Source organism: Carcharhinus amblyrhynchos, chromosome 13 (genome assembly GCF_965287045.1).
Source record: "Carcharhinus amblyrhynchos chromosome 13, sCarAmb.v2.hapA, whole genome shotgun sequence".
NCBI lineage: Eukaryota > Metazoa > Chordata > Chondrichthyes > Carcharhiniformes > Carcharhinidae > Carcharhinus > Carcharhinus amblyrhynchos.
Window position 1 is genome coordinate 79,990,832 of NC_137336.1, and position 72,089 is coordinate 80,062,920.

Genomic DNA, 72,089 nt, shown 5'->3' on the forward strand with positions numbered 1-72,089 from the left:
ACAGATGGAGTGTGAGAAGGTAAAATGCAATACCAGTGTCTTGTGCTTGAACAAGGGAGACTGCAATAGGATTTGGGAGGAGTTGTTTAACGTAAACTGGGAGCAAAAATTTTATGGTGGGACAATTGAGGAACAGTTAGAAGGCTTTCAAAGCAATTTCTCACAGTGTTCAGCAAAAGTATATACCAGTGATAAGGAAGGACTGTAGATAAAGAGATAGTCAACCATGGATATCTAAGGAAATAAAAGATGGTGTCAAATTGAAAGGAAACACATACAAAGATTAGTGGGAAACCAGAAAATTGGGAAATCATAAAGGTCAACAGAACGCCACGAAAACATCTATAAAGAAAAGTAAGACGGATTATGAGAGTGAAGTAACTCAGAATATGAAAACAGATAGCAAAAGTTTCTACAAATATATAAAATGAATAGGAGTGGCTAAAATAAATATTGGGATCTTTAGAAGATGAGAAGGGGGGTGTAATAGAACATAGAACATAGAACACTACAGCACAGACAGGCCCTTCGGCCCACGAGTTGCGCCGATCACATCAACACCTACGAACCTACAGACCTATCTATAACCCTCAATCTCATTAAACCCCATATACTCATCCAGAAGTCTTTTAAAAGACCCCAGCGAGTTCGCCTCCACCACCACTGATGGCAGCCGATTCCATTCACTCACCACCCTCTGAGTGAAAAACTTACCCCTAACATCACTTCTGAACTTCCCTCCCTGCACCTTAAATCTGTGTCCTCTCGTAGCAACCATTTCAACCCGGGGAAATAGCCTTGGACATAATTGGACATAAAAAAGGCTGAGACATTGAACTGGCATTTTGTGTCCTTCTTCACAGTGGAAGGCTAAAAATTGATGACAGGAAGGCTATGGCAGAGGAGGACCTAGAAACGATCATTATCACGAAAGAGGTAGAGTTGGGCAAGCTAATGGGGCTAAGGATAGACAAATCTCATGGCTCTGATGGAATGCATCTCAGGGCACTGAAAGAGATGGTGGGGGAAATAGCAGACCCTCTAGTGTTAATTTAGCCAAATTCCTTTGGACTCTGGGGTTGTTCCCACAGATTGGGAAACAGCAAATGTGACACCACTGTTTAAAAACGGAGGTAGACAAAAGGTGGATAACTATAGGCCGGTTAGCTTAACTTCTGTAGTCGGGAAAATGCTTGAATGAATCATCAAGGAAAAAAATAACACGGCATTTGGATATAAATTTTCCCATTGGTAAGATGCAGCATGGGTTCATGAAGGGCAGTTCATGTTTGACGGATCTGGTGGAATTCTTTGAGAACATTACATGTGCAGTGGACAATGGGAAACTGTGGGTGTGGTGTACCTGAATTTCCAGAAGATATTTGACAAGCTGCCGCACAGTCTGTTTTAACCCTTGTACAGTGGACAAATAACTACAAGTAGACGTCTTATTGGTACAAACAATATTTATTTAAAACCACACAATCAATAATCACCCACCCGACCAACAACATCTCACAGAAAAATACTAAAGTTCAAGTCCAATACAAGACCTTGTCTTGACTTTGCATGAGTGGCAAGTACCCAAACACTTTATTGGCCTTTATCTGTATTCTGGTCTCTATAGTCATCTGCGTAGTCTGGTCTGGTTTAAGAACATAAGAACATAAGAACATAAGAAATAGGAGCAGGAGTAGGCCATCTGGCCCTTCGAGCCTGCCCCGCCATTCAATAAGATCATGGCTGATCTGTCGTGGCTCAGTTCCACTTTCCCGCCCTCTCCCCATAACCCTTAATCCCCTCTCTTATCAAAAACCCATCAACCCGCTTCTTAAAAATATTTAGCGAGGCAGCCTCCACCACTTCAACGGGCAGAGAATTCCAGATATTCACCACCCTTTGAGTGAAGAAGTTCCTCCTCAACTCCGTTCTAAACCGCCCCCCCTTTATCTTGAGGCTGTGCCCCCTAGTCCTACTGTCTTTTTTGAGCGGGAAGAGTCTCTCCACCTCTATCCTATCCATCCCATTCATCATCTTATACGTCTCAATGAGATCTCCCCTCATTCTTCTAAACTCTAACGAGTACAAGCCTAGTTTATTCAGCCTCTCCTCATAGCTCAACCCCCTCAACTCCGGTATCAGCCTAGTAAACCTCCTCTGCACTCCCTCCAAGGCCAAAATATCATTGCGCAGGTGCGGCGCCCAAAACTGCACACAGTACTCCAGCTGCGGCCTCACCAATGCCCTATACAGCTGCAGCAAGACCTCCCTACTTTTATATTCAATCCCCCTCGCTATGAAGGCCAGCATCCCATTCGCCTTCCTGACCACCTGCTGCACCTGCAGGCTGGGTTTTTGCGACTCATGCACAAGGACCCTGAGGTCCCTCTGCACCGTCGCCTGCTGCAGTTTTTCGCCCCGTAAGTAATAGTCCTTCCTACCATTCTTCCTACCAAAGTGGACCACCTCACACTTGCCAACATTAAATTCCATTTGCCATTTCCTGGCCCATTCGCCCAGCCTATCTAGATCCTTCTGCAGACTCTCCACACCCTCAGTTTGGCACTCTGGCTCTGGTGTTCTTCCTTCCAAATCAGGCATGGTGGCTCTCCTTGCGTTGACGATGATCACCATTGTTTGTGGGGTCAGAGAGAGAGAGATTCCTGGTTGTGCACCACCCTTTATACCCTGTTTGGTTTCACACCCCTTTTTGACCATTGCCAATCAATCGATCAGGACTTGATCACCCTGATCGATAAGAGTCTAATCAGGTGCTACCACACCGATCTCTGGGTGTGTCCCCAACAGCTTTGTCTGTAGGTGTTGGAGGCACATAGGTCACATACCTTCCCCCTAAATAAGGATTCACGGTGCCCTTATGCCTGGTACACAACCCAGTGTGACCAGAAAGTCTCTTTCACCCTGGATGAAACAGACCAGTGTGACTACAAAATTCCTTTCACCCTGGAGATGGGCCATATCCTGTTTATTCGCTCGTCGGGGTTGCAGCCTGTTTGTCTCTGTCTTTAAACTGCAGCCTGTTGGTTTCGTTTCTTGCCCAATTGTCCCAGAGTGCTTTACAAAACACCATTTTAGATGGCCAATTTGGCCACAAAAGCAAACAGTGTGGGTAAATTAGTGTTTTTCTGGTTCACAATCAATGGCTAGTGGTGTGTCTCAGGGATCAGTGTTGGGACCGCAACTATTTATGATTTACATAGATGATTTGGAGTTAGGGGCCAAGTGTAGTGCGTCAAAATTTGCAGATGACACTAAGATGAATGGAAGAGCAAAATATGCAGAGGATGCTGAAAGACTGCGAAGGATATAAATAGTCTATGTGAGTGGGCGAGGGTCTGGCACATGGGGTACATTGTTGGTAAATGTGAGGTCATCCATTTTGGTAGGAATAACAGGAAAATGCATTATTATTTATATGGTAAAAAACTGCAGCTTGTTGCTGTGTAGGGGAGCCTGGGTGTGTCTCAGGGATCAGCGTTGGGACCACAACTGGTTACGATTTACATAAGAACATAAGAACTAGGAGCAGCAGTAGGCCATCTGGCCCCTCGAGCCTGTTCCACTTTTCAGTAAGATCATGGCTGATCTTGTCATAGACTCAGCTCCATTTACCCGCCCACTCACCATAACACTTAATTCTTTTACTGTTCGAAAATTCATCTATCCTTAAAAATGAGGTAGCCTCAACTACTTCACTGGGCAGGGAGTTCTACAGATCCACAACTCTTTGTGTGAATAAGTTCCTCCTCAACTCAGTCCTAAATCTGCTTCCCCTTATTTTGAGGCTATTCCCCCCAGTTTCACCTGCCAGTGGAAACAACTGCCCTGCTTCAATCTTAATTATTCCCTTCATAATCGTATATGTTTCGGCAAGATCTCCCCTCATTCTCCTGACTTCCAATGAGTATTGCTCCAGTCTACTCAGTGTCTCGTCATAAGCCAACACTCTCAACTCCGGAATCAACCTAGTGAAGCTCCTCTGCACCCCCTCCAGTGTCAGCATATCCTTTCTCAGTTAAGGAGACCAAAACTGTACAGAGCACTCTAGGTGTGCCCTCATCAGAACCTTAACAGCTGCAACATAACCTAGCTGTTTTTAAACTTCCGTCCTCTAGCAATGAAGACAAAATTCCTGCTTCACCTGCAAGCCAACCCCTTAAGACTTTTCCACAAGGACACACAAGTCCTCTGCACAGGAAGCGTGCAGTATTTTTTTTACAATTAAATAATAATCCATTTTGCTTTTATTCCTACCAAAATGGATGACCTCACACTTAACAACATTGTACTCCATCTGACAGACCTTTGCCCACTCATTTAAATTATCAGTATTCCTTTGCAAACTATCAGCATCCTCTGTATACTTTGGTCCACTGTTAAAGAGGGCAGAGGGATGCTCTTTCATTAAGAACCTATTGAAGAGACAGAGTAGCATTGAAGACATCACTAGAACACTACGAAATCTTGAGATGAGCAAAAAGAGGTCAACCCACAGAAGGCGACTGGCACAGATGGGGGTTTGGAAGAACACTCAGATCCTGCCCAGATTAGTTGACAGGGGTGTTTGCAGACTTCTTGAAACTGTCTACTTTAAGCAGACAAATATAATCCTAATTGAGAAAGGATATACTGGCACTGGAGGGGGTGCAGAGGAGCTTCACGAGGTTGATTCCGGAGTTGAGAGTGTTGGCTTATGACGAGACACTGAGTAGACTGGAGCTATACTCATTGGAAGCGGTGGATAGAGGAGAGCCGGTGCATGTGGTCTTTCTGGATTTTCAGAAGGCGTTTGACAAGGTACCTCACAGGAGGTTATTGCAGAAGGTCAGGGGGCATGGAGTTGGGGGTAGGGTGTTAGCGTGGATAGAGGATTGGTTGTCAAATAGGAGGCAGAGAGTGGGGGTCAATGGGTGCTATTCGGATTGGCGGATGGTGACTAGTGGAGTGCCTCAGGGGTCGGTGCTGGGGCCTCAGCTATTTACCATTTATATAGATGATCTGGAGGAGGGAACCGAGTGTAGGGTGTCGAAATTTGCTGATGACACCAAGATTGGAGGAAAGGCAAATTGTGCGGAGGGTGTGGAGAGTCTACAGAAGGATCTAGATAGGCTGGGCGAATGGGCCAGGAACTGGCAAATGGAATTTAATGTTGGCAAGTGTGAGGTGGTCCACTTTGGTAGGAAGAATGGTAGGAAGGATTATTACTTACGTGGAGAAAAACTGCAGCAGGCGACGGTGCAGAGGGACCTCGGGGTCCTTGTGCATGAGTCGCAAAAACCCAGCCTGCAGGTGCAGCAGGTGGTCAGGAAGGCGAATGGGATGCTGGCCTTCATAGCGAGGGGGGGTAAAATGTTAGAATCCGTCATTAAGGAGGAAATTGCGAGGCATCTTGAAGGGAATTGCTTGATAGAGCAGACGCAGCACGGTTTCATTAAAGGGAATTCGTGTCTGACAAATTTACTGGAGTTCTATGAGGATGTGTCTAGGGCGGTGGATAGAGGAGAGCCGGTGGATGTGGTCTTTCTAGATTTTCAGAAGGCGTTTGACAAAGTGCCTCACAAGAGGTTATTGCAGAAGGTCGAGGGACATGGAGTTGGGGGTAGGGTGTTAGCGTGGATAGAGGATTGGTTGTCAAATAGGAGGCAGAGAGTGGGGGTCAATGGGTGCTATTCGGATTGGCGGATGGTGACTAGTGGAGTGCCCCAGGGGTCGGTGCTGGGGCCTCAGCTATTTACCATTTATATAGATGATCTGGAGGAGGGAACCGAGTGTAGAGTGTCGAAATTTGCTGATGACACCAAGATTGGGGGAACGGCAAATTGTGCGGAGGGTGTGGAGAGTCTGCAGAAGGATCTAGATAGGCTGGGCGAATGGGCCAGGAACTGGCAAATGAAATTTAATGTTGGCAAGTGTGAGGTGGTCCACTTTGGTAGGAAGAATGGTAGGAAGGACTATTACTTACGGGGCGAAAAACTGCAGCAGGCGACGGTGCAGAGGGACCTCGGGGTCCTTGTGCATGAGTCGCAAAAACCCAGCTTGCAGGTGCAGCAGGTGGTCAGGAAGGCGAATTGGATGCTGGCCTTCATAGCGAGGGGGATTGAATATAAAAGTAGGGAGGTCTTGCTGCAGCTGTATAGGGCACTGGTGAGGCCGCAGCTGGAGTACTGTGTGCAGTTTTGGGCGCCGCACCTGCGCAAAGATATTTTGGCCTTGGAGGGACTGCAGAGGAGGTTTACTAGGCTGATACCGGAGTTGAGGGGGTTGAACTATGAGGAGAGGCTGAATAAACTGGGCTTGTACTCATTAGAGTTTAGAAGAATGAGGGGAGATCTCATTGAGACGTATAAGATGATGAATGGGATGGATAGGATAGAGGTGGAGAGACTCTTCCCGCTCAGAAAGGACAGTAGGACTAGGGGGCACAGCCTCAAGATAAAAGGGGGGCGGTTTAGAACGGAGTTGAGAAGGAACTTCTTCACTCAAAGGGTGGTGAATCTCTGGAATTCTCTGCCCGTTGAAGTGGTGGAGGCTGCCTCGCTAAATATTTTTAAGACGTGGGTTGATGGGTTTTTGATAGGAGAGGGGATTAAGGGTTATGGGGAGAGGGCGGGAAAGTGGAACTGAGCAGCGACAGATCAGCCATGATCTTATTGAATGGCGGGGCAGGCTCGAAGGGCTGGATGGCCTACTCCTGCTCCTATTTCTTATGTTCTTATGTTCTTATAAAAGTAGGGAGGTCTTGCTGCAGCTGTATAGGGCATTGGTGAGGCCGCAGCTGGAGTACTGTGTGCAGTTTTGGGTGCCGTACTTACGCAGGGATTTTTTGGCCTTGGAGGGAGTGCAGAGGAGGTTTACTATGCTGATGCCGGAGTTGAGGGGGTTGAGCTATGAGGAGAGGTTGAATAAACTGGGCTTGTACTCGTTAGAGTTTAGAAGAATGAGGGGAGATCTCATTGAGACGTATAAGATGATGAATGGGATGGATAGGATAGAGGTGGAGAGACTCTTCCCGCTCAGAAAGGATAATAGGACTACGGGGCACAGCCTCAAGATAAAGAGTGGGCGGTTTAGAACAGAGTTGAGGAGGTACTTCTTCACTCAAAGGGTGGTGAATCTGTGGAATTCTCTGCCTGTTGAAGTGGTGGAGGCTGCCTCGCTAAATATTTTTAAGACGTGGGTTGATGGGTTTTTGATAAGAGAGGGGATTAAGGGTTATGGGGAGAGGGCGGGAATGTGGAACTGAGCCATGACAGATCAGCCATGATCTTATTGAAAGGCGGGGCAGGCTCGAAGGGCTAGATGGCCTACTCCTGCTCCTATTTCTTATGTTCTTATGTTCTAATACCAAAGAAAAAAACATGGAATGGCTTGCCTTAATAACTATCATCCGGTAGCTCTGAAATCCGTCTTTATCAAATGCTTTGAATGGTTTCTCTTGACACAAATCAATTCCAGTGTCCTGGACTGCCTGGATCTGCTACAGTTCACCGACTGCTGCAACAGGTCCACAGCAGACTCTATCTCTCTGGACCTGCACTGAAACCAGGGGCAATTAGGGAACAAAGACACATACACCAGCCTCCTTTTTAATTGACTAAAGCTCAAACTGCAACACCATTATTCCTACGAAACCCATTTCCAAACTCTCGGCCTCGGCTCCTCCCTCTGTGACTGGAGCCTGAACTCCCTAAACCACAGATCACAATCAGTAAGGATAGACAACAACATCTTCTCCATGATCATCTTCATCACCAGTGCCCCCCAAGGCTCTGTTCTCAGCCCCCTACTATACTCCTTATACACCTATGACTGTGCGGCCAAATTATCTTCCAATGCGATTTTCAAGTTTGACGATCACACAATGGATCGTATCTCAAACAATGATGGGGCAGAGTTCAGGAATGAGACAGAAAATCTGAGAATTGGTGCAGTAGCAATAATCACCCCCTGAATGCCAACAAAACCAAGGAGATTGCCATCGACTTCAGGAAGTGTAGTGGACAGCATGCCTGTGTCTACATCAGTGGAGAAGAAGTAGAAATTCAACAGCTTCAAGCTTTTAGGTGTCCAGATCACCAACAACTATCCTGGCCCCCTCATGCCAACATTATAGTTAAGGAAGACTACCAATGCCTCTACTTTCCCTGAAGAATAAGGACATTTGGCATGTCAGCTACGACCCTCACCAAATTTAAAGATGAACCATAGAAAGTATTATTTCTGGTTGTATCACAGGTTGGTATGGCTCCTGGTCTATCCAATTGCTTTAGAATCCCCAAAGAATGGACAGTTCTGATCATAATGATTCACCAATAAAAGCACCGATCCTATGTACTCTGAAAAGTAGCAATCTTACTTGATGTGATTTATTCTTGTCACATGTATTGGTTTATGGTGAAAAGTGTTGCTTCGTGCGTGCTATACAGACAAAGCATACCATTCATAGAGAAGGAAGGTCATACAAAAGGTCATGCATGTAAACCAATCCATCATGAATACCAGCCTCCCATCCTTTGACTCTGTCTACACTTTCCGCTGCCTCAGCATAATAAAGGACCCATGCGTACTGGACATTCTCTCTTCCACCTTCTCCCATCGGGGAAACAATACAAAAGTCTGAGGTCACATACTAACCGACTCAAGAACAGCGTCTTTCCTGCTGCCTTCAGATGTTACATTAAATTTATCTTCCTCTGCATCATGGCTATGGCTGTAACACCACGTTGTCTCTCATTTCCTTCTCTATGACACCAAGATTGGGGGAAAGGCAAATTGTGCGGAGGGTGTGGAGAGTCTGCAGAAGGATCTAGATAGGCTGGGCGAATGGGCCAGGAAATGGCAAACGGAATTTAATGTTGGCAAGTGTGAGGTGGTCCACTTTGGTAGGAAGAATGGTAGGAAGGACTATTACTTACGTGGCGAAAAACTGCAGCAGGCGACAGTGCAGAGGGACCTCCGGGTCCTTGTGCATGAGTCGCAAAAACCCAGCTTGCAGGTGCAGCAGGTGGTCAGGAAGGCGAATGGGATGCTGGCCTTCATAGCGAGGGGGATTGAATATAAAAGTAGGGAGGTCTTGCTGCAGCTGTATAGGGCATTGGTGAGGCCGCAGCTGGAGTACTGTGTGCAGTTTTGGGCGCCGCACCTGCGCAAGGATATTTTGGCCCTGGAGGGAGTGCAGAGGAGGTTTACTAGGCTGATACCAGAGTTGAGGGGGTTGAGCTATGAGGAGAGGCTGAATAAACTAGGCTTGTACTCGTTAGAGTTTAGAAGAATGAGGGGAGATCTCATTGAGACATATAAGATGATGAATGGGATGGATAGGATAGAGGTGGAGAGACTCTTCCCGCTCAAAAAAGACAGTAGGACTAGGGGGCACAGCCTCAAGATAAAGGGGAGGCGGTTTAGAACGGAGTTGAGGAGGAACTTGTTCACTCAAAGGGTGGTGAATCTCTGGAATTCTCTGCCCGTTGAAGTGGTGGAGGCTGCCTCGCTAAATATTTTTAAGAAGCGGGTTGATGGGTTCTTGATAAGGGAGGGGATTAAGGGTTATGGGGAGAGGGCGGGAAAGTGGAACTGAGCCACGACAGATCAGCCATGATCTTATTGAATGGCGGGGCAGGCTCGAAGGGCTAGATGGCCTACTCCTGCTCCTATTTCTTATGTTCTTATGTTCTTATGAACGGTATGTTTTGTCTATATAGCACGCGAGAAACAATACCTTTTCACTGTATCTAAATACATGTGACAATAATAAAGCAAATCAAGTAAGTTTGATATTTCCCAGATGATACAGAGTCTGTGCTTTTATTGGTGAACTATTATGATCAGAACTGTCCATTCCTTGGGGATTCTAAAGCAGCACAGAAATAAATATATTCCATCGAGACATAGATTTAAGCTGACGTCATGAGTTGTGTGTTCAACTTCAAACAAAACAATGTATAATGTTGCAACCTAAGTGTGCTGGGGGAAATTGTATAGGGTATAAATTAAACACTCAGCGAATGTGTCATCTTACATTTAAATTCGGAGGGATTGCCTGAAGAACACTTCCACAGAAAAAAAAATGTCTGAAGCATTTAGCAGTTTCAGGAAAATATACTACACGGCCCTTGCTGCTATTGGCGTTCCTGGTAAGTGACTATAGTCATCGAATTTCCTTATTTTCCAGGGCATTGTTAACCCTGATTTATGCATTACATTATTAGAACATAAGAAATAGGAGCAGGAGTAGGCCATCTAGCCCTTCGAGCCTGCCCCGCCATTCAATAAGATCATGGCTGATCTGTTGTGGCTCAGTTCCACATTCCCGCCCTCTCCCCATAACCCTTAATCCCTTCGCTTATCAAAAACCCATCAACCCGCGTCTTAAAAATATCTAGCGAAGTATCCTCCACCGCCTCAGCGGGCAGAGAATTCCAGAGATTCACCACCCTTTGAGTGAAGAAGTTCCTCCTCAACTCCGTTCTAAACCGCCCCCCCTTTATCTTGAGGCTGTGCCCCCTAGTCCTACTGTCCTTTCTGAGCGGGAAGAGTCTCTCCACCTCTATCCTATCCATCCCATTCATCATCTTATACGTCTCAATGAGATCTCCCCTCATTCTTCTAAACTCTAACGAGTACAAGCCTAGTTTATTCAGCCTCTCCTCATTGCTCAACCCCCTCAACTCCGGTATCAGCCTAGTAAACCTCCTCTGCACTCCCTCCAAGGCCAAAATATCCTTGCGTAAGTGCGGCGCCCAAAACTGCACACCGTACTCCAGCTGCGGCCTCACCAATGCCCTATACAGCTGCAGCAAGACCTCCCTACTTTTATATTCAATCCCCCTCGCTATGAAGGCCAGCATCCCATTCGCCTTCCTGACCACCTGCTGCACCTGCAGGCTGGGTTTTTGCGACTCATGCACAAGGACCCCGAGGTCCCTCTGCACCGTCGCCTGCTGCAGTTTTTCGCCACGTAAGTAATAGTCCTTCCTACCATTATTCCTAACAATATAGAGGGACAAGTGACATGTAATATTCATGCCATACATTTGCCAGGCAATCACCTTCTCCAACAAGAGAGAAACTTGAGACGCCCATTGGAAGGTCCACCCATTTAAGTTCCCCTTCAAGTCAATCACCGTGCTAACTTGGAAATATACTGAATTTGCTTCACTACTGTTCAGTCAAAATTGTGAAATCCCTTTCCTATCCGCACGGTGGGTGTACATGCAAAATTTGGGTGCTTAAAAATACAATCTCAAAGGTAATTAGGGATGGGGAATAAATGCTGACCAAGCCTAGCGATGCAACACCTGAATTAAAAAAAAATGTTACAGTGGGATTCACCAATGAAAAAGAATCACTGCTTGCTGAGTCGTATTTGTCATCCTGCAATTTGCTGTTGATAGTTCTAGTTTTTTGAAGTTTACTTATTAGTCACAAGTAGGCTTACATTAACACTGTAATGAAGTTACTGCGAAAATCCCCAGTCATACAACTCTGGCGCCGGTTTGCTTAAACTGAGGGGAAATTTAGCATGGCCAATGGACCTAACCATCACGTCTTTTGGACTGTGTGGGGGTTGGGAGGGGGGAACCAAAGCACGCAGAGGAAACCCACGCAGACACGGGGAGAATGTGCAGAATCTGCAGAGATAGTGACCCAAGCCAGGAATCAGACCAGGCTCCCTGGCGCCATGAGGCAGCAGTGCTAATCACTGTGGTGCATTCAAAATGCAATAATATGGGAAATTACAAAGAGAAGGGAATGAAAGTGATACAAACTTCCTGTTATATCGTTAGGGATACCATGTTGTTGATGTTATCTTTCCAGTGCATGCAACAGAACTTGAGAGAGTCTCATGACGGAGACTTCCATGGTTCAGATGATTGCCTTCATTTGCGAGGGTTGCAGGCTCTAATTTCTGAATTATTCACTCCATTAATCTGTTGGAGAACCACCCGTTATGGCTGTGACTTACAAAAATGTTCCCAGATGTTACTGCGTGATGGGTGGCATTTAATGGGATATTTAATTACCCAGGTTCAATTATGAATTGAAACTGTCAGTAACATATCAGTTGCTCTGTCTGCTTTCTCACTTTGGTTAAACTTGAATGTATGTAGGTTGGAAGTAAGTTCAAGCCATGGTTGAATTGTTTTTTCTCTGAACCACCCCAAACCACTCTTATTTGGTACAAAATTCCATCTACTTTTGTCTGACAAACTTTGACCAGAGATCCCTGTATGTTTTCCCATCTCTTCTCTTTCAGTTAATGCAATGGCGATTCTGATCCTGTCGGGTGGAAAATGTGGTCTCTCTGCCTGCACAACTCACTACCTTGTGGGAATGGCAGCAGCAGATCTACTGGTCATTATCACGGAGATTATATTGAGGCGTTTCCGTTATTATTATTATCGGAACAGCGACCTTTCTTTCCACATGCATTTCCTGGACATCACCCCTGTGTGCAGTGTTATCTATGTCCTGCATCGCGCAGCCATAGATTGTTCTGTGTGGTTCACAGTAACTTTTTCCTTTGATCGATTTGTTGCTATTTGTTGTCAAAAGTTGAAAGCTAAATATTGCAACAAGAAAATTTCACTTGTGGTTCTAGTAGCAACTTGTGTTTTGCTCTGTTTTAAAAATGTTCCCTTTTACTTCAGATTCGAACCTAAAATGATAATCAATAATGTACCTTGGTACTGTTCTAATAAGCCCAGCTATTTTACTGATCCTGGTTGGGTTGGATTTAAGTTCATAGACAAGATTTTAACCCCACTGATACCATTTGGTTTAATACTGTTGCTCAATGTTCTGACAGTGAGACATATTTTACATGCAAATCGTGTCCGTAAAGGGCTGATGGGTCACAATAAGGGAGAGAATCACAATGACCCAGAGGTGGAGAGTAGAAGGAAATCTGTGATTTTACTCTTCACCATATCTGGCAGCTTCATACTTCTCTGGTTTGTCAACATTTTGTATTTCTTTAATATTGCACGTTATTTCAGTTATGATGCTTTTTATATTTTTGAACAGTTTGGGTTCATGCTTCGGAACTTAAATTGCTGCACAAACACATTTATTTATGCAGTGACTCAGTCCAAGTTCAGAGAACAGTTCAAGAGGGTGGTGACATGCCCTGTTGCATCAATTATCCAATACATTAACAATCGTAATGCTGAGAGACGCTCAAAGATCTTATCAATAACTGGCAAGCTATGAATGGCAGAGAGCCAGAATGAAAAAAAAAAGGTGGAAGTGTAACAACATGACGGAGGTCCAGTGTGTAAGTGGCAAGATTATAGCATGGTATGGAGGAAAGGGCTAGGTGTGGAAACAACACACAAAAGCTTTGAGCAATGATGATACAACATGAGAATCAGAATTCAACCTGCAGAATGAGTCAACTAAATCAAACCACATTGCTCAAATTGCAAGGTGTGACATTTAAAGCCTGGAACAAAAATATAGAGGTCATGTTTCACAGCCTACCCTTCAGACATTCATTAGATCAAGAGCCAAACTGCCCATTATTGGGTTGATTTTAAGACCATAATACTGGAGCAGAATTAGACCAATTGGCCAATGAAGTCCACTCTGACATTCAATCATGATTGATATTTTTCTCATCCCCATTCTCCTGTTTTTTTTCCCCATCAGCCCTGATCTCCAATCACTCAAGAACCTATCTATCTCTGTCTTAAATTCACTCAATGACTTGGCCTCTGAATCTGAGTTCCACAGATTCACTATGTTCTGACTGAAGAAATTGTGTGCCATCCCTATTTTAAAGAATCATCCCTTTAGTCTCAGGTTGCACCCTCTGGTTCTAGTTTTTTCCTACAAATGGAAACATCCTCTCCACGTTAACTTTATCCAGGCCTTGCAGTATCCTGTAAGTTTCAGTAAGATCCCCCCCCCTCCCCACCTCATCCTTCTAAACTCTAACGAGTGCAGACCCAGAGTCCTCAACAGTTAAGAACATAAGAACATAAGAAATAGGAGCAGGAGTAGGCCATCTAGCCCTTCGAGCCTGCCCCGCCATTCAATAAGATCATGGCTGATCTGTCGTGGCTCAGTTCCACTTTCCGGCCCTCTCCCCATAACCCTTAATCCCCTCTCTTATCAAAAACCCATCAACCCGCGTCTTAAAAATATTTAGCGAGGTAGCCTCCACCACTTCAACGGGCAGAGAATTCCAGAGATTCACCAACCTTTGAGTGAAGAAGTTCCTCCTCAACTCCGTTCTAAACTGCCCCCCCTTTATCTTGAGGCTGTGCCCCCTAGTCCTACTATCCTTTCTGAGCGGGAAGAGTCTCTCCACCTCTACCCTATCCATCCCATTCATCATCTTATACGTCTCAATGAGATCTCCCCTCATTCTTCTAAACTCTAACGAGTACAAGCCTAGTTTATTCAGCCTCTCCTCATAGCTCAACCCCCTCAACTCCGGCATCAGCCTAGTAAACCTCCTCTGCACTCCCTCCAAGGCCAAAATATCCTTGCGTAAGTACGGCGCCCAAAACTGCACACAGTACTCCAGCTGCGGCCTCACCAATGCCCTGTACAGCCGCAGCAAGACCTCCCTACTTTTATATTCAATCCCCCTCGCTATGAAGGCCAACATCCCATTCGCCTTCCTGACCACCTGCTGCACCTGCAAGCTGGGTTTTTGCGACTCATGCACAAGGACCCCAAGTTCCTCATACGAAAAGCTCTTCATCCCATGGATCATTCTTGACAACCTCCTCTGGACCCTTTCCAAGGCTAATTCATCCTCCTTAGCTACAGGGCCAAAACTGCTCACAATACTCCACATGGGTTCCGAACTGAGCCTTATACAACCTCAGAAGTACATCCCTGCTCTTGTATTCTAGCCCTTCTGAGATGAATGCTAACATTGCATTTGCCTTTCTAACTGCTGAATGAACCTGCACGTTAACCTGAAGAGAATCTTGAACAAGGACCCCCAAGCTGCTAAGCAGAGAAGTCTGGTGGACTGAAGTGCATTTGTTTCAATGCGAGATGAGTAACAGGTAGGCAGATGAACTTAAAGTGTGGATTAGTACGAGGAAATACGATGTTGTTGCCAATACAGCGATTTGGTTAAGGGAAGGACGGGATTGACAGCTTAATATTCCAAGATACAGATGCTTCAGGCGGGATAGAGGGGGGTGTAAAGGGGGAGAGGTAGTTGCACTACTGGTTAAGGAGAATATCACAGCTGTACTCTGGGAGGACACCTCGGAGGGCTCATACAGTGAAACAATGGGGTAGAGCTCAGGAATAGGAAAGGTATGGTCACAATGTTGAGGGTTTACTATAGGTCACCCAACTGCCAGCGGGAGATAGAGGAACAGATGTGTCGGCAGATTTTGGCAATGAATAAATGTAACAGGGTTGTTGTGGTGGGAGATTTTAATTTCCCCTATATTGGCTGGGACTCACTTAGTGTTAGGGGCGTGGATGAGGCAGAGTTTGTAAGGAGTATCCAGGAGGGCTTCCTGAAGCAGTATGTAGATAGTCCTACTAGGAAGGGGCCATACTGGACCCGATATTGGGGAATGAGCCCCGGCAAGGTGGTTGATGTTTCAGTAAGGGAGCGGTTCTGGAACAGTGACCACAATTCAATAAGCTTTGAGGTGCTGATGGATAAAGATAATTGCAGTCCTCAAGTTAGGTGCTAAATTGGGGCAAGCTAATCACAACAATATTAGGTAGGAACTGAAGGATGTAGATTGGGGACAGATGTTTGAGGGCAAATCAACATCTGACATGTTTTATTAATGATCTGGATGGGGGTATAGTTGGGTGGATTAGTAAATTTGCTGATGACACCAAAGTCGGAGGTGTGGTAGATTGTGAGGAAGGGTGTCATAGTTTGCAGGAAGACTTAGGTTGCAGAGCTGGGCTGAGAGGTGGCGGATGGAGTTTAATATGGAGAAGTGTGAGGTAATTCACTTTGGTAGCAATAACAGATGTGTAGAGTATAGGGCTAACGGGAGGACTTTGAATAGTGTGGATGAGCAGAGGGATCTAGGTGTTTGTGTACATAGATCCCTGAAAGTTGGGAATCAAGTAGATAAGGTTGTTAAGAAGGCATACGGTGTCTTGGCGTTTATTGGTAGGGGGATTGAATTTAGGAGTCGCAGCGTTATGTTGCAACTGTACACAACTCTGGTGCGGCCGCACTTGGAGTGCTGTGTGCAGTTCTGGTCCCCACATTACAGGAAGGATGTGGAGGCTTTGGAGAGGGTGCAGAGGAGGTTTACCAGAATGTTGCCTGGTATGGAGGGGAGGTCCTATGAGGAGAGGCTGAGGGATTTGGGGTTGTTTTCGCTGGAAAGAAGGCGGCTAAGAGGGGATCTTATTGAAACATATAAGATGATTAGAGGTTTAGATAGGGTGGATAGTGATAGCCTTTTTCCTCTGATGGAGAAATCTAGCACGAGGGGGCATGGCTTTAAATTAAGGGGGGGTAGTTATAGGACGGATGTCAGGGGTAGGTTCTTTACCCAGAGGGTGGTGAGGGATTGGAATGCCCTGCCTGCTGCAGTTGTAAATGCGCCTAGTTTGGCGGCGTTTAAGAGATCCGTGGATAGGTTTATGGACGAGAAGGGATTGGTTTAGGTTAGTGGGTCATTGTTTTGTAACTGGTCGGCGCAACATCGTGGGCCGAAGGGCCTGTTCTGCGCTGTAATGTTCTATGTTCTATGTTCTATGTGGAGGCTTTCAAGTATAAATTGATATGGATTCCAGACCACCACATTCCTGTGAGGATGAAGGATAAGTATGGCAAGTTTTAGGAACCTTGGATAACAAGAGGTATTGTGAGCCTAGTCAAAGTGAACAAAGAGAACAAAGAACAACACAACATGGGAAACAGGCCCTTTGGCCCAACGAGCCCACACCGCCATTTTAACAATGTGGTTTCCTCTTCCACCCTTGACCCAGGTCTATGCTTATGGCACCCACGTTGGAAACCAGATTGAGGGGAGAATGATTTAGGGACAATTTGTTACACCAATCAGCCTAAGAGCACATCTTTGGGGTGTGGGAGGAAACCGGAGCACCCGGAGAAAAACCCACGCAACCACAGGGAGAATGCGCAAACTCCCACAGACACTGGCCCAAATCCATGTATCTACACAGCTAGCAGTGATAGTCACTGAGCTGTCGTGGTGCCCATCTGCTGGTCCAGTTTAAGCACACACAAATGACGCGAAGTACTAGGCTATTCTCGAAACATCCAAGAGCAGCCCACGCACAACCCACCGCGTGTACACCCCTCGTTAGACAACAAGGTGGACAGATGCACCTGCGGAGTAAAAGAGAAAAACATCAACACATGTTAACAGTTGATTTCCAGGAATGTCCCGAGGCTCTGATCCTTATTTAAAACAGTCTCTTATAACCCTCCATCCCTATTTCGCTCATGTGTCTATCTAAGTACACCTTAAACAAGTCCAGCGTGCCTGCCTCCACCGCCTTACTTGGCAGTGCATTCCATACCCCCACGACCCTCTGTGTGAAAAACCTCCCTCTAGCATCCAAATTATACCTCACCCCCCTCACCCTAAGCCTGTGGCCTCGTGATATTTGTTCCCCACTGTTTACTCTATCTATACCCTTCATTATCTTATACACCTCTATTAGATCCCCCCTCAATCTCAGTCTTTCTAAGGAAAAGAGCCCCAATTTACCCAATCTTTCCTCATAACCCAGTCCTTCCATACCAGGCAGCATCCTGGTAAACCTCCTCTGCATCCTCTCCAGGGTCTCCACATCCTTCCGGTAGTAAGGTGAACAGAACTGGACGCAGTACTCCAAATGCAGTCTAACCAACGTTCTATACAACTGTAGCGTTAGACGCCAACTCTTGTACTCTTTCCCCCTTCCTATAAAGGCTAGCATACCATAAGCTTTCTTCACAACCTTCTCCACCTGCGTTGCCACCTTCAAAGACTTGTGGACTTGCACCCCCAGGTCCCTCTGCATTTCTATACTCTTAATAGGTCTGCCGTTTATCATGTAACTCCCCTCTACATTATTCCTTCCAAAATGCATCACCTCGCATTTATCAGGGTTAAATTCAACTGCCATTTATCTGCCCAATATACCAGCCTATCTATATCTTGCTGTGTTGCCTAACACTCCTCCTCACTGTCTGCCAATCCTGCCATCTTTGTGTCATCTGCAAATTTGCCAATCACACCACGTACGCCCTCTTCCAAGTCATTTATATATATTACGAAGAGAAGAGGTCCCAATACTGAGCCCTGCAGCACATGACTGGTGACAGACCTCCAGCTAGAAAATGACCCTTCCACTACTCTCTGTCTCCTGTTACCTAGCTAGTTTTCAATCCATCTAGATACCTTTCCCTGTATCCCATGAGCCTTAACCTTTTCAACCAACCTACGATGAGGGACTTTGTCAAACGCCTTACTGAAATCCATATAGACAACATCAACAGCTCGTCCTTTGTCAGCCGTTTTTGTCACCTCCTCAAAAAATTCTACCGGATTATTATTTAAAAGGTGAAAAGCTGCAGCATGCTACGGTGCAGAGGGACCTGGGGGTCCTTGTGCATGAGTCGCAAAAACCCAGTCTGCAGGTGCAGCAGGTTATCAAGAAGGTGAATGGAATGTTGGCCTTTATAGCGAGGGGGTTAGAATATAAAAGTAGGGAGGTCTTGCTGCAACTGTACAGGGTACTAGTGAGGCAGCAGCTGGAGTACCGTGTGCAGTTTTGGTCGCCACACTTGTGGAAGGATATATTGACCTTGGAGGGAGTGCAGGGGAGGTTCACTACGCTGATATCGGAGATGAGGGGGTTGGCCTATGTAGAGAGACTAAATAGACTGGGTCTGTACTTGTTGGAGTTTAGAAGGATGAGGGGGGAATCTTATAGAGACGTATAAGATAATGAAGGGGATGGATAGGGTAGAGGTAGAGAGATTCTTCCCGCTTAGAAAGGATAGCAGGACTCGAGGGCACAGCCTCAAGATGAGTGGGGGGGGGGGAGTGCAGTTTAGAACGGAGTTGAGGAGGAACTGCTTCACTCAAAGGCTGGTGAATCTCTGGAATTCTCTGCCCGTTGAAGTGGTGGAGGCTACCTCACTAAATATATTTAAGTCACAGGTAGATAGGTTTTTTATAGACAGGGGAATTAAGGGTTATGGAGAGAGGGCGGGAAAGTGGAACTGATCCACTTCAGATCAGCCATGAGCTTATTGAATGGCGGGGCAGGCTCGAAGGGCTAGATGGCCTACTCCTGCTCCTATTTCTTATGTTCTTATGTTCTCATGTTATACTTTCTGCACTGCAGGGTTTCTGTGACTTTTTTTGAAAATGTACTGCTATTATTCCCAAAATTGATTCCAACATTTTTTCCGTAATAAATGCAGTTTAATCTCCAACAGTTAATCGCTTCTAACCTCAATCTCTTTTTGAATAGGATTGTCAAATTGGCAATTTTACGAGCTTAATATACAAATTTCCACTTAATTTCCACAATCCAAGTTATTTTGTAGCATTAAAATCATTATCTCGGTAGCTACTTTTTTTCGGGGGCTAGGATGCAAGCAATCAGGGCCAGGAGTCTTATTTACCTTTAGCTCCATTAGTTTGTTTAGTTCAACTTCTGTAGCGCTGACAGTTAATTCACCCCCTCCCAACCGGCTCCCTCCCCCCGTCTTCTTTAATATTAATGAGATGTTCGAAGTATCGTCGACACTAAAGACTGATGCAGAATATCTATTTAACTTTCCTGCCACTTCCTTGTTCTGCGTAACTATCTCCATAGATTCATTTTCTCTAAGGTCTAAATTCACTTTGAGTTCTGTCTTTTAAATTATGTATTTAAAAAAACTCATTCTCAGATTTTATATTGCTCCCTCTTTTTGCCCTCATAGTTTATTTTCTCTCCCTTTATTATCTTTATTGCCCTCCTTTTTTGGATTCGGAATTGATCCCAGTCTTCTGACTTTTGCCTCCTTACATGCTTTTTCTTTAAACTTCATAATCTAATTAATTTCATTGGTTAGCCATAGCTCTCTAAGAATCTTCTCTCCCTACTGGAATATATTTTTGCTGAGAGTCATGAATTATCTCCCTAAACATCTGTCTTTGCTTGCTTGCTATTTTTCCTGCTAATCCACCTGCCCAGACACTTTAGCTAACTCTACTCTCGTTTCATTGCAATTCTCTTCATTTAAACTAAGCACAGTTGCTCACTGTAAAACAGAACACTAAATTCCATTATACTTAGATCAATAAATCTCACAGGATCTTTTACTCTGAGCCATTTCTTAACCCTGCCTAATTACGCATTATCAAATGCAAGATAGTCTTTTCCTTTTGGACTCACATGTCATGTTGCTCCAGGATTCTATTCCTAATGCATGACGCCAATTCCTTGTAGTGGCTACTCTTTCATATGTGGGACATCCAATCAACACGAGGATTAAATTCACTCACAATTATAGCCCTATTTGTTTCACATGCTCCTGTGCTATAGTGTGCTTCTGTTTGGGTGTCTATACATTACGCCTACAATGTCTTATTTCCCTTGCTGTTCATTTACCTCCAGCCAAATGGACGCTGTTCCATCTAAGAGTAGATCAGCTCGCTATACTCGCGTCATTTCCTCTCTTACCACCTCAGTTGGTCATTTTTTTAAAATCAGATACTTCTGCAGAGTTTGCAGCCTTCTACATGCTCGTTTACCAGGATGCTGCCTGGTATGGAAGGACTGGATTATGAGGAAAGATTGGGTAAACTGGGGCTCTTTTCCTTAGAAAGACGGAGATTAAGGGGGGATCTGATAGAGTTGTATAAAGTAATGAAGGATATATATAGAGTAAACAGTGGTAGACTTTTTCCTAGATTGGAGACAAATATCACGGGCTTAAGGTGAGGGGGGAGAGGTATAATTTGGATGCTAGAGGGAGGCTTTTCACACAGAGGGTCGTGGGGTTTTGGAATGCACTGCCAAGTAAGGTGGTGGAGGCAGGCACGCTGGACTTGTTTAAGGTGTACTTAGATAGACACATGAGCGAAATAGGGATGGAGGGTTATAGGAGACCTTTAAATAAGGATCAGAGCCTCGGGACGTTCCTGGAAATCAACTGTTAACATGTGTTGATGTTTTTCTCTTTTACTCCGCAGGTACGTCGGTCCATCTTGTTGTCTAACGAGGGGCATGCACACGGTGGGCCGTGCATGGGCTGCTCTTGGATGTTTCGAGAGTGGCCTAGTACTTCACGTCGTTGTGTGTGCTTAAAACTGGACCAGCAGATGGGCACCACAACAGCTCAGTGACTATCACTGCTAGCTGTGCAGATACATGGATTTGGACCAGTGTCTGTGGGAGTTTGCGCATTCTCCCTGTGGTTGCGTGGGTTTCCTCTGGGTGCTCCGGTTTCCCCCAAAGATGTGCTCTTAGGCTGATTGGTGTAACAAATTGTCCCTAAATTATTCTCTCCTTAATCTGGTTTCCAATGGGGGTACCATAAGTATAGACATGGGTCAAGGGTGGAGGAGGAAAAACACATTGTTAAGATGACGGTGCGGGTTCATTGGGCCGAAGGGCCTGTTTCCCGTGCTGTGTTGTTCTTTGTTCTTTGTTCTGTTTGTTCTTTGTAGCCACAGTATTTAAATAGCGAATCTAGTTTAATCTTTAGTCATTGATATTTCCTAAGGTGAAGCCATTGGGGGGATTCAGCAATGTTGTTGCAATTGAATCCCAAGGGACATTGGTTATAACTTCTCTTTTGAGAGATGCTAATTGCCTCAAGAGAATGATACATTCCTGCACACAACCCATGTCCGGATAGTATTTGGGTGTTAGCGACGTCATTATCTGAGGAGTCACGGATGTTGCTGAACGTTCTGCTGACATCAAGAACATCCGTCCTCCTGTCCTTATGACGGAATGACTGTTAGTCATGGAGCAACTAAAGTTGTTTGTGCTTAGGATATGACCTCGAGGAACTCCTTCGTGACACTGAGGACTGAGATTCCACACACCACAAACATCATTCTTTATGTCAGAAATTACTCTGGAGGTTTTCACCTGATTACCATTGAATCCAATTTTGCTAAGGCTCTCAACGCAACTTAGGCAAAGCAAATGTTCAGGATTTTCCTTCAAACACACAGTTGATCAAGTAATGATGCATGTCAAAAAAATTACATTAATAAATAACTGTCAAAATCATTTTTACTGCTTTCAGATTTATGTAAAATATATCACAACAGGTCACTGGTAAATTGTTTTACATGACGTACAGTGGCATCATCTGGATGATATTCAGAGAAATAATATAGCCACCGTCACAGCCAACATGCACTCAAGAAAACAAAAGTGGAATAGACTTGTGAAGGGACTGGTGCAAATTTCAGTGAAAGAAACTAATTTTAGCAGTTTGAGGAAGCCAGAACATGGAATGGTGAATAAGATGACAATATGAACTGAGAGGACTGAAAGAAACATAAGAACATAAGAACATAAGCAATAGGAGCAGGAGTAGGCCATCTAGCCCTTCGAGCCTGCCCCGCCATTCAATAAGATCATGGCTGATCTGTCGCGGCTCAGTTCCACTTTCCCGCCCTCTCCCCATAACCCTTAATCCCCTCTCTTATCAAAAACCCATCAACCCGCGTCTTAAATATATTTAGCGAGGCAGCCTCCACCACCTCAACGGGCAGAGAATTCCAGAGATTCACCACCCTTTGAGTGAAGAAGTTCTTCCTCAACTCCATTCTAAACCGCCCCCCCTTTATCTTGAGGCTGTGCCCCCTAGTCCTACTATCCTTTCTGAGCGGGAAGAGTCTCTCCACCTCTATCCTATCCATCCCATTCATCATCTTATACGTCTCAATGAGATCTCCCCTCATTCTTCTAAACTGTAACGAGTACAAGCCTCATTTATTCAGCCTCTCCTCATAGCTCAACCCCCTCAACTCCGGCATCAGCCTCGTAAACCTCCTCTGCACTCCCTCCAAGGCCAAAATATCACCCAAGCTGCAGTTATATTTGCTGTTCATTATAACCAGATTGGACATTTATAGAAATATTACGGGAGACAGTGCAAAATGATTCAACTCGGGCCCCGTCGTCTTTGGTCATGGCCTTGGTGATATGCTGAAGGCAATATTATGGACAAATGGTTCGTCATGTGGAAGGGAATTTTGTTGATAGCTAACAATACAAGCTGAAGGGAAATTTATGGTCAAGTTACATCTCGATAAATCTATTCTGAAGACGGATTATGGCCAAAATGGTTGTTGAGAAACTTTAATGTTTTAGTCTTCAGATTCTGATTTTGAAACCTAAAGCCTATCTTCAAGTTTAATTAACTTATACATTTAAAAATAAAACACATATATTTTCCGCATTACCCGTGTCAATTTTTCAGATTTGGCAGATAGTGGCAAATCTACGTTTATAACTCATCACTCCTTAGTGGGGCCAGGCAGCACTTGTTGGGTCTTCTTGAAGCGTCAAAGCTACTAAAATGCTAGTGCTCCAAAACTGTGTTAGAAATTATTCCCGGAGGTTTGACTTGAAGTGATAAAGGATAAAGTGGTAAAGGAACGTTATTTATCAGTAGGAAGATGATAAGTGGTGAGAAAATAAATACTCAAGTTGATGTGAAAAGCAAAGATCCTCCTCCCCCTCCCCCCCAGCTATGCAACCGCCACCCCCCTCCTCTCCCACCCCTCATCCTCTAATTATCTGATCATATATCTGCATGTGAGTTATCTACATCAGATTTCTGGAGGGATGTACTAATATGTATGTACCAATTGCACTACTGCTAACAGCAAAATTGTTTTTTTCTCAGAAATAAGTCAAAAGAAGACCTACCTTTTCTCTTTGAGTATTTGTTCAATAACTGTAACTAATATTATTCATTATGTAACCAGTGCACTTATGTCACTAGAGAGTTCTCCCCATTATAAATAGCGGCTTCTTCGAATATGTGATGATGTTACAACAGTCAGAGTGAGATTATACTGAGCTCACAGAAGATGGAATATCCAGTAATCTTTCAGATAGAACGTATTTACTACCCTGCCCTTGCAGTCACAGGCATTACTGGTAAGGCTCTGAACCCCATACCAATGCTATTAATCAATGCTGGTGTATGATTACTCTTGCTCCCTGTTTTTGCACTGTAACATTGCTCTCTTTGTTCTGTAGCCCTTATCCCATGTTGGCAGTTCAACGACGTGTTGTTTTATTGTTTACTGGGCAGAATTTGCAAAAGTTAATCACTTTTCTCAGCGTCCATTAAGGTTAATGTTGTCATCTTTGCTACCTTTTATCGACTTTATACAGTCTTGCTTCAGAGTAAATGTTACAGTCAGAGCCTGATACTGATGAATGCCATTTTGAATCCTTACAAAACGTAAAGCTGATTACTTGTTCAAACTTGGTAAATGAAATTTCTATTTTAGTTATATTCATTTATCAAGATTGTTTTTAGTAAATGCAATATGCTATTTTTTAAAATGACTTTCTGTAAGGGTGCGGTCAAGTGAAGTTCCACTTATCTGTTATTGTTTGATTGATCAACTTTTTCAAACACTTGGCAGTACACTCTTTAATGGTATAATTAGGCACTGTAACATTTAAATTCAAATTACTTGGAGGCGGAAACGAGCATGTTATCATTTCCAGATAAGAACATAAGAACATAAGAAATAGGAGCAGGAGTAGGCCATCTAGCCCTTCGAGCCTGTCCCGCCATTCAATAAGATCATGGCTGATCTGTCGTGGCTCAGTTCCACTTTCCCGCCCTCTCCCCATAACCCTTAATCCCTTCTCTTATCAAAAACCCATCAACCCGCTTCTTAAAAATATTTAGCGAGGCAGCCTCCACCACTTCAACGGGCAGAGAATTCCAGAGATTCACCACCCTTTGAGTGAAGAAGTTCCTCCTCAACTCCGTTCTAAACCGCCTCCCCTTTATCTTGAGGCTGTGCCCCCTAGTCCTACTGTCTTTTTTGAGCGGGAAGAGTCTCTCCACCTCTATCCTATCCATCCCATTCATCATCTTATACGTCTCAATGAGATCTCCCCTCATTCTTCTAAACTCTAACGAGTACAAGCCTAGTTTATTCAGCCTCTCCTCATAGCTCAATCCCCTCAGCTCCGGTATCAGCCTAGTAAACCTCCTCTGCACTCCCTCCAGGGCCAAAATATCCTTGCGCAGGTGCGGCGCCCAAAACTGCACACAGTACTCCAGCTGCGGCCTCACCAATGCCCTATACAGCTGCAGCAAGACCTCCCTACTTTTATATTCAATCCCCCTCGCTATGAAGGCCAGCATCCCATTCGCCTTCCTGACCACCTGCTGCACCTGCAAGCTGGGTTTTTGCGATTCATGCACAAGGACCCCGAGGTCCCTCTGCACCGTCGCCTGCTGCAGTTTTTCGCCACGTAAGTAATAGTCCTTCCTACCATTCTTCCTACCAAAGTGGACCACCTCACACTTGCCAACATTAAATTCCATTTGCCATTTCCTGGCCCATTCGCCCAGCCTATCTAGATCCTTCTGCAGACTCTCCACACCCTCCGCACAATTTGCCGTTCCCCCAATCTTGGTGTCATCAGCAAATTTCGACACCCTGCACTCGGTTCCCTCCTCCAGATCATCTATATAAATGGTAAATAGCTGAGGCCCCAGCACCGACCCCTGGGGCACCCCACTAGTCACCATCCGCCAATCCGAATAGCACCCATTGACCCCCACTCTCTGCCTCCTGCATTCATAATTGTGTCAAATTCTTTCTTAAGAAAAGTAATAATCCATATTTTCTATAACTGTGTGTTGTGCAAAGTTTGACTCTGAGGGACAGAAATCCATCTCAGATAGCAATGCAAACGAGGATGTAACCTGACCATAAATTTCCCTTCAGCTTGTATTGGATCAGACAGCTGCCAACTCAGCATCTGATGTAATGGGCGACATGGTAGCATGGTGGTTAACACTGCAGCCTCACTGCTCCACGCACCCGGGTTCAATTTTGGTGACTGTGAAGAATCATAGAAACCCAATAGTACAGAAACAGGCCATTCGGCCCATCGAGTCTGCACCAAACACAATCCCACCCAGGCCCTACCCCCATATCCCTACATATTATACCCACTAATCTCTCTAACCTACGCATCCCTGGACACTAAGGGGCAATTTCTTAGCATGGCCAATCAACCTAACCCGCACATCTTTGGACTGTGGGAGGAAGCCAGAGCACCCGGAGGAAACACACGCAGACACGAGGAGAATGTGCAAACCCCACACGGACAGTGACCTAAGCTGGCTATCGTGCTCTCTCTATAGCAAGGACGTCCACCAAAACCGCACACAGTACAGCTATGTCCTGTACAATTGCAGCAAACCATCCCTGCCCCTATACTCAAATCCTCTTGGTATGAAGACCAATATACCATTTGACTTCTTTACTGCCTGCTGTACCTGCTGTTAAGACCCTGACTAGAAACTCCACGGTGTTTGATGAAGTTAGCCAAGACTCTATATTTTACATTTGATTTTGACATTATTTTTGTGCTCAGTCTGAAGAGCGGTGTATGTCTGTGGGATATTACTTTAACTTGGAACAGCAGAGATAGCTAGCTGTTAAGATTTATACTGTGTCATGTTTAAGTCTTGCAATTGGTAAAAATTATGTAATTCTTTTTGTTATACTCTGTCTTCTTAAATAAACTTAGTTTGATAAAAGCTTCCTAGTGGGTCATTTTAATCATACCTGGAGTGGAACACATCATGTTCACTTTGTCCATTCTCTCGCTGTCTGTGAGGGTTTCCTCCAAGTCCTCCAGTTCCCGCCCACATGAAGGTTTGCGACTTAGTGTCAGGAGAATTAGCAGGGTAAATATTTGGTGTTATGGGGATAAGGCCTGTTGTTGCGGCAGCTCAATGGTCAAATCCTTCTGCAATGTAGGGATTCAACGGTTTTGAACTATTGCTGCCAAAGTACGGCCACTGCTTATCATGGGCGACTAACACCATATTGCCCAATTTTTGCTGCAGTGTGAATTGATTTGGCATTCCTCACAGTGTAAAAAATAGATTTGCTGTTGTTAAGACAAAACAAGGCTGGTCACTATGAAATTATGTAAATGAGGCTATTCAGATTAATGCAATATGCAAGCAATACATGATATATCTATTTCTTAAGTGAATAAAAGTTAAAATAAGGAGTAATATTAAAGCTCTGTTTTGATTATATTTAGGATGTGGGCAACACTAGCAGGATTAAAATGTATTACTGACCCTAATTCTTTAGATTTTGCTGTTGGTGTTTCAACTTTGCTGCTTGCTATCCTTTGACACAAAATTGAAAGGATTACTGGACCACTTTCGAAGGTAGTTAAGAGTCGACCAGACTAGACTGTTATTGTTTTATTGAAAGGACATTAAAATATACATTGGGCCTTTTCGAAATTATGAAAGTTGCCTGGTCACTATAAATCTTGTATTTCTTTAGTGGACTGCGCACTAGTTGCCTTAACTATTAATACATTTAGTAATTATGAACACGTCCATTGCATCGACTTGCCATTTTCATTCAGTGAACACTAATCCCAACTTCCCCAGACTCTTCACGCAACTGTTGTCCATCGGTTCTATTCTAACTCCTCTGCACCTTCTCATTGACAAGGTGATCTTTCCTGAAGCATAATTTCCGAAATATTTGAATTCATGTCTAACCAGCGATTTAGTAATATTTCATCAATTTTGGTTGTATTGTATTCTCTATGCTCCTCTTTATAAAGCCTGCATTTTTGGTTCAGAGCTTTCGTGTTTTGAAGTGTTTTTTGCACGTAAAACACAGGTTACTGTTCCACATGTTTACAGTTGCACCCTGAATTTAATACGATCGCTCAGAATTATTTTTCCGAAATAAATCGCCATGTCTAGCAATATAAAATATCACCCGTCATTTATTTTTACACTGGTCATTTCTCAGTTACTATCCCCCGCAAGGCATTGCCTTCCCCCTTGTCTCCACACAATTCAGCTCATGAGTGTATAACAACATAGTGCTGGTTCCTGCATCATGGGAGACACGACTGTATACTTCTTTACATTAACAAAATTTGCAGTTTACTATCCTCCTCCAATTTTGCCGTGGTAAACCAACAACAATGGAGGGAGATGGGAAAAAAGTTTTAAAAGTTTATTTATCAGTGACAAGTAGACTTACATTAACACTGCAATGAAGTTACTGTGAGGGTCCCTGAGTCGCCACATTCCAACGCCTGTTTGGATGTACTGAGGGAAAATGTAGCATTGCCAATTCAAATAACAAGCACATCTCTGGCCTGTGAGAGGGAGCTGGAGCACCAGAAAAAACCCAGAAGACGCAGGGAGATCGGGCAGACTCCACACAGACAGTGACCCAAGCCGAGAATGGGATCTAGGTGCCACCATGCCACCTTAGGAAAGGATTAGGAGGGAGGAGGGAAGCAAAAGGAAAGATTGATGATATAGTGGAAGGCATCAGAGGATAAAGGCGCCAAGGAGTGGTGCATCAAGGTGAAAAAAAAACAATTGCTGGTGATTTCCACCTCCACCAGATCCATATTATCCTTTTACCCTTCTCGTTCTCATCTGCTTTTGACTCGCACCATTAACCCCTTCCTCATCAAATATTCTCCAAATATTCCCTGTCTTTCGCTTTTCCTTGACCTTGATTTGTATCTCTAACTCGATTAAGAAGATGAAGAATTTCTTCTCTCACACTATCGTTAGTCTTTGGAATTCTCCTTCACAGAGATGAGTGGAGATTGGATTACTGAATATATTCAAGGCTGATTTTAAAGGGAGTCATCGATTTTAAAAGCTGGGCAGGTAAGTGGAAGCAAAGACAGAATCAGATCAGACATATTACTTAATGACAGAGAAAGTCTAGCAGTCAAAGAGCCTACTCCTGCTCTGATTTTGTCTTCCCTGTCAGCAAATGCTGAGCAAAGTCTATCGACTTTCTATGACCAGTCTCTGTCTCATCATATTATAGCCAGTTGTACCTAAGCCTAAAATAATAGCAGCTGATTCGTACTTTTCATTTTCAAACAGTATATTAAAATCGACTGTGTTGTGATGTTGTAGGTAAAGATACCTCTGAGACTAATTGTGAGTCAAAGTACAGCAAGTTTATTTAAAAGCTTTTGGGAGATACACTTGGTACCCAACAGCAGTTCCCCAGGCATCTCCCTGAACACAACTTAAGAGCATATATTATACACCACCCCCCCCCACCCCCAGTTACGTGTGCATCTTCTTGGTCTCAGCAGTTTCCCAGGCTGTGACCTATCATCCATCGTGGGAACATGGCTGCCTCGGCATTTCTTCATCGTTATCTCAAGGCCGCAATTGACGTGTGTGATTAGCCGTTAGCTAACATACAGGCCAACAAGACAAGTTAAAATTAACAGGACTGGTGTAACAATCTATGTTCATAAGTTGTATAGCATATAATATGTATAATATGTTGATACATGAAACATAAGAACATAAGAACATAAGAAATAGGAGCAGGAGTAGGCCATCTAGCCCCTCGAGCCTGCCCCGCCATTCAATAAGATCATGGCTGATCTGTCGTGGCTCAGTTCCACATTCCCGCCCTCTCCCCATAACCCTTAATCCCCTCGCTTATCAAAAACCCATCAACTCGCGTCTTAAAAATATTTAGCGAGGCAGCCTCCACCACTTCAACGGGCAGAGAATTCCAGAGATTCACCACCCTTTGAGTGAAGAAGTTCCTCCTCAACTCCATTCTAAACCGCCCCCCTTTATCTTGAGGCTGTGCCCCCTAGTCCTACTGTCCTTTCTGAGCGGGAAGAGTCTCTCCACCTCTATCCTATCCATCCCATTCATCATCTTATACGTCTCAATGAGATCTCCCCTCATTCTTCTAAACTCTAACGAGTACAAGCCTAGTTTATTCAGCCTCTCCTCATAGCTCAACCCCCTCAACTCCAGTATCAGCCTAGTAAACCTCCTCTGCACTCCCTCCAAGGCCAAAATATCCTTGCGTAAGTACGGCGACCAAAACTGCACACAGTACTCCAGCTGCGGCCTCACCAATGCCCTATACAGCTGCAGCAAGACCTCCCTACTTTTATATTCAATCCCCCTCGCTATGAAGGCCAGCATCCCATTCGCCTTCCTGACCACCTGCTGCACCTGCAGGCTGGGTTTTTGCGACTCATGCACAAGGACCCCGAGGTCCCTCTGCACTGTTGCCTGCTGCAGTTTTTCGCCACGTAAGTAATAGTCCTTCCTACCATTATTCCTACCAAAGTGGACCACCTCGCACTTGCCAACATTAAATTCCATTTGTCAGTTCCTGGCCCATTCGCCCAGCCTATCTAGATCCTTCTGCAGACTGTCCACACCCTCCGCGCAATAAGCAGTACGTAACGAATATTTATGAATATATGTTAAAGACATGCAAGCTTCGCAATGTTAGGCGAAAGTCCACAAAATTAAAGACACAAACATAAATACAAGCTGGGTCAGCTACATTTCTGAATGGACTATCATAAGCTTGTATACAACAACAACGGCAGCTGCAGCCTCTCTGTCTGGGCACACAAAAAACAAATTTTGCATCTATCTGAGGTACATGGAAACAAGCTGCATGTAAGTTGGACGATATTTTTTTTTCATTCTCCCAAGTATTACAAGGTTCGTTAACCCATTCGCTACTGCATGCCATCACTATCTGGGAAATGTTCCAGCCCAATGAGGTCACTAACTAAATCTCATTACTGATTACTGAATCAAATATTGTATGTCCTCTTGTTGCATCCAAGACGTATCGCTGCATTAAATTATTCCAGACTCATTCTAGAAACTAAGTACCTGTCTGACAGCTCCTTGTCTGCATCTCCCAATATATGTCAAAGTCCCACATTAATACGGTTCTGACTTTAACTAACACACGAGACTAAATTCTGCATTTATGCAATCTAACACTGTGTGCAGTTTTGGGCGCCGCACTTGCGCAAGGATATTTTGGCACTGGAGGGAGTGCAGAGGAGGTTTACTAGGCTGATACCGGAGTTGAGGGGATTGAGCTATGAGGAGAGGCTGAATAAACTAGGCTTGTACTCGTTAGAGTTTAGAAGAATGAGGGGAGATCTCATTGAGGCGTATAAGATGATGAATGGGATGGATAGGATAGAGGTGGAGAGACTCTTCCCGCTCAAAAAAGACAGTAGGACTAGGGGGCACAGCCTCAAGATAAAGGGGAGGCGGTTTAGAACGGAGTTGAGGAGGAACTTCTTCACTCAAAGGGTGGTAAATCTCTGGAATTCTCTGCCCGTTGAAGTGGTGGAGGCTGCCTCGCTAAATATTTTTAAGAAGCGGGTTGATGGGTTCTTGATAAGAGAGGGGATTAAGGGTTATGGGGAGAGGGCGGGAAAGTGGAACTGAGCCACGACAGATCAGCCATGATCTTATTGAATGGCGGGGCAGGCTCGAAGGGCTAGATGGCCTACTCCTGCTCCTATTTCTTATGTTCTTATGTTCTTATGTAACCCTTCAGAGCTGCTATCAGCTCTAAAGTAAGCCCATATTACAGGTTCAGATCCTTAAATATTCCGCAGTTCTATCCATAGGGTTTCCAGTGGATGTTTTCCCTCAAATCCTCCCTCACTATTGATTTTGTTTCTGACCAGAAGATTATTGCACCCCTCTGTCATTTTCCCTATCCATCCTGGCAGCCTCAATAACTGGTATAATTTATTCGCAGTATCGACTATCCTGCAGCCACGTCTCAGTAAAACTGTTGTATCATAAACTGCGATTTTTACTTGTGCCAGCAGCTTATTTATTGTATTCCTTACACTCTGTGCATGTGTGAATTGAACTCTTAATTGTGGCAAACATTCTAACCAGTCCCTCGGTACGGATGCTTCATTCAACTTTTAATCCCTCTCCTCTGATTTAGTCAATAGATTGGAAGTTTTGCCATTATCTATTGTAGCTGAAATAGATCAGGACAAAGCGCATGGAATCCCGTCAGTACAGAGGAGGCCATTCTGCCCATCGAATGTGCATTAACTCTCTGACTGAGCATCTTACCCAGGCCCACTCCCTGCACTAACTCTGAAATCCCCTCGTATTTACACCGCTATTCCCCATAACCTACTTTGTTTGAGACACTAAGGCACAATTTAGCATAGCCGATCTGCCTAACCAGCACACATTTGTACTGTAGGAGGAAACCAGAGCAAACACAATGGCACAGGAGGATGTACAAATTCCACACAGTTATCCAAGGCCGGAATTGAACCACGTTCACTGGAGTTGTGAGGCAAGCAGAGGTAACCACTGTGCTGCAATGCCACTTGTTACCTGTTTTTAAAACTGCATTCAATCCTCCAAACTCACCCGTTAATTATTAGTTTCAATCGTTGAGCCCACACTATTTAATCTTTCGGCTAGGACTCTGGTCCCAGATTTGTTCCGTTGTAGCCTGTTCCAATTGTGCCGTGTCTGGTTCCACGCCACACATTAATAGCTGCATAAAATTGAAATTTACAGCTCAAAGTTAGCAATCACAATCTTGGGACTGAAACGCTAAACTCCAACTACCAACATAATTGCTTGGCAGGTCATATTGTATTTTTCTCTTTTTATTTCAATTTCCTGTTTTACTATTAACAATTATTAATAGTTGAGTTCTTGTTCCTATTACATATTTGAATTTTGTACCATGTACACTGTTGAGGTATTATGTCGCATTGTATTGTCCTGAAAAAAAGGTAAATTTTCCCAGAATTGATGCTTATTTGTACATTTAGCACTAAATCCTGTTGAACGGGTGCCCTTTTCCTCTGTGAATTTTACCACTGAAATGTCACTGTTTAATTATATTTCCTACAGTTAACTCAATGGCGATTGTGATCCTGAAACGAGGGAAATGTGGCCTCTCAGAATGTATCACACAGTACCTAACGGCAATGACGACAGCAGATCTACTACTCGTGGTCATAGATGTGATACTAAATCGAATTAATAATATATATCTCCCAGCCAATTTCTTATTCATTACTCCAGTGTGTGCTCTGAAAGTAGTTCTGTTTCTTGCAGCCATGAATTGTTCTGTCTGGTTCACAGTGGCTTTCACCATTGATCGCTTTGTAGCCATTTCTTGGCAGACACTAAAAACAAGGTATTGCACCAAGAGAACTGCAACTGTGGTTATAGGAATTTTAAGCGTTGTCAGTTGTGTGAGGGGCATTCCATGGTACTTTGTCTTTGTTCCTTCAATAATTATCGACAATGTACCTTGGTTCTGCGTTGAAAGAGAAGACTATTATACCTCACCCTTTTGGATAGCGTGTGAGCGGATTGACAGCATACTAACACCATTACTTCCGATTGCCCTGGTTTTGGTGTTCAACTCTCTGACTGCAAGGAATATTATCATTGTCAATCGGCTCCGTAAGGGCCTCCGGGCCCAAGGCAGAGCAGAGAATCATATTGACCCAGAAGTGGATAACCGAAGGAAATCCATTATTTTACTTTATGCGTTGTCCACCAATTTTATACTGTTGTGGATACCATATGTTGTTCAATCGTTGAACTGGCAAACTGTAAACTACAATTACACAGACAAAAGTTTTAGCAATCCAGTACATATCACCCAGCAATGTGGTTACATGTTACGGCTTCTGAGTTCGTGCACTAACACCTGCGTGTATGCATTAACACAGAGCAAATTTAGGGAGGAGTTAAAGAACGGGATTAAATATCCATTTATTCTCATTATTAAATTATTTGAACGGCAATGTAAAACGGAACTGCAAGAACAGCATCTATAGTGTTACATCCCATACTCCTTTCGAATTTTATCCCGTATTGTCGTTTGCAATGTAACGTTTTTTTATAATACCTTTGATCACGGTGACATTGTCGTATCCTCTTGAGCAACCTTGAGGTGTCCCAAACCATTATCACACCATCCATCAGGAACATACCTTTTCCATCGACCAGACCTGTAAGATTACGCTCGGTCGGTTCCATTCTTACATGTAATTTCACAGATCTTACCTACAAATAGCTTCTCATTTTCTCCACATTGTTACTGCAGATTCATTATGATTTACATTCTATCCTCCTGATCCCGAGTCAGGGGAACAGATAGACTGACAAGAGAGAGATTTATGCCTCCAGGATCGTTCTCCACGCCCTCAACTGACTTTTGATTGTTGAGTTGTTTCTCGCTATACTTTCATGATGCAACCTGACCTAGTTAAACAAGGGATAAATGCCAAGTATCAACGTTGGTTCCTGCTACAAACTCACTTCTCCTGCCGATCTTTCCACCCTTGCCCGTGGCCGCTGTCTCATACCACTCGACACGCTTCACAATTTTGGAATCCTATAATACAATTAATAGGCATGCTTGTTTTCTTTCACATCCATTGTACATAGACCACTTCCTCATCTGCAATATCGCCTGTCCCTTTGTAAGTCTACCTGCTGCTGAAACACTTTTCCATGAAGGTGTCACATGCAGATACGTGGAAACCAATGCTCCCTTAGTCTTATCTTGAACAAAGCAGACATACTCGCGAATTATTTTTAATCTCGCTGACCCATGTAAACATCCATTTCCCACAACATCTCCATTTACTAACTCCCATCATCGTCTTTAATTCACTGCATGGAAATTCTCTTTGATCAATTTATGGACTTTGTTTTAAAGATGATCTTATTCTGCAACTGTAAGTCCTAGAATCTAGGGAACTTTCAGAACAATAAAAATAATGGGAGGTTAGAAGCTTTAAAGAGCGACCAGCAATCTGCTGCTTTTCGGTGGAAATCACAAGCAGTAGCTGCCCTACATTTCAACTTCATAATGTCAATGAACCTCTTCCAATACTAAAGCAATATGTGTATTCAGGTCCCTCAGTTGACCAACGAATAGATTGACGCCAAATGTCTCGTTGCTCTGTTTTGTTCTCGCTTAGTATTTTTTTCAATTGATCTCCGGGTGTGAGCAGATTACCCATTTTGAATGAATGAAGTTTGCTTGAATTTTCCATTGCTGGTTCCCCAAGAAAGCGATAATGGAATTTGTCTTTGAGAGATGCATTGTTCAGCTGCCACAGTGGTGTTCCGAGAAATAGCCCTATCCCAGGATATTGTTCCATGGAGTTCCGGAATATTGGACCAGTGATTATAGACAAAACCTGAAACATGTCCAGGTCTGTCATGTAACTCAGAAGGGAAATTTGATCTAATGGCATTTACAGAACATCATGTACGCCCTTCTCTCGTTTAGAGATGACAGAGCAAGCAGCTGCTGATAAATTAATCTTGGTGAGTTTCTGGGTTACTCCTGATGAGAATACTGGCAGCACCAGCAATTGTACAAAAGATGGAACTGGAATAAGTATTCCCAATTTTTTGTATGCAAAGCAAAAGTAAGACAATATCAATGAATCATTTCTTCAATTCTCCAGTGGATTGACGGATGTTTGGCATATGTTGACATACATTGAGTCATAATTTGTAAGTTCGATTTCGTACTATAACATCATTTTTTTGCACATACTCTGAGATGAACAGGAATATGGCCAAGGCTTGGCACTGGGCCCCTCCCCCAATCCGAAGGATATTCTACTTCGTCCATCCACTCTATGTTGGCTCTCTGAAGGAGCAATCCTCCCAGAGTCACTCATCAGCTTTCTTCATGCCCTCTGCACTTTTTTTTTCTTTTCGGAACTTCCCCTTGTTTCTATATTCCTGAAATTAGAATAATGAAAACTGGGTCCCCTAACAGGGATAAGGAAGTTAACGGATGCCAGAATATAACTTTTCACTGTAAATACCACTCTCATATTTGTTTAATATTTTTTATATTGAAAAAAAAGTAAAGCAACCAATGCTTATTTACAATAAGGCAATGTTTTCAATTTTGTTTGGATATTTGTCAATTTTCCTGGTAACATTTTACTGCGGAATAAGAAGGATTTTAATCTGTTTATTTTTCGGGATATGATCTACATCACTTCAAATAAAACATAAATACGCAAAGAACTGAGCGCAATTTTGAAAATTCGATGTAAAATTTAAGAGGAAAAGGGATGAACTGCAGAAAGAATTATTCTCACGTATAATGGAAAATGCTTTAAAATCTCAACCGCTCGGGCAATGTTAATCCCCCTCCACTCTCTCTTCAGATGCTGCTGGACCAGCTGAGTGTTTCCAGCAGCTTATGTTGTTATTTGATATTCCCATTGTGAGCAGTGTCTCACTTTCACAGAATTATAGAATCCTTAGAGTGCAGATGGAAGCAATTTGTCCCATCGAGCTTGTACCGACAACAATCCCACCCAAGCCATCCCCCTTAACCCCACAAATTTACCCTGCTAGTCCCCATTACACCAAGGGGCAAGTAAGCATGGGAAATCAACCTTTGGACTGTGAGAGGAAATCCTCGGCACCCGACAAAACCCACGCAGACAAGAGGAGAACGTACAAACTCTACACAGACAGTCACAGAGGCTGGAATTGAATTCAGGTCCCTGGTGCTCTGAGGGAGCTGAGCTAACCATGCTACACGTTGAACAATGAAACAATCCTGTGCAAGATTCAATACTGAAACAAGAAATGGGAAGCAGCAGAGGGAAAACTGTTGGAAATCAATGAATTTCACTGAATCTGAATAATTCTATTCCAGATGCACACTACAGTTCAAGGAAGAAACCTGAGATACATTGTAAATGGATGCAACTTGGAGTTTGGAATTTTTTGTTTAACTGAAATTGGCTGAGCGAAATCTCAATGAAATGGTCAGGAATGAAACGCAAGTCACAAGTATTAGGCTCACAAGTTGGCTTACGTTAACACTGCAGCGAAGTTTCTGTGATACACCCCTAGTGACCATACTAAAGCATCGGTTTGTGTACACTGAGGGAAAATTTAACATGGTCAATGCACCAAACCGCCACATCTTTCAGACGGTGGTAGATAATGGGAACAAACTCATGCAGACACGGGACAAAACGCAGACTCTGCACAGACAGTGAACCCCAGGCAGGAAACGAACGCTGTGTCCCTGATGCTGTGAGGCAGCAGTGCTAACTAATGGACCATCGTGCTGCCATTATTTGGAACATAATTATACTCACCGCTATATCATCTTCACCGATTATGGCATGGGCCCTGTGCGAACACAGAACGAAAATATGATAATTAAAATGTAAAACAAACTTTTGTGGAGCCATGATAAGGAAATATTAGATCAGATGATCAAAGCTTGGTCAAGGAGGGATATGTTAAGGAACTTGCTAAAGAGGAGAGAGAGCTAGATAACTGGAGCTGTTCAGGGAAGGAGTACAGAATTTTACGCCAAATCAGCTGACAACACCACTGTCGTTGATATGCTGATTAAAATCGGAATATATAAGATTATGGTAAAGCAGAAACCTGGAAATTGCTTTGGGCTGGAGGAAGTTAAAGAGAAAGTGGGTGGGGGTGAGGGGATGGAGGTGGTATTGAAAGATAGGGATTTGAAGTTTAAAATAGAGACATTTCAGGGCCAGGAGCCAGTGTATGTCAATGAACAGGGGTTTGATTGCTGAACTGCACTTGGTTAAAGGGAAGTTGTAGGCTGTAGAATATTTGACGACCACAGGTATATGTAGAGTTGAAGATGGGAGGCTGGTCGGGGGTTGACTGGAATAATCAGACTAGAGTGAACAAAGGCAAGGATGAGTGATCCAGCAGCAGATGACCTGAGGCAGGGCCAGAATTGATTTATGTTTAGAATGTAGAAGCACAGTGTATTCATCTAATAACATTCTGCCAATCTGCCTGATATCATCAAGTTTAGTCAGATACTGGTGGTGAAAGGCACTAAAGTTTTTTTAATATTAGGATTATTACTATATCTGTATCTCTAGAACATTATATACCTGCGGGACTACTCACATTTCATTGTGATCGGAAGTTGAGCGCTGAAACACATTGAAGCCGAAGGTTACTTGTTTAATCATATAGTCCATATCCATTCAGTGCAGAAGGAAGCCATTCGGCCCATCAAGCCTGCAATTACAACGGTCTGACCCAGGCCCTAACACCATGTATTTGCCCTGCTAATCCCTCTGGGGGAAAATTATTAGGGTGAATTCATCTAACCAGCACATCTTTGGAGTGTGGGAGGAAACCTGAGCACCTGGAGGAAGTCCATACAGGCACGGAAAGAATGTGCAAACTCCACACAGTCAATCGAGGCCGTAATTGAACTCAGTCCCTGGTTTTGTGAGCGGTGCTAAGAATGATGCCATTGTAGCGCACCTTAAGACGCTTCTTTTGGATCATTCCCTTGAGAACATTTGTTTGCTTTGACAAATTAATATCAATCATTCACGACTCTGGTTTCATTGAGAGGGATGAAGAATCGTGATCAGAGCGGAGTGTCACTGTTGTTCTGTTCCTAACTCTGACCTTCAGGTCTGTTAGTGAGGACTCGGTCTCCTAGGAAATGTTCTGTCCCCAATTCTACCCAATTCTCTGATCTTAGCACCAGCTGAACAGACAACCGATAATCCCAACTCCAATACCAGGTTCTTGGTGAAATCACAACTGGACTGTGCGCCAGTGGGAAAGATTCAATAATGATTAATTATTCAGTTTCACATCTTAAACAGGGGTATTAATGCAGCATTTTCCGGTTGGCTGGAGGAATCTAGCCCTCAATAAGTCATGCAATAATAACGTGATGCAACACAGGAAAAAAAGACAATTTAGGCCCAACTAGTTTCTCTGAAAGCAGTATCAAGTTAGTTCCGCTCGGCTTCCTTCGCCCAAAGCCCTGTAACCTCCCAAAGTCTCAGATCTATTGAAATGTATTCTGAAAGTTATTTTTGAATCTGCTTCATTTTCAGAAAGTGAATTCCAGTTGAAAACAATCTGTTGCATAAAACTGAATGTGAAATGCTATCATGATATGATCACACCTCCTTGGGTCAAAAACAACTGTGTTTAACTGAATTATGGTGAATTACAATAAAAATAGAGATGGCAGAAATGCAGATTGTGGAAAGGTTAGCAGGAAAGACAGGAAGCAAGCAAGCAGTGGAAGGCATTTACTGAGGTCATTCATAACATTTAGCACAAATGGATCCCAGTATAAAGGAGCGATTCTAAGACATAAACCAGCCATGGCTCACCAAGGAAGTGAAGGAGAGTATTAAGTTGAAAGAGAAAGCACATAAGTAAGTCAAAGTTAGCATGAGCCACGAAGATTGGGATGAATTCAGAATCCAGGAAATGGGGCCTTAAATGATAGCAAAAAGATAGAATATTGTGTACGAAAGAAAACTAGCAAGGAATATAAAAAACTGACAATCAGATTTTTTTTAAGAATAAAAATGTCAAATGAATATAGGCTTAGGAAATAGATGTGAGGAGATAGTTATAATAATGTTACAGAAGACAAGTTAAACCGTCTTTTTGGTGGAAGATACCTCAAACATCCCATTAATACTAAAAAAAGGAGTGGGGGATGGGAAAAGAAGAGGCAGCGGAAGAGCGAATGGGAAACAGACTGGGAGAGAGGTGCAAGGGAAGTGAGAGTTTCCCACGAGAAGCAAAGTGCACTAGGGCCCTTGTGAGTCAGACAGAGAGTGCTGAGGCATGTCGGAAGGAGAACTGGAAGAAGGGAGGATGATGGAGGAGAAGGTGGAAGAGGTGAGGGCACAACGAGAATTGTAGAAAGGAATATGCAGTGAGTAGTGAAGGAGGAAAGAGAACTGGTGCTCGAGACACAGAGGAAGATGAATAGAGCAAGAGGGAAAACGAGAGAGGGCAAGGGAAAGAAAGTTAGAGGCAGAAAATTACGGGCGGATATAAAGGCCCAGGAAAATTTTGATCAAGAGAAAGAGGAAAAATATTTAATAAGAAAGGATTGAAAAGATTAATGAAGCAAAGGAGAGAATGTGAGCATGGAAAAAAAAACAGGGAAAATAATCTTAGCGGAAAGGCATAAATTAAGGAAATGGGGAGACAGATACATAGAAATAGATTGTGAGGGAACAAAAGGGGAAACAATATGCACAGAGGGGAAAAATAGTGACAAACAGAAAAGAGATGGAAAGAGGCAGAGGCAAAGTTAACGAGAGTGTCTGAGAGACAAAACAAAATGCGGACTTTGCTGGGAGAGAGAAACCATGAGAGATTGATTGTATCAACAGTATCAATTGAGTCAGCTTGTATTTACTTAAATTTCTCCTGTACAAAACGTCTTATTGCTCCACAGAGAAGTGATAGACAGCTTTCTACATCTGTAGATACCTTTATACCAACCAGTAGATATTAGGAATGGCAGCAAAATTTTATGGGACTTGCTTCATGAGGGAAAGAAGGGACCTGAGATTTTAACGATTGGAATTCCAAGATTTTCCGGCCAAATAGGTTAACGCACGAACATCAATGGTAGAGCTTTCAAGTGGTTTAAACAATGCGTTGTAACATAATACGGATACACCGCTATCCTAGATATTTGTACGGATGGGAGAAGAGTACAGGGAAATGGATTGTTGTAGGGGCTGGAGGAGTATACGTAGATTTGGAGGACTGCAAGGATTGGAGGGGGTTGTGGAGATAGGGAGGGTTGGAGAGAGTGGCAGAGGGTACAGGAATTGGGAGGACTGTAGGGACTGAAGGGTATTATGGGTGCAGGGAGGTTTTGCACTGCCTGGAGGATGCGACAGTGATTGACAAATTTTAGGGGCAGTCAACGGGAAGACGCTATGTAGTACAGATGACCAGAGGGATATCGGTGTGCGTATCCAAAGATTCACGGCAGCAGCAGGAGAACATAGAACATAGAACATAGAACATTACAGCGCAGAACAGGCCCTTCGGCCCACGATGTTGCGCCGACCAGTTACAAAAACAATGACCCACTAGCCTATACCAATCCCTTTTCGTCCATAAACCTATCCAGAGATCTCTTAAACGCCCCCAAACTAGACGCATTTAGAATGGTTATGACGGCATATTGAATACTTGCTTTCATTTTCTGAAGCATAAATAAAATAACCACCTTCTCAAGGACAACTAGAGATGGATAATAAGTGCTGGCTAATGATGAACGCCCCCCTCACACAATATGGTATTTCTCCAGAGTGCTCAGAGTATGGAATTTCTAAGAATTGGGGGAGTTGAGATTACCTATATATATATAGAGAGAGAGAGAGAAGCAAAAGGAGAGTCAGAAAGGAATGCAGTTTAGATAAGCTGGAATAGAAAGACCCTGTAGTGGAAATTTGGGCAGATTAGAACTATTTGGGAAGAATTTCCATGTTTTCAAATCTGTAACTTGAGTGTTGTCAAATCACAGTCATCTATGTCGTTTATAACAACATCAATATTGACTATTTATCAAAGCACTGCATTCATAACCAAATGATGCTCCGAACCCTGATTGGAGAATAAAATCAGGAGCAGCAAATTGTGTCATTACCACTTTGTAAAGTAATTACTTAGACTAAGAATAAGTAGGTATCCCACACTGAATTGTATTATGACAGAATATCCAAGAAGCACATGACATTGTTGTCAGAATTTGGTTCCAGTCAGGAACCCATATTCAGTGAAATTTTAGATTAAAATACACCCATGCATAATCTAAATTATACTGAATGTGGCGAGAAATTGATGTGGAACGTCTGACGTTCTATTCCAACTCCTCACCACACTTCGTGTAATTTTACACTCACAGATAGCCTCGGCGATAGTTTTGGCTCATGAGTTTCCTGCTTTGGGGTCTGATTCAACAGGATACGACATTGTACTGAATATAACTTCATCATAAAGAATGCACTTGAACTAGAAACAGTCGGTAAAGCTAAAGACAACCACAGAGACATTTCAACAAATTTAGTAGATTCCTTGTGCATGAGTCGCAAAAACCCAGCTTGCAGGTGCAGCAGGTGGTCAGGAAGGCGAATGGGATGCTGGCCTTCATAGCGAGGGGGATTGAATATAAAAGTAGGGAGGTCTTGCTGCGGCTGTAGAGGGCATTGGTGAGGCCGCAGCTGGAGTACTGTGTGCAGTTTTGGGCGCCGTACTTACGCAAGGATATTTTGGCCTTGGAGGGAGTGCAGAGGAGGTTTACTAGGCTGATGCCGGAGTTGTGGGGGTTGAGCTATGAGGAGAGGCTGAATAAACTAAGCTTGTACTCGTTAGAGTTTAGAAGAATGAGGGGAGATCTCATTGAGACATATAAGATGATGAATGAGATGGATAGGATAGAGGTGGAGAGACTCTTCCCGCTCAGAAAGGACAGTAGGACTAGGGGGCACAGCCTCAAGATAAAGGGGGGGGGGGTGGTTTAGAACGGAGTTGAGGAGGAACTTCTTCACTCAAAGGGTGGTGAATCTCTGGAATTCTCTGCCCGTTGAAGTGGTGGAGGCTGCCTCGCTAAATATTTTTAAGACGCAGGTTGATGGGTTTTTGATAAGCGAGGGGATTAAGGGTTATGGGGAGAGGGCGGGAATGTGGAACTGATCCACTTCAGATCAGCCATGATCTTATTGAATGGCGGGGCAGGCTCGAAGGGCTAGATGGCCTACTCCTGCTCCTATTTCTTATGTTCTTATGTTTATGTTATTGAAAGGGTGAGTATATTACTGTGACAATTAGATTCATACTTCCAAAATTCTTCACGGACTAAGAGCAGATACAATTTCAGGGACAAATTAGTGAACCCAAATTAATACAACTGCCAGGAACACCAACAATGGCAAGGATCGTGTAGAATATTTTGCCGACCCATTGAATTTGGAGATGCATTTTGTGTGCAAAGTGAATCTGTCCCTTTGAGCAAATGGGGGCTGTTTTCCCTTGAAAGACGGCGACTGAGGGGAGATCTTGTAGAGGTATATAAGATTATGAAGGGTATAGATAGAGTAAACAGTGCTAAGCTTTTTCCTATGTTCGAGACACACAGTACGAGGGGCCACGGGCTTAGGGTGAGGGGGGAGAGGTATAACACGGATGTTAGAGGGAGGTTTTTGACACAGAGGGTAGTGGGGGTATGGAATGCTCTGCCAACCAAGGTGGTGGAGGCAGGTATGCTGGAGTTGTTAAAGAGTTACTTAGACAGGCACATGAGTGGGTTGGAGATGGAGGGATATAGGAGATTGTTTTAAATAAGGTTCAGTAGCCTTGGGACGTCCCTGGTAATGTACAAGGATGTGGAATGATACTAATGTTTTTTCTCTTTTAATTCACAGGTTTTAAGTCGGTCCGCCTTGTTGTCCAACGAGGGGCATACACGCGATGGGTCATACAAGGGCTGCTCTTGGTTGTTCGAGAATAGCCTAGTACTTCATGCCGTTAGTGTGTGCTTAAACTGGACCAGATGCTGGGCAACACGACAGTTCAGTGACTATCAGTGTTTGCTATGCAGACACATGGATTTGAGCCAGTGTCTGTGTGAGTTTGTGCATTCTCCCCGTGCTTGCGTGGGTTTTCTCCGGGTGCCGCACCTGCGCAAGGATATTTTGGCCCTGGAGGGAGTGCAGAGGAGGTTTACTAGGCTGATACCGGAGTTGAGGGGATTGAGCTATGAGGAGAGGCTGAATAAACTAGGCTTGTACTCGTTAGAGTTTAGAAGAATGAGGGGAGATCTCATTGAGACGTATAAGATGATGAATGGGATGGATAGGATAGAGGTGGAGAGACTCTTCCTGCTCAAAAAAGACAGTAGGACTAGGGGGCACAGCCTCAAGATAAAGGGGAGGCGGTTTAGAACGGAGTTGAGGAGGAACTTCTTCACTCAAAGGGTGGTGAATCTCTGGAATTCTCTGCCCGTTGAAGTGGTGGAGGCTGCCTCGCTAAATATTTTTAAGAAGCAGGTTGATGGGTTTTTGATAAGAGAGGGGATTAAGGGTTATGGGGAGAGGGCGGGAAAGTGGAACTGAGCCACGACCGATCAGCCATGATCTTATTGAATGGCGGGGCAGGCTCGAAGGGCTAGATGGCCTACTCCTGCTCCTATTTCTTATGTTCTTATGTTCTTATGCTCCGGTTTCCTCCCACACCCCAAAGATGTGCTCTTAGGCTGATTGGAGGTAATAAATTGTTCCTAAATTAATTTTCCCTCAATGTGGAATGCCATAAGCATAGATAAGGGTCATGGGTGGAGGGGGGACTCATAATGTTAAATCGTTGGGCCGAAGGGCCTGTTTCCCGAGCTGTTTTTTGTCCTTTGTGAATCTGGCAATGTCTCTGAATGAAAGTCTGCGATGATGCATTCCCTGTGCACTATCTTTAAACATTTCAGGATCTCGACTGAGATACTGAGGTTGTGAAATTGTGAAATTGTTTTCTTTTTGCCCCTTAAAATTTGAACAGACAGCTTGAGACACCAGAGGGGTCTGACACATTTGACAGACCCTCAGATTTAGAGAAATTAGCATTCTGGGTGTGGCAGACGAGATTGTGTCACTCGTCGATGCTGCTGAGGGATCCGTAAGATCTCCCAAGGGAAGAGGCTATTCCATTGTCCTAACTCTGGTTAGAGTTTCACATAAGAACATAAGAAATAGGAGCAGGAGTAGGCCATCTAGCCCTTCGAGCCTGCCCCGCCATTCAATAAGATCATGGCTGATCTGTTGTGGCTCAGTTCCACTTTCCCGCCCTCTCCCCATAACCCTTAATCCCCTCGCTTATCAAAAACCCATCAACCCGCGTCTTAAAAATATTTAGCAAGGCAGCCTCCACCACTTCAACGGGCAGAGAATTCCAGAGATTCACCACCCTTTGAGTGAAGAAGTTCCTCCTCAACTCCGTTCTAAACCGCCCCCCCTTTATCTTGAGGCTGTGCCCCCTAGTCCTATTGTCTTTTTTGAGCGGGAAGAGTCTTTCCACCTCTATCCTATCCATCCCATTCATCATCTTATACGTCTCAATGAGATCTCCTCTCATTCTTCTAAACTCTAACGAGTACAAGCCCAGTTTATTCAGCCTCTCCTCATAGCTCAACCCCCTCAACTCCGGTATCAGCCTAGTAAACCTCCTCTGCACTCCCTCCAAGGCCAAAATATCTTTGCGCAGGTGCGGCGCCCAAAAATGCACACAGTACTCCAGCTGCGGCCTCACCAATGCCCTATACAGCTGCAGCAAGACCTCCCTACTTTTATATTCAATCCCCCTCGCTATGAAGGCCAGCATCCCATTCGCCTTCCTGACCACCTGCTGCACCTGCAAGCTGGGTTTTTGCGACTCATGCACAAGGACCCCGAGGTCTCTCTGCACTGTCGCCTGCTGCAGTTTTTCGCCTCGTAAGTAATAGTCCTTCCTACCATTTTTCCTACCAAAGTGGACCACCTCACACTTGCCAACATTAAATTCCATTTGCCATTTCCTGGCCCATTCGCCCAGCCTATCTAGATCCTTCTGCAGACTCTCCACACCCTCCGCACAATTTGCCGTTCCCCCAATCTTGGTGTCATCAGCAAATTTCGACACTCTACACTCGGTTCCCTCCTCCAGATCATCTATATAAATGGTAAAAAGCTTTGCTCACTCACGCTTTGCACCTGAAGAGATGCCAGGAAATTCATTGGGGAACCAACGATTTTTCAGTGTGGGAAGGGATTCACTCTAACTGCAGAGACACCAACGAATTTACAAGTGATTATAGAGCTGCATTCCGAAACCAACATGTGCAATTTTCCCTGCAAGCTGCACACTTGGTACTTTATCGCGATTCTATCAATGTCACTAAGTCAAAACGCGGAAATTTATTTGAACATCACAATGGATGTAACTCAATCTCAGAGAGAGAGCGAGACAAGGAGAGAGAGAAGAACACTCTCTACCAAACGTTTGTTCGGAACTCATTCCTGCCAAAGGCAACCTATTTAACCTTCAGTCCTTTGACAAATTCCAGGCTACTGGCTGCAAGGAAATTCCAGCAGAGTAAAACAAAACTTCAATCAAAAAATATCAGTTTTGCTTCATTGATTTTTTATTTCAGCACATTAAATGTTAAAACACCATTCAGCCACAGTCTCCAGACTTCACTTTTCCGGAACAGAAAGGGAGAGAGAGAGAGAGAAATAGCGCTGGCGTTCATTTCCACATTCACACTGTAAATGCCCATCACTCTCTGTCGGTAAGTGCAACTCCATCCACACATTTGACTTATAACGAAGGAGTGTGCGAAGGATGCAAATTCAAGTGTTGGGTGCAAAAGTACACAAGCTACTACGGGGATCGAACTCACTACCATGCTGTTATTAGTACCACGCTCATAACCAACTCAGCCAACCGGTCACAGCGACCATGCGATGTGGTAAAAGTCTGTTTCTAATTTTTATATCACTGTCAGCTCAGCTGTCCAATTCCACTCCTTGTGGTTGTGCTCACCCACTTTGAAGGTTCTATTAAAGCAAATAACAGCACTGTTAAAATGTAGGAAGTGGTGTTAGCATATATTTGCCAGCTGAAATATTTTGAAACGACATGATACAATTCTCAGCTGTCAGCTCTTTTTAATGGTTCCAATTTAAGTAGCATCCCCATCGATATAAATCTGAGATTCCGAGGTCAAAACTGTAGATAAACATTCACGTGTGCTCTCTCCATGGCACTGGCAGCTTGCATTAAAAAATCCTTGTTCCGGTACAATGGTAATGAGAGCCAGCCTTCTTAAATGTTGGTTGTATTTGCATGCTTCCGTTCAGTGATAAGCTTGCAAGGACGCTCAGGTTCCTTCCTACATGAGCGTGTTCGAATCTTTCACCATTTGCATTTTTCTCTGCCGTCCTGCATTTCCGATCAAACTGGAGAAACTCACATATCTGCACCTGCCAATGATTTCCCCACTCACTGAATTTGCAGCATGGAGAAACGTGTTGATTTCCTTGAAGTTGGTCCACAGAGAAAGAGTGATTGTGCGAAGGATGCAAATTCAACCATTGGGTGCAAAAGTAAACTGGCCCGTACGGGGATCGAACCCGCGACCTTGGCGTCATTAGCACCACGCTCTAACCAACTGAGCTAACCGGCCATGGCGGACAGCTGATCCTAAACGTTTCTTTCTAATTCTTACATGAGTGTGTTTTAAGCTGTTCAATTCCACTCTTTGTGATTGTACTGACCCACTTTGAAGGTTCTATTGAAGCCAGTTTTATTTGACAATACTAGGAACAACTGTTAGGAACAAAAGAGTTTTTAGAGAAAATTCGGTCCTCTTCGGGCCAAAGAAGGGGAATTATGTTCAGAGCCCGAGGGAATGGGGGAGATTCTGAATGAATATTTTGCGTCAGTATTCACAAAGGAGAGGGACTTGTTGACTGGAAGTGTTTTAGAGGGAGATGTTGACCCGTTGGAGAAAATGTCCATTACAAGGGAGGAAGTGTTAGGGTTTAGGATAGTGTTAGGGTTTAGGATAGAGTGAACAGTGGGAAGCTTTTTCCCAGGTTGGATGCGAAAATCACGAGGGGTCACTGGCTCAAGGTGAGAGGGGCGAAGTATAATTCAGATGGTAGAGGGAGGTTTTTCACACAGAGGGTTGTGGGGGCCTGGAATGACTGCCAAGTAGGGTGGTGGAGGCAGACACGCTAGGGTTGTTTATGGCTTACCTCGACAGGCACATGAGCAGAGTAAGATTGGAGGGATACAAAAGAATGTTCTAGTTGAGGATCAAGAGCTTTAGGACGTTCCTGGGAATTAATAGATTCTTATTGGCCTTCCAACAAATTTTATGGCTCACCTGTCTCTTAAGTTGGAACGACTGGGGATCTTCCATTAATATCTGCCTAAGCTGTTGTATGTCTATTGATGTCTCTTTTTCACATCCACAGACGATTCGGTCCGCCTTGTTGTCCAACACGCGGTGGGTCGTGCGAAGGCTGCTCTTGGATGTTGCTTCGAGAGCTGCCTAGTGCTTCACGTCGTTAGTGTACGCTTAAACTGGACCAATTGACAGGCAACACGACAGCTCAGTGACTATCACTGTTTGCTGTGCAGTTACAGGGACCCGGGTCGGATCTCCGGCTTGGGTCGGTGTCTGTGGGAGTTTGCACATTCTCCCCGTGTTTGCGTGGGTTTTCTCCGGGTGCTCCGGTTTCCTCCCACACCCCAAAAACGTGCTTTTAGACTGATTGGTGTTAATAAATTGTCCCTAAATTGGATCTCCCTTAATCTGGCGAATGTAAAATTCCCTAAATTTGCACCCCTTTATTGTGGAGTCCACTAGATGTAGACAAAACTCGTAGGTAGAAGAAGAATTGGAAAGAGGCACTCACTGAGCGTCAAAATGGATGGCGCTGGCTTGTAGAGCCGAAGAGCCTGTTTTCTGTGTTATGTTGTTCTTTGTTCTTTATTGTTCTTCACTGTCGAAATGTAAGAACTGGTGTTATCACATATCTGCCAGCTGAAATACCTTAACACGACAAGACGTAACTCTCAGCTGCCAGCTCTTTCTAATGGTTCCAATTTAAGGAACATCCCAATCGATATAAATCTGACATTCTGATTTCAAAACTGCAGACAATAATTCACGCGTGGTCTCCCCATCGCATTGTCAGACTGCAATAAGACATCTTATTTCCAGTCCTCTAATCCAATGCTAATGCGACCCATCATTTGCCTTCTTAGCTGTTGGTTGCAGTTGCATGCTTCTGTCAATGATAATCGTGCAAGGACACTCAGGTTGCGTCGAACTTGAGCAATTTCGAAACTTTCAAAATTTACATTATCCTCTGGCGTTCTGCATTTCCGACCAAACTGGATAAATACACATATCTGCTTATGCCAATGATTTCCCCACTCACTGAATTTGCTGCAGGGGCAAAGGTGCTGGTTTCCTTGAGGTTGGTCTACACAGGAACAGTGGTTGTTGGAAGGATGCAAATTCAACCGTTGGGTTCAAAAATAAGCTGGCTAGTATGGGGATGGAACCCACGACCTTGGCGTTACTAGCACCACGCTCTAACCAACTGAGCTAAGAGGCCACAGCAGCCAAAGCACCCTAAAGGTCGCTTTCTAAAAATTGAATGTGTATTTTCAGCTGTTCAATTCCACCTCTTGTGATTGTACTGACCCACTTTGAAGGCTCTATTAAAGCCAGTTTTATGTAACACTGTTGAAATGTAAGAACTGGTGTTATACTTGCCAGCTGAAATATTTTAACACGACAAGACGTAACTCTCAGCTCTCAGGTCTTCCTAATGATTCCAGTTTAAGTAGTATCTCCTTCGATATAAATCTGACATTCTGGTTACAAAACTGCAGACAATAATTCACGTGTGGTCTCTCCATCGCACAGTCAGGCTGCAATAAGACATCTTTGTTCCAGTCCTCCAATCCAATTGGAATGAGACCCATCATTTGCCTTCTTAGCTGTTGTTTGCATTTGCATGCTTGCGTTCAGTGACAATCGTGCAAGGACACTCAGGTTCCGTCGAACATGAGCATTTTCGAATCTTTCACAACTTACATTATCCTCTGCGTTCTGCATTTCCGACCAAACTGGATAAATACACATATCTGCACAAACCAGTGATTTCCCCACTCACTGAATTTGCTGCTGGGGGAAATGTGCTGATTTCCTTGAAGTTGGTGCACAGAGGAACTGTGATAGTGCGAAGGATGCAAATTCAACCATTGGGTGCAAAAGTGAACTGGCCCGTACGGGGATCGAACCCGCGACCTTGGCGTTATTAGCACCACGCTCTAACCAACTGAGCTAACCGGCCACAGCTGACATAGCACCCTAAAGGTCTCTTTCTAATATTTGTAAGCGTCTGTTTTCAGATCTTCAATTCTACTCTTTATCATTGTGTTGACTCACTTTGAAGGTTCTAGTAAAGTCAGATTTATTTAACAACACTGTTGAAACGTAAGAACTGGTGTTATCACATACTTGCCAGCTGAAATATTTTAACACAAGACGCAACTCTCAGCTATCAGCTCTTTCTAATGGTTCCAATTTCAGTAGCATCTCCACCGATATAAATCTGACATTCTGATTTTAAAACTGTAGACAATAATTCACGTGTGGTCTCCCCATTGAACAGTCAGACTGCAATAATCTTATTTCCAATCCTCCAATCCACCGGTAATGTGGCCCATCATTTGTCCTCATAGCTGTTGGTTGTTTTTGCATGCTTGCGTTCAGTGATAATCGTGCAAGGACACTCAGGTTGGGTCGAGCTTGAGCATTTTCGAATCTTTCAAAATGTACATCACTTTCTGCATTTACGACCAAATTGGATAAATACACTTAACTGCACATGCCAATGATTTCCCCACTCACTGAATTTGCTGCAGGAGGAAAGGTTCTGATTTCCTTGAAGTTGGTCAACAGATAAACAGTGATCGTGCGAAGGATGCAAATTCAACCGTTGGATAGAAAACAAGCTGGCCAGTACGGGGATCGAACCCGCGACCTTGGCGTTATTAGCACCACGCTCTTACCAACTGAGCTAACCAGCCACAGTGAGCAAAAGCACCTGAATGTCTCTTTCTAATATTGGCATGAGTGTGTTTTCAGCTGTTTATTTCCACTCTTTGTGATTGTACTGACCCACTTTGAAGGTTGTAGTAAAGCCAGTTTTATTTAACAACACAGTTGAATTGTAAAAACTAGTGTTATCACATACTTGCCAGCTGAAATATTTTAACACTACAAGACGCAACTCTCAGCTGGCAGCTCTTTCTAATGGTTTCAATTGAAGGAACGTCCCCATCGATATAAATATGACATTGTGATTTGAAAACTGCAGACAATAATTTACGTGAGCTCTCCCCATCGCACATCTAATTCCCAGTCCTCCAATCCAATGGTCATGCGACCTATCATTCGCCTTCTTAGCTGTTGGTTGTATTTCAATGCTTGCGTTCAGTGATAATCATGCAAGGACACTCATGTTCCGTCGAACGTGGGCATTTTCGAATCTTTCGCAATTTACAATGAATTTGCTGCAGGGGGAAAAGTGCTGATTTCCTTGAAGTTGGTGGACAGAGAAACAGTGATTATGCGAAGGATGCAAATTCAACTGTTAGGGTTCAGAAGTGAAGCTGGCCAGTATGGGGACCGAACCCGCGAACCCTTGGCGTTATTAGCACCACGCTCTAAACAAATGAGCCAACCGGCCACCATGGTCATAACTAAGAAGCATGCTTTTGATTTCTTTGGAGCCCACGAGGGAGCGAGCTATCTTGGATCTGGTGCTATGTAATGAGGTGGGTAGAATTAGGGAACTTGCGGTGAAGGATCCTCTTGGGGAGAGTGATCATTGTATGGTGGAGTTTCTGGTGCAGATGGAGGAGGAGAAAGTGGGTTCCCAGACACGCGTCCTTTGTTTGAACAGAGGGGAGTACGATAGGATGAGAGAAGAATTGGCGAATGTGGACTGGGGGAGCGCATTGGAAGGTAGGTCTGCTGAGGAACAGTGGAGGATCTTTAAGGAGATCTTTCTTGGTGCTCAGCGGAAATTTATTCCGATGGTCAAAAAGGACCGTAGGAGGAGAGGTAATAAGCCGTGGATAACGAAGGAGGTGAAGGAAAGTGTTAAATTAAAAGCAGAGGCGTTTAGAGTAGCTAAGAGTAGTGGGCGAGAAGAGGATTGGGAGAGGTTTAAATGTCAACAAAGATTGACAAAGAAGTTGATAAAGAAGGGTAGGAGAAACTATGAAGCTGGGCCAGCGCTTAATATAAAAAAGGATAGCAAGAGTTTTTATAAATATATAAAAAGGAAGAGGCTGGCTAGGGTGAATGTTGGACCCTTAGAGGATGAGAGGGGGGACTTAGTGGTAGGGGATGGGGATATGGCTGAGGTCTTGAATAACTTTTTTGTTTCGGTCTTCATGGAGGAGGACGTGAATAATTTGCCGGATGTCAGAGATGGAAAGGTGGTAGGACTGGAGGGTCTTAATGACATTACTGTTACTAGAGAGGCGGTGCTCGACAGACTGGAGGGGCTGATTGTGGACAAGTCCCCAGGACCGGATGGAATGCATCCGAGGGTTCTGAAAGAAATGGCGGAGGTGATAGTGGATGCCTTGGTGGTTATTTTCCAGACGTCACTGGATTCCGGGGAAGTGCCGGATGATTGGAAAACGGCTAATGTTACGCCATTGTTCAAGAAGGGTGCCAGGCAAAAGGCAGCGAATTATAGGCCGGTTAGTTTAACGTCTGTTGTAGGTAAAATGTTAGAATCCGTCATCAAGGAGGAAATAGCGAGGCATCTTGAGGGGAATTGCTTGATAGAGCAGACGCAGCACGGTTTCGTTAAAGGGAAGTCGTGTCTGACAAATTTACTGGAGTTCTATGAGGATGTGTCTAGGGCGGTGGATAGAGGAGAGCCGGTGGATGTGGTCTTTCTTGATTTTCAGAAGGCGTTTGACAAGGTATCTCACAAGAGGTTATTGCAGAAGGTCAGGGGACATGGAGTTGGGGGTAGGGTGTTAGCGTGGATAGAGGACTGTTTGTCAAATAGGAGGCAGAGAGTGGGGGTCAATGGGTACTATTCGGATTGGCGGTTGGTGACTAGTGGAGTGCCCCAGGGGTCGGTGCTGGGGCCTCAGCTATTTACCATTTATATAGATGATCTGGAGGAGGGAACCGACTGTATGGTGTCGAAATTTGCTGATGACACCAAGATTGGTGGAAAGGCAAATTGTGCGGAGGGTGTGGAGAGTCTGCAGAAGGATCCAGATAGGCTGGGCGAATGGGCCAGGAACTGGCAAATGGAATTTAATGTTGGCAAGTGCGAGGTGGTCCACTTTGGTAGGAATAATGGTAGGAAGGACTATTACTTACGTGGAGAAAAACTGCAGCAGGCGACGGTGCAGAGGGACCTCGGGGTCCTTGTGCATGAGTCGCAAAAACCCAGCTTGCAGGTGCAGCAGGTGATCAGGAAGGCTAATGGGATGCTGGCCTTCATAGCGAGGGGGATTGAATATACAAGTAGGGAGGTCTTGCTGCGGCTGTATAGGGCATTGGTGAGGCCGCAGCTGGAGTACCGTGTGCAGTTTTGGGCGCCGTACTTACGCAAGGATATTTTGGCCTTGGAGGGAGTGCAGAGGAGGTTTACTGGGCTGATGCCGGAGTTGAGGGGGTTGAGCTATGAGGAGAGGCTGAATAAACTAGGCTTGTACTCGTTAGAGTTTAGAAGAATGAGGGGAGATCTCATTGAGATGTATAAGATGATGAATGGGATGGATAGGATAGAGGTGGAGAGACTCTTCCCGCTCAGAAAGAACAGTAGGACTAGGAGGCACAGCCTCAAGATAAAGGGGGGGCGGTTTAGAATGGAGTTGAGGAAGAACTTCTTCACTCAAAGGGTGGTGAATCTCTGGAATTCTCTGCCTGTTGAAGTGGTGGAGGCTACCTTGCTAAATATTTTTAAGAAGAGGGTTGATGGGTTTTTGATAAGAGAGGGGATTAAGGGTCATGGGGAGAGGGCGGGAAAGTGGAACTGAGCCACGACAGATCAGCCATGATCTTATTGAATGGCGGGGCAGGCTCGAAGGGCCAGATGGCCTACTCCTGCTCCTATTTCTTATGTTCTTATGTTCTTAAGTTGTCTTGTTTGGTAGCTTCAGCAGGTTCAAGCCTCATCTTTAGGTCCAAGTGGTGCTGCTCTTGGCATGCCCTCCTGTATCTCTATTGAACCAGGTTTGCTTCCCTGACTTGTCAGTTATGGTTGAGTGGGAAATATGTCAGGACATGTGCTGGAATACAATTCCGCTGCAGTCGGTGGCCCACAGAGCCTCACAGATGCCCAGTCTTGAGTTGCTAGATTGGTTCAAAGTCTGTTCCATTTTGCACGGTAATAGTACCACACAACACGATGGAGGTTATTTTCAATGTGAAAGTGGGACTTTGTGTCCACAAAAACTGTGAAATTGTCACTCCAAGGATACAGTCATGGATGGGTACATCTGCAGCTGGCAGATAGGTAACAATGAGGTCAAGTATGTTATTTCCTTTTGTTGGTTCCTTCACCACTTGCTGCATACCCAATCTAGCAATTATATCCTTTGGATCCGACCAGCTAGATCAGTAGTGTTGCTACAGAGCCACTCTTTGTCATAGCCATTGAAATCCCCCATCCAGAGTACATTTTGAGCCCTTGTCACCCTCAGTGCTTCCTCCAACTGTTGGAGGAGTCCTGTTTCATCAGCCGATGGTATTTGGTTACCAGTAAAAGGTTTTCTTGCCCATGTTTAACCTGAAGCCATGAGACTTCATAGGGTCCAGAGTCGATGTTAAGGGTCCCAGTGCAAATCCACCCCCCCCCCCCCCCCCCGGCTGTATACTACCTCTGCTGGCTCTGTCCTGTCGTTGGGACAGGACACATCTAGATAGCAAAAGTGGTGTCTGACCTGTTATCTGTTCTGTGAGACTGACTATGTTAGACTGTTGCCTGACTAGTTTATGAGACAGCACTCCCAATTTTAGCAAAGGCCCCCCACATGTTTTTAAGGGCTTTGCAGAGTCAACAGTACTGTTTCTTTTACCATTGAAAATTTCTGGTGCCTAGGTCGATGACATGTGGTGTGTCCAGTTTCATACCTTTGTTGAGACTTGGTAATGATGGTTGCAACTGAGTGGATTACTACGCCATTTCAGAGGGCAGTTGTGAGTCAAACACATTTCTGTGGCTCTGGAGTCACATGTGGGCCAGACCAGGTAAGGGTGGCAGATTTCCTTCCCTAAAGAACATTAGAGAACCAGAGAGATTTTTACAACAATCGATAATGGTTTCATGGTCATCAGTCGATTCTTATTTCCAGATTTTTTTTATTGGATTGAAATTCCAACACCTGCTGTGGCAGGATTCGAAGCCAGGTCCCCAGAACATTGTTTGGGTCTCTGGATTGATATTCCAGCGATAATAGCACTATGCCGTTGTCTCCCCATACGTTCGTGAGTATCGACTTTCCCTTCACAAAACAATGTTGCCTCTTGTTATTACACCCACTTGTTTCCAAGTGGGTGTGAATACTGTTTCGAAAAATCATCTCCAATAATTTCACTACCATTGATGTAAGGCTCACCGGTCTGTACTTACCTGGATTATCCTTCCTACCATTCTTTAAAAAAAGGAACAACATTGGCTATTCTCCAATCCTCTGGGACCTACCCTCTAAATAGTGAGGATGAAAAGATTTCTCTCAAGGCCCCAGCAATTCCATCTCTTGCCTCTCGCAGTATTCTGGGATATAATCCATCAGGCCCTGGGGGCTTGACTACCTTAATGTTTCTCAAAATCCCCAATTCCTCCTCCTTTTTGATCTCAACATGACCCATACTATCCACAGAACCTTCCCCTGGCTCATCATATACTAAGTTCTTCTCTTTGATTAAATATTAATGCAAAGAACGCAACTGATACATAGAAACATGGAAGATAGGAGCAGAAGGAGGCCATTTGGCCCTTCGAGCCTGCTTTGCCATTCATTGGCTCAGGCTGATCATCCAACTCAATTACATCAATAATCCTGTTTTCCCCCATAATCTTGCATCCCATTTTCCCAAGTACTATTTCCTGTCGCCTCTTGAATACATTCAATTTTTCAACATCAGCTATTCCCTGGGGTAATGAATTCTACAGGCTCACCACTCTTGGGTGAAGAAATGTCTCCTTACTTCCATCCCAAATGGTCTACCCTAAGTTATCAGACCATTGATTCTGGATTTCCCCCAACCTTGGGGACGTCTTCTGTGCATCCATTCCTTCCAGATCTGTTAGAATTTTGTAAGTCGCTATGAGATGCTCTCTCATTTGTCTGAACTCCAGCGAAAACACCTTAACCTCGTCATACATCATCCCTGCCATTCCCAGAATCAGCCTGGTAAACCTTCCCTGCACTCCCTGAACAACAAGAACATCCTTCCTCAAAAAAGGAGACCAAAACTGCCCACAATACTCTAGGTGTAGCATCACCAAGACGCTGTATAGTGTGACAATACAACACTGCTCATGTACTGGAAACCTCTCGCAAAGAAGTCCAACATGCTATTTGCCTTTTTTGCCACCTGCTGCACCTGCATGCATACCTAGTCTATTTCTTCTTGCTGCTCGCATACATTCTCTCCCCTGTCCTTCAGTGGGCTATCCCACTCCCTGGCTACCTTCTTCCTCTTTAATAATGGAGAAAAAGCCTTGGAATGTCCTTAATCCTGCTGGCCAATGACTTTGGGAGCCTGTTTATCCCTCCTGACCCTATTCCTAAGTTTTGTTCTACTTTCATAAGAACATAAGAAATAGGAGCAGGAGTAGGCCATCTAGCCCTTCGAGCCTGCCCCGCCATTCAATAAGGTCATGGCTGATCTGTCGTGGCTCAGTTCCACATTCCCGCCCTCTCCCCATAACCCTTAATCCCCTCGCTTATCAAAAACCCATCAACCCGCGTCTTAAAAATATTTAGCGAGGCAGCCTCCACCACTTCAACAGGCAGAGAATTCCAGAGATTCACCACCCTTTGAGTGAAGAAGTTCCTCCTCAACTCCGTTCTAAACCGCCCCCCCTTTATCTTGAGGCTGTGCCCCCTAGTCCTACTATCCTTTCTGAGCGGGAAGAGTCTCTCCACCTCTATCCTATCCATCCCATTCATCATCTTATACATCTCAATGAGATCTCCCCTCATTCTTCTAAACTCTAACGAGTACAAGCCTAATTTATTCAGCCTCTTCTCATAGTTCAACCCCCTCAACTCTGGCATCAGCCTAGTAAACCTCCTCTGCACTCTCTCCAAGGCCAAAATATCCTTGCGTAAGTATGGCGCCCAAAACTGCACACAGTACTCCAGCCTTGTATTCCACACTTGCTTCCTGTGTTCCCAGCTTCCTAGCCTTGACAAATGTTTCTTTTTTTTCTTTGAGTAGGCTGACAATGTCTCTCGTTATCCCAAGTTCACGAAGTTTGCCATACTTATCCTACATCCTTCTAGAAATGTGCTTGTCCTGAATTCCGATCAACTTGCAGTGAGGAATTGCCAGCGTTGGACTAGGGTAGGCACAATAAGTAGTCTCACAACACCAGATTCGAGTCCAAAAGTTGCATTTGGTAGCACAAGCTTTTAGAGCATTGCCCTTTCATCAGGTGAGTGTAGAGTTTGGTTCACAAATAGGGCTATCAGTTTCTGATAGATAAGTTCCGCACACATGTGGACGGCCTCAACCAGGATTTCGCATTCATGTCACACTATCTGTAACCCACTGGGCTTGCCTGGGTTGGCAAAATCTCACTAACTGTCCTGCCTGGAAAAAAATTCACACCTAACGTAGAACATAAAACACTACAGCACAAACAGGCCCTTCAGCCCACAAGTTGCGCCGATCACATCTATACCTACCAAGCCATAGAACTATCTGTAACTTCCAATGCCATTAGATCCCATATACTCATCCAGAAGTCTTTTAAAAGACCCCAGCGAGTTCGCCTCCACCACCACTGATGGCAGCCGATTCCATTCACTCACCACCCTCTGAGTGAAAAACTTACCCCTAACATCCCCTAACAGGGGGATTGAATATAAAAGTAGGGAGGTCTTGCTGCAGCTGTATAGGGCATTGGTGAGGCCGCAGCTGGAGTACTGTGTGCAGTTTTGGGCGCCGCACCTGCGCAAGGATATTTTGGCCCTGGAGGGAGTGCAGAGGAGGTTTACTAGGCTGATACCGGAGTTGAGGGGGTTGAGCTATGAGGAGAGGCTGAATAAACTAGGCTTGTACTCGTTAGAGTTTAGAAGAATGAGGGGAGATCTCATTGAGACGTATAAGATGATGAATGGGATGGATAGGATAGAGGTGGAAAGACTCTTCCCGCTCAAAAAAGACAGTAGGACTAGGGGGCACAGCCTCAAGATAAAGGGGGGGCGGTTCAGAACGGAGTTGAGGAGGAACTTCTTCACTCAAAGGGTGGTGAATCTCTGGAATTCTCTGCCCGTTGAAGTGGTGGAGGCTGCCTCGCTAAATATTTTTAAGAAGCGGGTTGATGGGTTTTTGATAAGAGAGGGGATTAAGGGTTATGGGGAGAGGGCGGGAAAGTGGAACTGAGCCACGACAGATCAGCCATGATCTTATTGAATGGCGGGGCAGGCTCGAAGGGCCAGATGGCCTACTCCTGCTCCTATTTCTTATGTTCTTATCTCCTCTGTACTTGCTTCCCAGCGCCTTAAACCTGTGTCCTCTCGTAGCGACCATTTCAGCCCTGGGAAATAGCCTCTGAGAATCCACCCTATCTATTCCTCTCAACATTTTATAAACATATATCAGGTCGCCTCTCAACCTTCGACTCTCCAGGGAGAAGAGACCCAGCTCCCTCAACCTATCCTCATAAGGCATGCCTCCCAATCCAGGCAACATCCTTGTAAATCTCCTCTGCACCCTCTTAATAGCTTCCACATCCTTCCTGTAGTGAGGTAATCAGATCTGCGCACAGTACTCCAAGTGGGGTCTGACAAGGGTCTTATAAAGTTGCAGCATTACCTCCCAACTCCTAAACTCAGTCCCTCGATTATTGAAGGCCAGTACACCATACGCCTTCTTGACCACATCTTCCACCTGTGAGGCCGATTTGAGAGTCCTATGGACCCGGACCCCAAGATCCTTCTGCTCTTCAACACTGCTAAGACTCCTACCCTTGATATTGTACCCTAATGTTGTAGTAATTTCCTTCACCCAATTTAACACCTTCACCTGGGAACTACATTTATTTTCATCCATCAGTACCTTGAAGTGTACTGAATTGTAGTCACTCTTTCCTAACTGCTCCTCTACTGAAACGTTGACCATCTGGCCAGACTCATTCCACAATACCAGGTCCAGTATGGTCCCTTCCTGAATGGACCATCCATATGCTTTTTCAAGAAGCCCTCTTGGATGGCCTTCATAAATTCTGTCTCATCCATGCCCCTGGCACTAAATGAATCCCAGTCACTATACGGAAGTTAAAATCTCCCACCACAACAACCCTATTACTTTTACACCTTGCCAAAATCTACCTTCGTATATTTTCCTCTATCTCCCGCTGGCTGTTGGGAAATCTATAGTAAAGCCCCAACATTGTGACTATACTCTTCCTATTCCTCAGCTCTATCCATATTGTCCCCCCTCTCCGAGGTGTGCTCCCGCTGTACATCTGTGATATTTTCCTTAACCAGTACTGCAACTCTCCCAGCCCTGTTTACGTCCCCCTCTATCCTGCCTGAAACATCTATATACTAGAACGTTAGTCTGCTAACGCTGTCCTTCTCTTAACCAAGTCGCTGTAATTGCAAAAACATCATAGCTTCAACTACTAATCCAACCTCTAATTTCATTGCCCTTACCTTTTAGGCTTCTTGCATTGAAAGAGATGCACTTCAGACATCAGACACTCTTTGATCTGCAAATGCGCCCTGTCTGCTCTGCTTCTGAGTCTTACTGCTCCTCATCTCTGGTTCAACTTCAATTAATTCACTTTTGCTGTCGTCCTCTCCCCCCACCTCGCCCCTACCAAACTAGTTTAAATTCTCCCGTGTGACACTAGCAAACCTCCCAGCGGAATATTTATGTCCCTCCAGTTTAGATGCAACCTGTCCTTCTTCAGCAGGGCTCCCCTACCTGATTATTTTGAATAACAGAAAAAAAAACAGAATTTATTGCAACTCTGCAAAAGCTAAATAAATGATCAGCTCGGCAATGGCCTGGTGATATTATCGCTGGAATACTAATGCAGAACTCAGTTAATGTTCTATGGACCTGCTTCCCAGAGCCACAATGCTGGATGGTGAAATTTGAATGCAATGAAAAATATCCAGATTAAAGTACCTACTGATTACAATGAAGCTTTTGTCGATTGTCTTTAAAATCCATCTGGTACATTAATGTCGTTTAGGGAAGGAGATTTCCCATCCTTAACTTTACATTTAATTATACTGTCACATCTAGGCTCACATCAATACTGCAATGAAGTTATTGGGAGCATCGCCTTGTCGTCGTACCCCAGCAGCTGAACGAGAATTTAGCATGGTCAATATCCCTAACCAGCACATCTCTCAGACTGTCAGAGGAAATCAGAGCAACTGGAGGTCACCCACGGAGACATGAACACAAGCGGGCAGACAATGACCCAAGCCAGTAATCTGACCTGGGTCCCTCATGCTGTGAGGCAGCAGCACTAACCACCCATCCTGCTCATGGTTTGGCCTTTACCTGCTCATTGCCTGGTCCGGCCTACCAGTGAATGTAGATGAGAATCACTCACAGCAATGTGAAGGACTGTCAACTGGCCGAGGGCAACTAAGGGTAGGTAATAAATGCCAGCCAGCCAGCGAAGCCCATGACCCAAGAAGAGATAATTAAAATACGTCACAAAATTGCCAAAATGAGAAAAGAAGAAAACAGTCTCCGTTAGTAATTTAACAATATGGATTTGTTCAGCACAGTTTTAAAAGGAGCTGATGGAATTAAATTAATAATATGCAAGTTTGCTGATGACACCAAGATGGCAGGGTTGGCGGGTACTGAAGTGGAATGTCAGGTGATACAACATGATATAGATACATACATATATATATATATATATACATATATATACACACAACAGGATATAGATAGGTTGGTGCATTGGGCAGATAGGTGGCAGATGGAATTTAATCCTGACAAATGCGAGGTGATGCATTTTGGAAGGAATAATGCAGAGAGGAGCTACGTGATAAAAGGTACACCGATTAGGAGCATAGAAATACAGAGGGATCTGGGAGTGCAGGTTCACAAATCCATGAAGGTTGCGACACAAGTGGAGAAGGTTGTTAGGAAGGCTTATGGAATGCTAGCCTTTATAGGAAGGGGTTTAGAGTATAAAAGCTGCCATCTAATGCTTCAGTTGTATAGAACGTTGGTTAGACTGCATTTGGAGTACTGCGTCCAGTTCTGGTCACCTTACTACCGGAAGGACGTGGAGACTCTGGAGAGGGTTCAGAGGAGGTTTACCAGGATGTTGCCTGGCATGGAGCGGCTGGGTTACGAGGAAAGGTTGGAGAAACTGGGACTTTTCTCCTTGGAAAGATGGAGATTGAGGGGGGACATGATAGAGGTATATAAGATACTGAAGGGAATAGATAGAGTCAATAGTGAGAGACTGCTCCCTAGACTGGGTACAAATACGAGAGGTCATGATTTAAGGGTGAGGGGGGAGAAGTATAATTTGGAAGTGAGAGGAAGGTTCTTTATGCAGAGAGTAGTGGGGGTATGGAACGCGCTACCGAGTAGGGTGGTGGAGGCAGGAACGTTGGACTCGTTTAAGGTTCAGTTAGACAGACACATGAGTGAAACGAGGATGGAGGGTTATGGTAGGGGGTATTAAATAAGGTCAGAGCCTCGGGAGACACCGGAAGTGCAGACTTGTAATTTAACGTTTTTGTCTTTTTATTCCGCAGGTGGAGGTCCACCTTGTTGTCAAACGAGGGGCATGCACACGGTGGGTCGTGCGTGGGCTGCTCTTGGAGGTTCTGGGAGTGGCCTAGTACTTTGTGTCGGTGTGTGTGCTTGATCCTGGACCAGTAGACGGGCGCCGCAACAGCTCAGTGACGAGCACTGCTAGCTGTGCAGATACATGGATTTGGGCCTGTGTCTGTGGGAGTTTGCGCATTCTCCCTGTGGTTGCGTGGGTTTCCTCCGGGCGCTCCGGTTTCCTCCCACACCCCAAAGATGTGCTCTTAGGCTGATTGGTTTACCAAATTGACACTATTCTCCCCTGAATCTGGCTAAGTTAGGGGTTCCATTCGTAGACACGCAGGGTAGAATAGGCGTAGGAGGATGCGGCGGCACGGGCTCGTTGGGCCGAAGGGCCTGTTTCCCGTGCTGGATTGTTCTTTGTTCTTTGTTCTAGAATATTTAGCCAGTCTGGAAGTGGATGGTTGTGGGAAGCAATGGTGGAGTTTGTACAGACATTAACCTTATTTCTTCAGTCCAGCTTATTTATGGGACTGTTATCAAAATATTGGAGAGTTATAAATACTCCAGCCCATTCCTCAGAGGAGCACGTGAGAGAGAAAACCAGAAACTTAAAACCAGTCGGAATAATGAGATGTTAGAGATATTTTCCAAGGACATTTACAGCACATTAAGCGGACCCTTTAGCCCATTTCATCTGCAGCGGTCAAAGACAAGCCAGCCAAATATTCTAATCTCATTTTCCAGCACTTGGTCCATTGTCTTGTGTGCCTTAGCATCACAAGTACACATCAAAAAAAAGAAATTTCTTCAACCAGAGAGTGGTGACTCTGCAGAATTGTTTACCGTAGAAGGCTGTGGAGGCCAGGTCGTGAGTGTCTTTTCGACAGAGATATATATGTCCTTGATTAATAAGGGAATCAGGAGTTAAGGGAAAAGGGCAGGACAGTGGGGATGAGAAAAATATCAGCCATGATTGAATGGCAGAGCAGACTCGAGAGGTCGAGTGGCCTAATTCTGCTTCTATATCTTGTGGTCTTATGGTCGAAATAATTCTTCAATATTAGGAGGACCGCTGCCTTCAACAACCTTTCAGGCAGTGGGTTCCAGTTTCCATCCAGCCTCTTTGTGAAAAGGTTTTTCCTCACATCCCCTCTTTCTTTCCTTTAACTGAAATCTATGCTGACTAGTCATTTGTCCCTCCAGCAAGGGGAAAAGTTTCTTCTTGTCTACTTTTGCTATGGCACTCATAACTTTGTAGATCTCAATCTCAAGCCCCTGTCCCCGCGCAATCTCCTCTGCTCCAAGGAAAACAACACCTTCTATCCACTCTAAATTCATAGCTAAAATTTTGCAGCCTTGGAACCAACTGGCAAACCTCCTCTGCACCCTTTCCAATGCTATCACTTTCTTCCTGTAATGTGGATTCCAGAATGGCACACAGTGCACTAGCTGTGGCCTAACCATGTTTTACATAGTTCCAGCATCACTTCCCTGTTCCCTCAAACTCTTGTCCTCAGCTGAAGCAAGTATATTATATTCCTTCTTAACTATTCTGCCCACCTCTCCTGCTACCTTAAGGGACACGCACACCAAGATCTTTCTGGTCCTTGTGGCTTCCCAGGGACTTGTCATTCATCATGTATTCCCCTGCCTTCTTTATCCTGCCCGAGCACATCACCTCACTGATCCAGGTCGAATTACATTTGCCACTGATCAATCCATCTGACCAACAGGTCTAGATTCTCCTTTGAACTAAGGCTATCCTCACTCTTTACCATCTCACCAATATTTGTATCATTCACAAACGTATTGATTGGCCGTCCTACATTCAAGTCTGAAACATCCATATAAACCACACACAGCAAGGACCCCAACACTGATTCCTGAGGGACCCCACGGGACACAGTCTTACAGTTCAAAAGCTTCCCATGACAATCAGATTCTGCTTCCTGCCATTCAGCCATTTCTGGATTCAATTTGTCAAATGTGCCTGGACCCCCTGGGTTCTTACCTTTACTGTCAGTCGCCCCTGTGAGACCTCAACACAAGCCTTCATCAAATCCAAGTAGACTACGTCAAATGTATTGCCCTCATCTACACACCAGATCACCTCTGCAGAAAATCCAGCCATTTGGGTTACACATGACCTCCCCTTAGCAAAACCACGGTGACTGTTTTTGATTTATCCCCACCTCTTCAAATACAGATTAATTATTTTTCTTAGAATTGCTTCTAATAGTTTCCTCACCACTCAGTTTAGACTGATTGGCCTGTAGTTTCCTGGTTCATCCTTTCCTCTTCTCCTGAATAATGGTACCACGTTGGCTATCTTCCAGTCCTCTGGCACCTGTCCTGTGATGATGTGGGTATGCCGGCGTTGGACTGGCGTAAACACAGTAAAAAGTCTGACAACACCAGGTTTTAGTCCAACCTATTTATTTGATAATATTCTCACTAGTGAGAATATTATCAAATAAATAGGTTGGACTAAAACCTGGACCTGTCCTGTGGCCAGAGAGCAATTGAAAATTATTTCCATTGCCTCTGTTATTCCCTCCCTTGCCTTGCACAACAGTCTAGAATACGTTTCATTTTCCATGGCATTTGATCTACTTTTAAGCCTGCCAGATCACTCAGTATCTCCTTTCTGTGTGTGCTAGTTTATTTAACCGTATCATAGTCCTACTCCTGATTTATATACCCACATTGTCTCTCTCACTAGTGAACACTGACACAAAGTATTCATTTAGAACTCTCCCAACACCCTCTGGATCCACATTCAAATTACAAAGGCGCTCCCCGAGGGCCCTACCCTTTCCTTAGTTACTCTTTTATCCTCAATGTATTTGAAATGAGTTTAGAATTTCCCATCGTTTTACTTGCCTTTCATATCTCCTTTTCTTTGCACTCTTAATTTCTTTTTTTAAGTTCCCACACACTATTGTGTAATCCCCTTGGGTTTGCTATTTTCAACATAAGAACATAAGAACATAAGAAATAGGAGCAGGAGTAGGCCATCTAGCCCTTCGAGCCTGCCCCGCCATTCAATAAGATCATGGCTGATCTGTCGTGGCTCAGTTCCACATTCCCGCCCTCTCCGCATAACCCTTAATCCCCTCTCTTATCAAAAACCCATCAACCCGCTTCTTAAAAATATTTAGCGAGGCAGCCTCCACCACTTCAACGGGCAGAGAATTCCAGAGATTCACCACCCTTTGAGTGAAGAAGTTCCTCCTCAACTCCGTTCTAAACCGCCTCCCCTTTATCTTGAGGCTGTGCCCCCGAGTCCTACTGTCTTTTTTGAGCGGGAAGAGTCTCTCCACCTCTATCCTATCCATCCCATTCATCATCTTATACGTCTCAATGAGATCTCCCCTCATTCTTCTAAACTCTAACGAGTACAAGCCTAGTTTATTCAGCCTCTCCTCATAGCTCAATCCCCTCAACTCCGGTATCAGCCTAGTAAACCTCCTCTGCACTCCCTCCAAGGCCAAAATATCTTTGCGCAGGTGCGGCGCCCAAAACTGCACACAGTACTCCAGCTGCGGCCTCACCAATGCCCTATACAGCTGCAGCAAGACCTCCCTACCTTTGATGGGGCAACATAGTGGAACAGCAGTTAGCACTGCTGCCTCACAGCACCAGAGTCCCATGTTCAATTCCAGCCTCGGGTCACTGTCGCTGTGGAGTTTGCACTCTCTCACTTTGTCTGCGTGGGTTTCCTCTGGGTGCTCTGGTTTCCTTCCATAGTCCAAAGATGTGCGGATTAGATCGATTGACACGACCATCAGCAGGATTAGCATGGTACATTGTAGGGTTACGGGAATAGGTCTCCAGTGGAATTGTTGTTGGCCCATACTCGATGGGCTGAATAGAATCCTTCTATACTGTAGGGGTTCTATGTCTGTCATAAGCATTCTTTTTTCTCTTCATCCAATTGTATATTCCTCAATATCGATGATTCACTGGATTTGTTGGCCGCACTCCTCTTTATTGGAATATGTTGGCCCTGTATTGTCCCTATTTCGTTCCAGAAGATGTCCCACTGCTCTGTCACAGATTTACCTAAAATTGTCAGCTCCCAATCTACATTAATATATTTATTTATGAATTAGCCAAAGTCCCATAAATAATTCTGCAATGTCTCCATGCGCTCACTCTCAATGTCTCCACAGCCATTCCTATGGGCGCAACGAGACTGCTGGTAGGGCTTTCTACATAGAACATAGAACATTACAGCGCAGTACAGGCCCTTCGGCCCTCGATGTTGCGCCGACCAGTAGAACCAATCTAATGACCCTCTAATAAGAACATAAGAAATAGGAGCAGGAGTAGGCCATCTAGCCCTCGAGCCTGCCCCGCCATTCAATAAGATCATGGCTGATCTGTCGTGGCTCAGTTCCACATTCCCGCCCTCTCCCCATAACCCTTAATCCCCTCGCTTATCAAAAACCCATCAACCCGCGTCTTAAAAATATTTAGCGAGGTAGCCTCCACCACTTCAACGGGCAGAGAATTCCAGAGATTCACCACCCTTTGAGTGAAGAAGTTCCTCCTCAACTCCGTTCTAAACTGCCCCCCCTTTATCTTGAGGCTGTGCCCCCTCGTCTTACTATCCTTTCTGAGCGGGAAGAGTCTCTCCACCTCTATCCTATCCATCCCATTCATCATCTTATACATCTCAATGAGATCTCCCCTCATTCTTCTAAACTCCAACGAGTACAAGCCTAGTTTATTCAGCCTCTCCTCATAGCTCAACCCCCTCAACTCCGGTATCAGCCTAGTAAACCTCCTCTGCACTCCCTCCAAGGCCAAAATAACCTTGTGTAAGTACGGCGCCCAAAACTGCACACAGTACTCCAGCTGCGGCCTCACCAATGCCCTATATAGCCGCAGCAAGACCTCCCTACTTTTATATTCAATCCCCCTCGCTATGAAGGCCAGCATCCCATTCGCCTTCCTGACCACCTGCTGCACCTGCAAGCTGGGTTTTTGCGACTCATGCACAAGGACCCCGAGGTCCCTCTGCACCGTCGCCTGCTGCAGTTTTTCGCCACGTAAGTAATAATCCTTCCTACCATTATTCCTACCAAAGTGGACCACCTCGCACTTGCCAACATTAAATTCCATTTGCCATTTCCTGGCCCATTTGCCCAGCCTATCTAGATCCTTCTGCAGACTCTCCACACCCTCCGCACAATTTGCCGTTCCACCAATCTTGGATAAACTCTAAGCTAAACTATTCCAATGTTATCCATAGGCCTATCCACTGACCATTTGAGCGCCCTTAAAGTTGGCAAGTCCACAACTGCTGCAGACAGGGCATTCCACACCCTTACTACCCTCTGGTTTTCCTGGCCAGGTTTTCGATATCATTGTTTACGTCAGGTCACCAGACAGAGCTCCTTGCGAGCATTTTCATGTTAGAAATTCCTGGATGGCCAGTGTGCAATTCTTCAAATATTGCTTGTTGGCCTGGGCACAACAAAACTAATCGAGATTCCCACGAGATGATGCCATCTTCTATACTCAACTTCTTACATTTAGAGAGAGAAGGTTTTACAACCTCTAATGGACGCACTTGTTGTCTGCCACTTAGGATGACGTGACACACTTTCACCAGTGTTCTGTCCTTCTATAACTGGATTTGCTTAGCTGATGCTAGAAGAATGTCCGTTACATTCAGAGTCATGACCACTTCATCCATCTTTGGAGGAGAAGGTAAACAGGAGGGTAGTAGCAGATGGCTTAAAACATTCACGTTGATGACAAGTTTCCCTGCACGATTTTCTGAAGTACATTCATAGGCACCTAAGGCAATGCCTAGCATTAGATCGGGCTTGTGCAATGGGACGAACCACGCTGTCTTGAAGAAACCCAAGGGAGATTTGTTATGGTTGTTCTGGTGAAAAGCAGATAGTTAGCATACTAGTGGAACTTTTCACTGTGAACATCATGGCCAAGCTTTCTTTTTCAATCTGGGCAAACGGCTTCTCTGCATTTGCCAAGGTTCATGGAGTCTACGCAATTGGAGATTCAGTCCCATCAACTCAATGATACCATATGCAATCCCATCAGAAGAGAATTTGAGGTAACAATGAGTGGTCTCAGGGGGTTAAACTGGGCTACTATATTTGTTGACAGCGATTGTTGTTTCATGTTTGCGAACGCTTCCTGGTGTGGCTTTTGCCATGGCTATTTCTGACTTTTTTTACTGCAGCAGGCGATGGTGCAGAGGGACCTCGGGGTCCTTGTGCATGAGTCGCAAAAACCCAGCCTGCAGGTGCAGCAGGTGGTCAGGAAGGCGAATGGGATGCTGGCCTTCATCGCGAGGGGGATTCAATATAAAAGTAGGGAGGTCTTGCTGCGGCTGTATAGGGCATTGGTGAGGCCGCAGCTGGAGTACTGTGTGCAGTTTTGGGCGCCGCACCTGCGCAAAGATATTTTGGCCTTGGAGGGAGTGCAGAGGAGGTTTACTAAGCTGATACCGGAGTTGAGGGGGTTGAGCTATGAGGAGAGGCTGAATAAACTAGGCTTGTACTCGTTAGAGTTTAGAAGAATGAGGGGAGATCTCATTGAGACGTATAAGATGATGAATGGGATGGATAGGATAGAGGTGGAGAGACTCTTCCCGCTCAGAAAGGACAGTAGGACTAGGGGGCACAGCCTCAAGATAAAGGGGGGGCGGTTTAGAACGGAGTTGAGGAAGAACTTCTTCACTCAAAGGGTGGTGAATCTCTGGAATTCTCTGCCCGTTGAAGTGGTGGAGGCTGCCTCACTAAATATTTTTAAGACGCGGGTTGATGGGTTTTTGATAAGTGAGGGGATTAAGGGTTATGGGGAGAGGGCGGGAATGTGGAACTGAGCCATGACAGATCAGCCATGATCTTATTGAATGGCGGGGCAGGCTCGAAGGGCTAGATGGCCTACTCCTGCTCCTATTTCTTATGTTCTTATGATGCCAGTAAGGTCATTATGTTAGGTTTGAATTTCCCCTCGTGACTTGTGAAACATTGTGTTCCTTGTAGTTGGAGATCATTTTATGGTCTTCACCTTCTCTTCGCCAGTGTGTAAACCATTCTTGTCAACTTTGTGTCCTGTTGACCCGGAACACACATTTCCCCTTTTGAATCAGTCGCCAGTATCAGGAAAGGCACAAAACTTGCCCACACTCTCCAAATGTTCCTTTGTAGTCACTCTGGAGGTGAAGAAGCCATCCAGATATCTTGCCAAACTGAGCACCCCTTAAAGGGAGTTCTTTGAAAAACAACATATCCAAAGAATCCCCAAAAAGCACGCACATGCATTCATTGAGTAGGTTTTCTCCAGCCTCACTCACCCTGAAACCAGAAAACCCTGCCCGATGTCAATGAGCTTTCCATGGTCCGGCCCTCGGTTGCTCTAATTCCCGTGGTGGGCCTGACTGCAAAATTTCGTCCATAGAGTCCTTTGTGTGTATTGATGGTGACATAGTTCCTAGTTGGCATCTCCAGTTGGAGGTACACGTGGATCATGTCTAATGTGCAAATTATGTGCCCGCCCCCCCAATCAGCTTTGCATAAGATGGCATAGCTTGCCTGTGTAAGCGGGAGGCCGTGGTGACTGTAATGATCAAAAAAAATTTGAAAAACACACGAAAAACCGGATAATTAGGATAATTGGATCCAAAGTTGGCTTAGCAACAGCAAACAAAGGGTAAAGGTCGATGGATGCCCCTGCCAATGGAAAGTTGCTTTTTTTTTTCAATGTTTTTGAACCATTACTGTGTGTGTGTTTTTTTATGTGAACGATTTGGACATGAATATGGAGGGCACGTTGGGAAATCTGTAGATTACACAAAGATTATCCACGCACTGGGGAGTGTAGAAGACAGCAAAAATTTCCAAAATGATATCAATACTTTGGCGGAATTGGCATTGAGATGGCAGATGGAGTTCAACTCTGACAAGTGTGAGTAATGCATTTAGAAGACCAACAGTTATAGAGAATACACAATAAATTGAGGTATAATAAGAGCAATAGGTGAAATAAAAGATCTTGGTGTACAATACACAGGAACCTTAAGGCAGTGTGCAGGTAGCGAATGTTATTCTCCTTTTTTGTAAGAGATATAAAATAGAAACTTAAGGATATAGTGTTGAAATTACATATAACACTCGTGAGACCACAACTGGAATATTGTGTGCAGTGCTGTTCACCACATTACGGGCAGGACGTAATTGCACTGGATAGAGTGCAGAGGAGGTTTACTGGAAGGCTGCCAGGGTGGGAGAATTGTAGCTATGACGAGAGATCGGAAAGGTTGGTGTTATTTTCCATCCAACAGAGAAGGCTGAGGTGTGACGCGACTGGGGTATATAAATTGTGATGGAGAGCGAGAGAGAGTAGGCAGGAGGAACCTGTTTCGCCTGGCAGATTTTAAAATCCAGGGGTAATAGATTCAAGATAAGTGGTACAGGTGTAGAGGGGGCATGAGGAAATGGGATTTTTTGTGTGCTGAAGCTGGTGAGTGTCTTGGATTCGCTGTCTGAGTCGATAGAGGAGGCAGAGACCCTAGCCTCTTTCAATAAGTACCTGGATCTGCAGTTACTTCACAGGGGCTGTAAGCTGGGCCCAGGTGAGTGGGATTAAAAAGGGCAACTTGGATATCTTTGGATTGGCACGGACAAGATGTTTTGGATAGCATTCTTCAATGCTGCATTACTTTTGTGGCTTTAAACTATAACCCCAACAGAGACTAACCAAACTTCTCGCTTTTAAAACTGGGAACACTGGTGTGGCCCACTCAGCAAATTTTATTGGGCATCTCGGAGTTCAAATTCAACCTCCACTTTGTCACGTAGGGCTTGGTGGGGGCCAGGGGGGTGGGGGGTGCTCTGGCTTGACAAATTTCAGTTGGGCCGTTGCATCCATGTGGATCTTGGCCCTCGTGCCTCTAATGGTCCTGAAGCCTTCCTAGGAAATTTTGGGACACTTCCCAATAATCTTGTACCCACTTTAAAGATCTGTTGCCATTTAAGGTGGATTTTCTGTAGCCAGTCCCTTCCCAAAAGGCTGGGCCTTACTTGTGGCACTACCATTCGGGGGAGTCGGTTTGTCTGTTAGCCGTGTGTAACTGGGGTTACAAATGACCCCAGTAGCGTGTGAGGACTCTCCAGTGTTTTGGCAAATCTATCCTTGGAGTCACGCAGGCTTAAAGGCAAAATGCCCAATAGGAGTAGCGTTAAGTTTTGCTCCCCAATAATAGATATAGCGTTTCTTGTGTCCAACTCCATGTCCAGGGGATAGCCATTTGCCTAGAGTTCAACCTGGTTTGGAGCTACTTTGGGTGCAGTGATGAAATTAAGCTACATCAATTCATCATTCTGGGGCTGCTTTATTTGCAAAGCCCTGTCCTGATGTGGCTTCACCTTTGGCCTGAGCAGCAGAGGTTTCGCCTGATCCTGTAGCTTTGGCTGACGCTATGACTACAAAGGCAGCATGGACGTGTCACTCGTGATTGTATTGAGGAGCGACTTCTGTTTCGTTGTGGAACCGTGTGGCCCCCAACTCCCTTTCTTGGCAGCAAGTTAGAGAGCTGATTCTGTGGTATGGGGATCATCAAAATCTGAGGACGGGACAGTCTGTGGACTCCTGAAGCTCCTTGGCACATCTTTTTAGGTTTTCACAGAAAAAAACCCAGTTCTTTGGCTTTCTTGAGATCCATAGTTGGTTCTGTCAGTAGTTTCTTTTAGGTTGCAGTGGTATTAATTCCACATACGGAACGATCCCTTATCATTTATGCGAGCAGTGACCCGTGCTAGAATATATGAACTTGGGGGGGGAGGGGAGTAGGCTTTCTTGTCACTTGAGCCTGCTCTGCCATTCAATAAGATTATGGCTGATCATTTTGTGGACTCAGCTCCGCTCAGCATAACCCTTGATTCCTTAACTGTTCAAAAATGTATCTATGCTTGCCTTAAATGAGGTAACATCAACTGCTTCACTGGGCAGGGAAATCCACAGATTCACAACCATCTGAGTGAAGAAGTTCCTCCTCAACTCAGTCCTAAATCTGCTCCCCCTTATTTTGAAGGCTTGCCCCTAGTTCTAGTTGGACCTGCCAATGGAAACAACTTTCCTGTTTCTATCTTCTCTATTCCCTTCATCATTGTGTATGTTTCTATTCGATCTCAACTCATTCTTCAGAATTCCAGTCTACTCGATCTCTCCTCATAAGCCTGCACCGCAATTCAATATGATCATGGTCGACCATGCACTTTCAGTATCCCACTCCTGCTTTCTCTCCCTACCCCTTGATCCCATCATAGAGAAGGGCCATATCCATCCCTTCCCCGCTGTGATTGCCATGGGGGGGGGGGCAGGAAGAGCAAATTCTACCCTTTATGTGAGCACAACACAGGGACATTCATGATAGAGGGATTTTTCATTAAATAATGTCTATTCGAAGAAACATGCCTCTAAACCTTGCCTGTCCTTTCTCAATTTAGTCTCTCTCTCTCTCTTCCGCCATGCTATCACTCTATTTCCTGGAAGAAATTCCAGGATTTTGGCCCAGCAACTGTGAGGGAATGTCTGATATACTTCCAAGTCAGGAGG

The 72,089-nt window shown here is 44.6% G+C and overlaps 1 protein-coding gene and 4 non-coding genes across 5 annotated transcripts; 1 reads left to right on the forward strand and 4 right to left on the reverse strand.

The window, feature by feature from the left end:
- Positions 1-24,050: 24,050 nt before the first annotated feature.
- Positions 24,051-33,885, forward strand: LOC145351394 (putative G-protein coupled receptor 139). Its single transcript, XM_080201003.1, has 2 exons — positions 24,051-24,120; positions 32,945-33,885. The coding sequence occupies exons 1-2, from the start codon at positions 24,051-24,053 to the stop codon at positions 33,883-33,885; spliced, it is 1,011 nt and encodes a 336-aa protein (XP_080057129.1).
- A 13,143-nt stretch (positions 33,886-47,028) lies between these two features.
- trnai-aau (transfer RNA isoleucine (anticodon AAU)) lies at positions 47,029-47,102 on the reverse strand. Its single transcript has one exon. It is a non-coding gene; the product is annotated as a tRNA-Ile (tRNA).
- A 1,874-nt stretch (positions 47,103-48,976) lies between these two features.
- trnat-agu (transfer RNA threonine (anticodon AGU)) lies at positions 48,977-49,050 on the reverse strand. Its single transcript has one exon. It is a non-coding gene; the product is annotated as a tRNA-Thr (tRNA).
- Positions 49,051-49,720: 670 nt separating this feature from the next.
- Positions 49,721-49,794, reverse strand: trnai-aau (transfer RNA isoleucine (anticodon AAU)). The gene has a single exon. It is a non-coding gene; the product is annotated as a tRNA-Ile (tRNA).
- A 665-nt stretch (positions 49,795-50,459) lies between these two features.
- trnai-aau (transfer RNA isoleucine (anticodon AAU)) lies at positions 50,460-50,533 on the reverse strand. The gene has a single exon. It is a non-coding gene; the product is annotated as a tRNA-Ile (tRNA).
- Between the last annotated feature and the right edge of the window lie 21,556 nt (positions 50,534-72,089).

Bases quoted from the DNA above. Each gene is read 5' to 3' on its own strand.
- LOC145351394 (XM_080201003.1), top strand. From the start codon at position 24,051: ATGGAATATCCAGTAATCTTTCAGATAGAACGTATTTACTACCCTGCC. The intron at 24,121-32,944 runs GTAAGGCTCTGA...TATTTCCTACAG, and splicing joins TGCAGTCACAGGCATTACTG to TTAACTCAATGGCGATTGTG.